The sequence below is a fragment of the Corylus avellana genome, chromosome 5, assembly GCF_965113065.1.
Source record: "Corylus avellana chromosome 5, dhCorAvel1.hap1.2, whole genome shotgun sequence".
NCBI classification, from domain to species: Eukaryota; Viridiplantae; Streptophyta; class Magnoliopsida; order Fagales; family Betulaceae; genus Corylus; species Corylus avellana.
In genome coordinates, this window is record NC_142494.1 from 7,967,381 (window position 1) to 8,034,097 (window position 66,717).

The 66,717-nt window shown below is 36.5% G+C and overlaps 5 protein-coding genes and 1 pseudogene across 6 annotated transcripts in view; 3 read left to right on the plus strand and 3 right to left on the minus strand.

Moving 5' to 3' along the window:
• LOC132182418 (protein kinase and Mad3-BUB1-I domain-containing protein) overlaps positions 1 to 1,718 on the minus strand; it is a 5,327-nt gene extending 3,609 nt beyond the window's left edge. The window contains exons 1-4 of the mRNA XM_088516632.1: positions 1,585 to 1,718; positions 1,365 to 1,503; positions 459 to 616; positions 247 to 334 (exon numbers count right to left, since the gene is read on the minus strand). Of these exons, the coding sequence (XP_088372758.1) occupies positions 247 to 334; positions 459 to 616; positions 1,365 to 1,503; positions 1,585 to 1,652 (453 nt within the window). The 5' untranslated portion in view covers positions 1,653 to 1,718. The remainder of the gene's footprint in view (positions 1 to 246; positions 335 to 458; positions 617 to 1,364; positions 1,504 to 1,584) is intronic.
• A 9,605-nt stretch (positions 1,719 to 11,323) lies between these two features.
• On the plus strand, positions 11,324 to 13,757 carry LOC132181263 (squamosa promoter-binding-like protein 4). Of its 2 annotated transcripts, none has more exons than XM_059594396.2 (2): positions 11,324 to 12,395; positions 13,272 to 13,757. In XM_059594396.2, the coding sequence occupies exons 1-2, from the start codon at positions 12,073 to 12,075 to the stop codon at positions 13,507 to 13,509; spliced, it is 561 nt and encodes a 186-aa protein (XP_059450379.1). In that variant the 5' UTR covers positions 11,324 to 12,072; the 3' UTR covers positions 13,510 to 13,757. The 2 variants fall into 2 exon arrangements, with proteins under 2 accessions (XP_059450379.1, XP_059450380.1); XM_059594397.2 differs by having other exon boundaries at positions 11,349 to 12,386.
• Positions 13,758 to 17,223: 3,466 nt separating this feature from the next.
• On the plus strand, positions 17,224 to 18,582 carry LOC148585333 (CBL-interacting serine/threonine-protein kinase 25-like; annotated as a pseudogene).
• Positions 18,583 to 24,951: 6,369 nt separating this feature from the next.
• Positions 24,952 to 35,301, plus strand: RING1A (RING 1A). Its single transcript, XM_059593997.2, has 10 exons — positions 24,952 to 25,385; positions 25,523 to 25,565; positions 27,338 to 27,396; positions 31,657 to 31,738; positions 31,882 to 32,002; positions 32,108 to 32,149; positions 32,731 to 33,255; positions 33,471 to 33,578; positions 34,577 to 34,801; positions 35,042 to 35,301. Exons 1-10 carry the CDS (start codon positions 25,079 to 25,081, stop codon positions 35,072 to 35,074), a joined length of 1,545 nt encoding a protein of 514 aa, XP_059449980.2. The 5' UTR covers positions 24,952 to 25,078; the 3' UTR covers positions 35,075 to 35,301.
• A 1,854-nt stretch (positions 35,302 to 37,155) lies between these two features.
• LOC148585334 (uncharacterized) lies at positions 37,156 to 37,647 on the minus strand. Its single transcript, XM_088516714.1, has one exon. It carries the CDS (start codon positions 37,645 to 37,647, stop codon positions 37,156 to 37,158), a length of 492 nt encoding a protein of 163 aa, XP_088372840.1.
• Positions 37,648 to 45,296: 7,649 nt separating this feature from the next.
• On the minus strand, positions 45,297 to 51,005 carry LOC132181252 (protein TPX2). The gene is made up of 19 exons (XM_088516526.1): positions 50,702 to 51,005; positions 49,391 to 49,473; positions 49,161 to 49,295; positions 49,015 to 49,082; positions 48,635 to 48,904; positions 48,456 to 48,552; positions 48,257 to 48,370; positions 47,824 to 48,168; positions 47,646 to 47,708; positions 47,473 to 47,553; positions 47,221 to 47,376; positions 46,998 to 47,129; positions 46,812 to 46,892; positions 46,599 to 46,718; positions 46,345 to 46,511; positions 46,158 to 46,266; positions 46,011 to 46,070; positions 45,830 to 45,924; positions 45,297 to 45,705 (listed from the first exon to the last, which is right to left on the minus strand). The coding sequence occupies exons 1-19, from the start codon at positions 50,883 to 50,885 to the stop codon at positions 45,582 to 45,584; spliced, it is 2,484 nt and encodes an 827-aa protein (XP_088372652.1). The 5' UTR covers positions 50,886 to 51,005; the 3' UTR covers positions 45,297 to 45,581.
• Between the last annotated feature and the right edge of the window lie 15,712 nt (positions 51,006 to 66,717).

Sequence of the window (66,717 nt, forward strand, 5' to 3'; positions counted from 1 at the left end):
TTAAATTTGAGCAATAATTAATGTCATTAAAACATGTGTCTTGTGTGTGTGCCTTTGTTAACATGATTTCTCTGCTGTCATATACCAAACTTTAATGAAGTCCATCTCCAATTCATTGACGTACCCTATTACAAAGAGACTGGAAAGCACACGCGGAGGGTTTTTTTTTTTTTTTCCTTTTAGGGTGGGGGAACAAGACCATAGAAAAATGTGTAAGAGCTGCACCGTTTGGCCATGTGAACACACCTGAAATGAACAGGCATTCGCTAATTCAGACATTCTATCGAGAAATAAGGCATGTGCCTTCTTCAACAACTCGACCGGTTTAGCATTCCTAGTAGCAGAGCATCAGTACAAGTGTTATGGCACAACTTGAAACACCCAATCAACCAGACACCTCCAATCTGAGAGAGAAACACATATAGACACACATACTGGGGAGAGAGAAAGAAAGAGACCTTAAAACTCCAGACTGATAAACCATGTGAGCGTCATGCAACATCCCTTTCGATTCAAGAATGGATGCATAGCATACATAAAGCAAGGAATGGCCAATACATATCTCACTCTCCACCATTTCTCTGAAAACACGCTCAAAATCTTTACAAATGTCCATCTACAAAAACCAACAAGACCAAATTAAGCCATCAAAGATTCCAACCATCACAGATACCAAACACACGAGCACTATATAAGCAATTGAACTTTGAAACAAAACGACCTAAAAATAAATAAGTCCTAGCCAAAGCATAAAAACTTACCAAAACCAAGTAAACCCATCAAACATCTTAACCCAATAGAGAAAATCAACCACCCAATTGTAGTACCATATATAAAACAAAACCCAATAAATTGAATTGGGAAACAAAATGGCATAGAGATGGTTGAAGGAGCATTAATTGCATAGGAACCCAAGTAAACCCTACAGAGACACCAAAGGCACAAACCCAGATCAATTTCAAGCAACTTAATTGTGAGACAAACTAATTAAAAAAAACAGTAAGTGCCTATGGGAGTACCAATGAAACAGAGAAACCAAGTAAACCCTCAGATACTTTAAGCCCAAAAATCTAATACAACTATATAAAACAAGCAAATAAAGCTAAAATTGTTCAAATATCTTAAGGCCAATAGAACATGAAAAACAATTACCCATAATAGCTACCACACGCAAACAAAACTAAGCAATTGAAGCTGAAGGGAATTTCAGTATACGAAGACAAACCAAGCAAACCCATTAAACATTTTAAGCCTAAAAAAACAAAGATGAAATTTAACAACCGATGAAGACATACCAAAACTGAAAACACAATACAAGCATTCGAATTACGGAAACAAAAATTAACAGATGACTAGGAAATTACATAGAGGAACCAAATCTTGAGAAATCTGACATCGTTCCGGTACTGCTCATTGCCCTTGAATGTGACGATGCAATCCGAGAGAAGCTTGCTGAGATCTAACCCTGACCTCGAGTCTTCTTCGAGAGCTTTCTTGATCGACCTGGATCCACAACAAACAGCAACAAGTTTAACACAATGAAAGCCAGCGTGCTTGTTTGTTTGTGAGAGAGGGAGAGAGAACCAGAGCCAGGGCAAGAGGGGGTCAGGCACAGAGGTGGTGGGCTGGTAGTCCGGGAAGATCAAAGCCATGGCATCTGCGTTTGCTTCAACTGTGAAGCGTCAACAGTGAAGTTTAAATCTCGGCCCCAAAAAGAAGCGGGCTAATGGTTTTGTTTTTTTTTTAATTCCTTGGACAAGTCCTCTTTTCGAGTAATGATATATTACATACCGTTCAAGTACCCCTCAAATGTTTCCAAAAGGTAGTTTAATTAGCTAGGTAGTTTAATTAGCTAGGTGGGATCAGGATCCTGGCAATGCTTCAAAAATTGCCCATCAGTTTTTTCTTAAATCCTAACCATCTAATGTCGTCCAATAGTCACAATTTTGTCACGTATCCCAACTAAAGATAAATAATAAAATATTATTTATTTTTTAAAATATATATATAAAACAAAATTTGACCATGGGAGGTGGTTGAACCACCTCCTATGGCCACGAGGGTAGCTTCGGCCACCCCTAAGGACCGGTTGGTGGCGGCCGAAGCCACCCCCCTAGGGCCCCAACCGACCCCTGGGGGTGGCGGAATGCTCAGTTGGGGTGGCCAGCCTGACCCAATAGTTTTTTTAATTTTTAATTTTAATATTTTAATATTTTGTTTTATATATTTTTTTTAAAAAATAAATAATATTTTATTATTTATCTTTAGTTGGGACACGTGGCAAAATTGTGGCTGTTGGATGACATTGGATGGCCAAGATTTGAGAAAAAGCTGATGGGTAATTGGAGCATTGCCGGGTTCCTGATCCGGGACCACACCTAATGAAGTGGATGTGATCACTAGTTCGAATTCATCTCCTCCCTCTTATGCGGACATGTCAAAAGTACCCCTCAAACCACCATCTAATTGACAATATCTGTTTTAAATTTTTGATTTTGACAATGTCTTTTTCAAACTATCAAAATATTGTCAGTATCCCCAAGACTATTAAAAAGATAAAAATGCCCCTATATTTCTCAATAAGACAAAAATACCCTATAAATTTGAAAAAATAAAATAAAATAATAATTTCTTTTTAAAAAAAAAACGAAAATTTTAATTAAAAAAAAAACATTTTTTTATTTTTATTTTATAAATGAAAATATTTAAATTTTTTTTTAAAATGAATATTTTTTATTTTTTTAAATGAATTCTTTTTTTTAAAACGGAAATTTTTATTTTTATAAAATGATTTTTTTTTTTTTAATCTTGTTTTAGAAAACGAAAACTATTATTTTTTAAATTGAAAATTTTAATTTTTTTTAATGAATTTTTTTTTAAAAAAAAATTATAAAACAAAAAATGAAAATTTTCAATTTTTATTAAAAAAATCAAAATTTTTATTTTTTCTTATAAAATGATTTTTTAAAAAAATTTAAATTTGGCCACCCCTTGGACTTTATTTTATTTTTTAGTTTTAGGTTTTTTCTAGAAGTTTTAGTATTTTTTGTTTTTATTTTACTAAGGGTAGTTTCATCATTAGGGGGATATTATCACAATTAAAAGTTTGAGAGACATTGTCAATTGTGTGATAGTTTGAGAGGGGTATCATATCCATTGATTTTAATTCAAATCAATAATATAAAAGTAAAGAAGAAAAAAAATCAATTATTAGCAAAAAAAATTATGAGATTTTGGCAAAGGAAGATGATCCAATCTTCCCTCTCATTCTACTCTTTTAATAGACGTTGTTTCTCTCTCTCTCTCTCAATATGCCTTGGCTTCACTACTTCCTCAAAATAGAGACAAGGACAAAGAGATTGATAAAGACGTGAGACGACTACTCCTTTAGAAGTGGTATTAGGGTTTTTCACGTATATATACACTAAAAACCAACGCCCCTTTCTCTTTTTTAACTTTTTTTTATTCGGGTGCTACAGTCTACCCCCCTTAAAAGAAATTTCCTCCTCAAAATTTATGTATTTTCATTACTGAAGTGTTGTGGATATTTGAACCGCATCTCCTCTTCGTGTTCCCACGAGGCTTCCATCATGGTATGGTTGCTCTAAAAAAATTTTACTAGAAATATCTTATTGCTACGAACAGGAGCGGAGGGTGTGATCTCCAAAATACCAAAACCCTAAGAAGATGATTTATTAAAAACAATCGCTTATTTTAAATCAACAAAGCTAGTGCTTTTTGAATTGTTGTGGGAATATATATATATATGATTTTGATGGTGTAAGAAATGTGCATATATTCATTCCAATTCAAGGGTCTATTATTGTAATTTGTAACGCCCCAGTAACATTAATTAATTAGTAATTGACTACATGGTCCACCTCCTAGCCTTATTCCTCTCAAAACAAGACTTAAGGATCTCATCCTCTCCAAAGAGAGACTACAGTGGAAGACTTTGATCAAGGGACAAAGATAGCAATAATTTAAAACCACAATTATAATAATTAGAGTGAAACTATAAGCATCATAACATAAATAGATTTCCAAATGTATCAGTTAAAGACCGGTCATCAAAATATAATACATATCACTAACAACTGTTCTGAATAAACTAAGGCCTATGTTTAACTAAATAAAGCATAAGGATGATCTAGAGCAACCCCAGACGAATAGATTCGTCAGCATCCCACATCGACTTGAGCCATAGAAGGTCCAAGTCCTCAAAAATAATCCTGAGTAAATCCTTCATAATGACTAAGTGTCTCTCCATATCCATCTTCAGCTAAGCTAGCTAAACATCACAATTATACATAATGGAATGAGAAAGAATACAAGGGTAAATCCAACGACTTAGTAAGTAAAAATGCATATGATGTACATGTCATTTCAATAATGAATTCAGTTGTTGTTAAACCACAAGCAGCATTATGAGGTGACAACTTATAATGAATGTAATATAAATATAATATATATTATAATTATGAGAATCAAGTCATAGTTCAAACTGTTTGATCTACTTGAGATATTATCCATTATTAGCAGGGTTTTCTCTAATACAATGCCAGTGCCTCAACTATTGTACTTTACCATTCATAACTAGCAGCTTCATTGAGTCCGACCTCTAGTGGCCCACGCTACTAATAACGTACGTCTTGTAGTGACCTGTCAATCAAGCATGGTTGCACTGATCAAGAAACAACTATTGAATCCAAGGGCCATATAACACATACACATATTTAAACATATAGTTAACATGTACAATAAGCCCATGACCGTTATCCTGCACGTAATAGTGTACCATGTCTACAATTCAATTAGTCTTTTATGTATTTTACATGCATGCCCTTACAAATCTCACAATGTTCATTATCTTGCTTAAGCAACACACGTTTTCATAAAATAAAGTTCATAGTATACTAAAATGTATTTCATGAGAGTTGTAAAGATGTATATTTGGTACACATAAAATAGTCGTGCAATGTGAGAAAAGTAACAATAAGTATTCATGTGAGTTTCTACTCACTTGTGTCATAAGACTCCTCCAAATACTCCTTAGGGTGTTCTGCACTTTCCAAATCTATGAAAAAACCAATCATTAGTCTTAAATCTAAGCTAAAATGGGTTTTAGACCTAAAAATGTCCAAAACAAAGTTTCTGCCTGGCCATCAAACGTTCAGACATATTAAGTCAAATGTTCGGACTCGACCTTGAACATTCGGCCAAAGAGGTGCGAGAGGTCGCTTCTGGGTAGAAAACCCATTTCGAACCAAACATCCTTCTAATCACCTCTAAGCAAATCCTAAGGTCATAACAAGATTCCTAACATACTCCTAACTCAAAATAACACTTTCATGCAATATAAAATACATCAAACAAGAATGAAACATTAACCCATGCTTAACCCAAGATTTAAAACCTATAATAACAACATAAGCCTAAAACTAGCAATCAAGCTATGAAAACACTTAACTAGCATAACAACTAAGTAAAGAAGGTTTACCTCCAATAAACCTTCATTCTTCTTCCCACAACTCACAAATCACTCAAGCAGGGTTTCTCTAGGTCTTAAAGGGCATAATGGAGCTTAGAAGGGCATGAGAGGGTTACTTATAAGGTTGGAAAAGCTAAGGGCGCTGCTGCTGTGACAATCTGCAGGCCATCGAATGTTTGGTGGTCCTGGGTTAAATGTTCGGTGTACTGTTTGCACAGTGGTTCTAGGCAGTGGCGGATCCAGGAATTCGTTCTACCGGGGGCGTCAACAAATTATAATGATAATTTTTTTTTTCTCTTTATATATTATATTTTTATTATAATATGGTAAATACAATCAAAAAAAAAAAATTATATCACAATATATGTATCACAAAAAGCATATTTATCTGACTTCATAAATATATGCTAAATTGATATATCAATTACCATGTAAGCACTAGCACCAGTACAAGAAAGTAGCACAAAAACAAAAAAAAAAAAAACAAATTTGATGCTTTAATTATTCATGTATCTCGTGTCTCTGGGAACTAGGAACCAAATATATTTATAAACATAAAGCAAGTTAAGCAAGGAGATCTCAGATATTCATTACTCACAAAGTCAGTCAAAAGTGGAGTGTGGAGCTCAATTCAAGTTTTGTCTCTAATGGGTATTTGATGGCTTCAAGAGTGTGATCACAAATAGCCTTCCCAAGTTCCCATCTCAGAAATATCTCTCCCCACTACGGCACTGTGGCACAGTCGGCACTACTACCAATCCCTTACGCCTCTGTTTCTCACCACTCTCACACTGTCACACACACACAATCAAACTTTCTTTCTCTGTTTCCCTTCTGAGTTCTGAACCAGTGAACCACCAAAAACCAAATCACCATGTTAGACAAATGAGTTAAACCAACAAAACTCATAAACTAAAACCAAACAAAGTTCATGAAAATCAATCAAAGAAAACAAAAAATGAAAATTAGTCAGATGGGCTATCACCGTGGGCGGCCGTGGCGTGAAAATGCCGGTGGTGCTGCTAAGCAATTCAAGGTCGATGGCGATGGGAGACGGAGTGCTGCACAGCCTGCACAGTCCATGCTTGAGCCGCAAGTTGGAGTCTAGAAGAGGGGTTAGGGATTTAGGGTAAGATTATTTTTTTTTTCTTTTGTTTAGTGTATTGCCGTGGACATTGGAGTGTTGAGACTAGTTTGTTTGTTTGTTTGTTTGTTTTTTTTTTTTTTTTTAGGGCTGTAAAAATATTTTACATGGGCTGAACTTTTTTAGCAAGGGCACCCTCCAACTTTTAACTTAAAATTACTTTTTCTTTTTTTTTTTTTTTTTACCAGGGGCGCCCGCCCCTAGGTTGCCCCCCTGTCTCTCCGCCACTGGTTCTAGGGCTGTAGGGCATACATTCGGTCGCTACTCGATTGGTCAAAATTTAGTCAATGAACGTTCAGTGTACTGTGTTTACCCAGTGGTTTCTTGGTTGAAGGTAGGGGTGGGAAAATTAACTGTTTACCACTTACCAACTGCGACCAAACCGACATTAACCTACCGCCAAAAGTCGGTTGGTAATCAGTTAAGGATTTTTATACCGACGTCGGTTTGATTCGGTTAATCAGTATAAATATTTTTTGTCGGTTAACCAAATTAACCGATAATAAATATTTTTTTAGTGGAGTGATGATTACGAGGGCATTAGCTAGGTTTTTTTTAGTAAAACATATAAGTTGGTGGATTCTAGGACCAATTTATTAGTAGATTATATGTATGGTAGACTCTTACTGTAACGCCCCCAAAACTGGTATTAACCAACCTGGCAAGGTTACTGGCAATTACCCCAGCTTAACTAACTGGTGGCTAAATGGGGGATCGCCCATCTAAGCATCATCAGAGTTAATGCATAGGAAAGTGAAATAAATCTGAGAAGTCTATAAATCATTACAGGGACAAGTATAATATTCAATTTAAAGATATGGAGCAACTAAAAATAATAATAAGCAAACCTGATAACAGCATGAAGATCTTAAAACAAAGTCTGTAGTGGCAACCGTACAACTCTTGGTTTCTAAAAATAGGCTCCCTATAAGAGTAATAATCACGTAAATCTAACGACTTAGTAAGTAAATTGTAAACCTCACAATAGAGTATGTCATGAGCCCATTATTATTAAGCAAAAATAAATGAGCAGTTTTGGTAAGCATTTAAAAGATATGTTGTCTCCGTTAATACATCGTAAAAGTAATGTTTGGTTAATAAAAGAGTGGTATACTCCTGGCGGCATTCGCCTAAGTATTTTAATGTACAAAACTAATGCTTATAGGTCATAACTATCATATATGGTCTACCCGAGATATTACCCATTCTCAGCAAAGTTGGCGCTGTCCCGATGGACCTGTAATACAATGCCGGTTCTCCGACCACTGTATGCTACCTTCCATAACATTAGCAGCCCGACCAAGTCCGACCTCGGGTGGCCCACGCTACTAATGATGTACATCTTGTAGTGACCTGCCCTTTAAGGCTGCGCCGGTCACAAAATAACCATTGGATCTAAGACCCATATAACATACACATTTAAGCATAGAATCAAGTCAATATAGTAAGTCCATAGTCATTATACCGCACGTACCGGTGTACCATGTCATACAATATATCTTATCAACAAGTTATACAAAAATATAAACATGCTCATATCATACTTGTACTCAGTCAGCTGACATATCACACGTTTTTAAGGAAAGTGTTCGTAAGTGTTTACTTACCTTGTTCGCTCGCTCGAGTCCTTCAACATCATGAATCCCTGCTATAATACAACTCATCGTTATAAGTAGTACTAGAGAACCCTATGAAGTTTCATCTAGCGAAAAAGGCTCCTAAAAACCTTCGTACCACATATTTGGGGCTAAGGGGTGTGTGACTTGCTCTTTGGGCGAGCACTCGCTCCCTAGGCGAATGTTCGGCCAAAGAGTTAAGGCTCGGCTAGAAACTCCAAAAATGGCTTTTTGGCTCCTATCTAGAACTATGGGTTGATATACCTCTTCCTATGTTGATATTGGACACATGTATCGTAAGAAAACACGACACAAAGAATCAAATAGGGGTTTAAAGTCTTTTGAAAACATTTCTTCATCTTTTTAAGAAATAGGCACCTAACCTTAACAAGGCATTTCTAGAATTTGAAATACTTATGAAAACAGTAAGAACAACATGAAGGTTATCGAAATGGACAATGGGTTACCTTAGAAGATAGCAAATTCCTCCAAATCTCCTAATTCTTTCTCAAAATCACTCATTACACTAGATTTTAGGGTTTCTTTGGTGTAGGAGAGGGCTGAAGGTCAAATGAGGGCTTTATATAGGGACTTGGGGCGTGTCATTGTTTGGAAAAAGTAGATAATGGGTTAAAAATGCTTTTTAGAGTTGGCAGCGAGAGTTCGGGTACTATTGAGCAAGCGCTCGATACTATTTACACAACTGGTTAAAATGTTCAGGCGTACGATTGGGTTTTGCCCAATGGGTAAAAACTATTTAAGTGAGCTCTTATGTGGTTCCTGGGTGAGGGCTCGCACCTAGGCCAAGAGCGAGTGCTTGTGTGGTCCCGGGGCAAGTGTTCGGCCGATGAGGGTGGTTTTGGGGTTTTTTGCTTCTAAAAGTCTTAAGGGGTTTGGGTTATTTGAAAAAGGTTTAGGTCTCTTGGTTTAAGGCTTTGTTTTAATGAAATATTAACCGGTTAAGTAAAAAATCTTTAACCTTTTAAAACGGGTGTTTTATTGGGGTATTATTCTTATTGTGTTAATTAATTGGCCAATTTAAAATTTGCTTGGTTCAATAAGCTATTTTATCAAAAAAAAAAAAAAAAAAAAAAAACAAAACAAAACAAAACAAAGAAAAACAAAGAAGAAAAAAAAAAAAAAAAAACTATTTGGGCCCCCAAACTATTAATTTGTGGCCCAATTAAAAAAGCTCACGGTTAACCGATTAACAGAACCGATTTTAACCAAAATATTCGTTTAACTAAAACTTTCGAAATAAATCCTTATGAAAATGTAATAAGTGAATTAATTGATTTAACCGACAATTTCGGTTAACCGAACCGATACCCACCCCTAGTTGTGGGTAGAATGTTTGGTGGTCCTTTTCATAATCGAAATTCCAAAAATCTCACTCCTAAAGCACTCTAACAAACTAGGTAAACCCATAAACCTTCAAATTAAGCCTAGTGATTACTTGGGGTACTACAATTATTTATACCAAACATGTCTTAAACAGATGTATTGAAAAAAAGTCATTGGAGAGAGAGAGGAATGAGATCTGAGACTCCATGGAGGAAGGAGCCAAAGCTCTCTCCTTCTTCCTCCTCTCTTCTACTCCCTTCTTTCTTCCTCCCCCTCTCCCCTTCTCGCCTCTTTGGAGGTTCTATCAACCTCTTTTGAGGCCCTATTTCGCTTCATCAGAAGTGTTATTCACCTCTTTTGAGGCCCTATCCCACAGTCAACACCGGTTTTCCACCATTTCTACTGTGTCTATCATTGGATCTGTCTAGATCTACGTTCCTACGCTAGACCCAGCATGACACGCGCCTCCCCATTGTGTTCCACATCGCCATCTTCCTCCACCAACACCAGCATCATCACCATCAACCACCTCCCACCCTGTTGTCTGCCAATCTTTTTTGTTTTTTGTTTGTTTTTTGGTTTTTTGGTTTTTTTTTTTTGTTTTTTTGTTTTTTTTTTTGTTTTGTTTTTTTTGTTTTGTTTTTTTTTTGTTTTTCCTGTTTTGTGAGTTTTGTTTCTGTTTTATTTTCTCATGTATTTTTATGTTTCTTTATGCTTCGTTTTTAGTTGTTTGTTTGTCTTCTCTCTAGATTTGTGTTTCAGTAGTAATCTATGTATGAGGTGAATGTTTAGTCGTTTTCTAAGATTTTGTTTATACGAATCCTTAAAAGTAACTGTATTGGGCTTCTGGTTTGTCTTTTGTTTTCTTCTGGTTATTTTTTAGGAGTAAATTATTGACCAATCCAGATGAGTTTTTTAGGTATATAGAAGACTTGTCACTATGGTAAAGACAGAAAATGAGATTGTGTTTGGAAATGCACTTATAGCAGATATGAAAAAGCTTGGAAATCAATGTCCGAGCCGTGGTTAGAGAAATGATTCGCCGAAATTTGTTGCAGATCTGAAACTGATTGATACAATGATATTCAAAATATTGTCTTGTAATAGCTCGAGAGGCTATTGTGTGTGTCATAAATAATGTTTAGTTGTGAAGATTCCAAATTATATATTTGACATTGTATCGAGGAAGTAATTTGTCTCATTTGATTGTTATATTAATGAAGATATACCATTAAAAAAAAAAAAAAAAAAAAGTGCCTTAAACAAAGTTGCAAATTCTCTATTACAATAATTAACATAATAAAATACAAATGCATGAAATGATTTAAAGATGAATGGGAGCAAAGCCAATGCTTTTCGATTTGTTGTAGGAAGATAAAATAAAATATGATTTTGATGGTGTCATATATGTGCACATATCCATTCTAATTTAGAGTCTATTATGCATACCAAACTTGCCTTAAATAAAGTTACAAATTCTCTGATTACAATAATTAACCGATAAAATATAAATTTATAAAATATTTAAAGATGAATAATGTTCAAAACTATATTTTTATTTCATAATTTGAATATACTCCAACTAATTCTTAAATTAATTATTATTTAAAAGAAAAGAAAAGAAAAGAAAAAAAAAAAAAAAAAACTGCTAGAATTAAATCGAGCCATCACATTAACATTGGAGTATACACAACCTACCCTTGCGTTTCAAACATCAAATTCCGAAATCATTGAATGGTTTGACACTCTCAACGAAATGGGATTTGGTGAAACAAATAAATGTCGAATCTGACTCGAAGAACAACTCTCGGTTGTCGTGGATCCTATTGGAACCACTCATGAATCCGGGTCGGATCCTCCGAAGGTGGTCAACTCAGGGTCAGGGTCAGGGTCAATAAAACCGCCGTCCCCACCACTGTAAATGGGAATCGTACCTCACCCATTAACAGGACTTGAGAGGACAGATAAGCAACCTCCCCAGACCAACTCCTCAACCCCATCAACCCCAATGGATCTGCACACTTTTCGATCTCCCATTGGCCAGCCCCACCCAAAAGTCAAACCAACCCACCATCCGACCAATCCCCTGCTTCCAAGTCAGCAATCCAGCCTTCTCCCTCGACCACACACGTACACATGCTTTTTCCTTGGGGGCCATCGCTCACGAGAAGGGAGCCTCACACAGAGCCCAGACAGAGAGAGAGAGAGAGAGAGAGACTGTACGTGTGTGTTTGAGTTTCAGTGTGTTTGTTTTTTGACATTCTCTCGTCACCACCTTCCCCATGTACAACAAAAAGAAACAGACACACAAGTATTACCATGTGGTCCTAATTCCCTCACTCACACACTAAAACTTCTCTCCTTTTGTCACCTTTTTTTGCCAACTATAATTCACTGAATCAGTCCCACCCAACAAACCCAGAAACCGATTAATATCTTTCCTTCCTTCCTTTTGACAATTCTTCTTCTGGGGTGCCATGAATCAGGGTAAGGTTGATGGGATTTTTCCCCAGAAGATGGAAAAGGGGCAGCAGCAGCAGAAGGTGGTGAAGAAGGAGGCAGGGGAGGAGTCTGATGAGGATTTGATGGAGAGCAGTGCTGTGGAGGAAGAGAAGAAGAGGAAAGGGGTTGTGGGGAGTGGAAAGAGGTGTTGCCAAGCTGAGAAGTGCAAGGCGGATCTGACAGAGGCTAAGCCTTACCACAGGAGGCATAAGGTGTGTGAGTATCATGCCAAGGAGCAGGTTGTGGTTGTCGGTGGGATGAGGCAGAGGTTTTGTCAGCAATGCAGCAGGTTGGGGAGGTTTTTATCTTGTTTTCTTCTTTTTCAATTTTGATGTTGTGGTTAATTTCTTCTTGTTGATGACTTCCTTTATGGGTCACCTAATTTTTGCTCAATTGGGTGACTTTTGAGGAGTTTTGGGTGAGAATTGGAGGCTCTATCCTACAAGAAAGAACAAAATACGAACAGGGTCTTCAATGTTATCCATTTCCATACTGTCTTTTTGTTTGTTTGTCTGCTCTGTTGGCATTAAATGTGTAAAAATTTGGAAGAAAGGAAAAAAAATATTTGCATGGATGAGGCCATTGGGCCTGAATTTTCAGAGTTCCAATCCCAAGAAGGTGGAACTTTGAGGTTTTGTTGTGGCTTCTACAGTTCTTTTCAAAGTTCCCCTTTTGATCCTTCTAAATGGTATGAAATAATTAGTTGATAGAATCTTGAAAAAATCCATCGGGCAGTTTTTTGTTTGTGCTGGTATATTTGTCTTTTTTATTTATTTATAGTAAAGATAGCATAATTATAGTCATTTCAATTTAGAAAGAATATTATTCTACTCTGCAATATGGGACCTAATGTCCTCATTTTTTTAATTTTTGTTTTTTATAAATAATTTTATAAGAAATTTCTGTCCTTTTATTAATAGTGGCAATTTCTGTAGAGGTTGCACATGCTCATATAAAGATGGAATCAACTATACCCTATATTGGCTTATGATTTATTAAATACCCTCCATCTCTTTCACCCCCCACACAAATACACACTGACACATGCTAATTTCGGTGCAAATATTTCCAATGCCTAGGGAGACCAAACTATAAGAACTCTGATTTCCTTCTCATAAATTATCATTTAATTTATATTCTAATATTTAGTGACGAAAGATTTGTCATGGTGCAGATTTCATGAGGTGTCGGAATTTGATGACACGAAGAGGAGTTGCCGGAGGCGTTTGGCTGGACATAACGAACGGCGAAGGAAGAACTCTGCTGAGTCTCATGCAGAAGGCTCAAGCCGCAAGGGAACAGGCAGTACACATCAGTTGAAGGATATTGTTTGTGGGCAGGTTGATGATAGGGGAAGAATTCAGATAACTATCCATGAGAACTCCACTTACAAGCATTTCCAGATCAGATAAGATTTCGAGCTAGTATGCTCTCTCTCTTCTGTCATAGGATGTAATGAGAGTTACAGCCTTGCATTGTATCACCTATTTATTGCAAATTTCATTTAGGTCAATTCTAATCCCACCTCCATTTAATGGGTTGGAATTGCTAGTTACAAACTAGTATGTGGCTAAGTCTTTAACTTTGTTTCTGATTTGCATGTACTTCCTTGCCTCTTGATTGGGCATTATCTTATTTATTTTCTCCTACTTGCTTTTCATGGGCTAGCCTATTATGATTTGACTAATACTATATACTACACCCTCATTTAACTGGATTAACATGGCAATATGTTCATCAGTCGTTTTTTTTTTTTTTTTTTATTATTATTTTTTATAATATAAAGACTTGATGAGTACTGTTACATTAGCTCAATGAAATGAGGTGAATGAGGATATAGTATATAATATTTCTCTTATGATTTTGCAAAACGGGTGCATTTGCAACGTGGATGCATTTAGATGAAAAATCTTAATTAAGTCCCGGGTCTATTTCTTTTACCTTTCATATGAATTCATAGAAAGTATGTTGCGAAAGGAATGTGTTGCCTTTCAATTGTTTCCTAAGTGCATAAGCTCAAATGTATTTACTCGAAGATAAGATATTTTTAAGAATAATGTTATTTAGTAAATTACTGTATAATTGTCATATAATTGAGTAGTTGTGAAAAAAAAAAAGAAAAAAAAAAGCTGAGCACTGATTCAAAAATTGATTTTTACTGTTATGTCATTCGGTTGTAAAAAATATATCTATTTGTAATCTTGTAGCTGGTTGGGTTAAATAGGTTCCTACGTTTATTGTGCCCTTGGAATGGATATAGAATATTATTTTTAGAGCATGTTTGAGATTGCGTTTGAGAAATATAGCTTTTAAGCAAAAAAAAAAAAGTTTTTTTTTACAAAAGCTTTTGTCAAAAGTGCATTTTAGTCATTTTTAGGTTTTTTGGACATTTAAAAACGCTTTTAATTTTTTTTTTTACTAAACGAGTACTTTTTTTTTTAATGAATTTTTTAAGTGTTAAACATACTTTTAAGCAATTCAAACGCAATCTCAAATATGTTCTTAACATTAAGGACTTGAAAAATGAATCTATTTTCAGGTTTAGGCAGTGGCGGCTATATTCAGAGGCCAGCCAGGGGCCACAGCCTTGGAAATGTTTTTTAAAAAATATATATTCCTAAGATTCAAGAGTTGCATATACTTTTTAAAGTGGCCCCCACATATTTCATTAAAACGTTGAAATAAAGAGTAAAAGCAGGTTTTTAATTAATGGTCCACTTCTTTTCCTTGCTTTTTTTTCTTTTTAAATTAATAATGTAAAACAAAGAGTAAATAACAAAAATTCCTTCTAAGTTGGGTATCAATTAAATCGGTGATGGTAGAGATATTTTCACCTACTGAACCAAAAAAGTCATGTAAGTTGATTAATTAAATGACTTTATATTGACAAGAATAAATTTCGACTATTTTGGTTAAGTCGGTTAGCTCGATGAAGTCGTTTAAAAGTCGGTCGGTTAAGTTGATTAGTCGTTGGCTTTTTATATTAAGCCAAGCCTATTTTATGGGCCAAATAGTTTTTTGTTTGGCTAAACAAGTGTTTATTTGACATGTTTTTGGGCTAAACTAAGTGATGCAAAAACTATTGAGGGCTATAGTCGGTTAAGTTGCTTCGGTTCGGTTAATCAACGAAATAAAATTTTGTCGCCTACCAAACCGAGCTGGCATTAAAACAGTTTTTTTTATTCTTACTACCAACCGCTGGAAGTTGGTAAGTGATCGGTAGCGGTTTGATGGTGTTGGTACGATTTTTTTTTTTTTTTTTTACCTTGGAGGCTCACTACAAAAGAAAATTGGTTTAGAGGCCCTTTTTTTTTTTTTTTTTTTTTTTTTAATATATATATATATTTTTTTAACACTGCCAACTACCCCCAAAAAAAAAAAAAATGATAACTTTTTCTTAGCGTTTTCATTAAGCCTACAATACCTTTTTTTTTTTTTTTTTTTTTTTTTTTTTTTGACAATTTGTATTTTTCCAAAAGGCTGCGGGCTGCAATTTTAGACATTTTTGTATTTATGTATTTTTTAAATTTGTACTAGTGCCAACATATTACTTTTTTTTTTGTTGAGAGAGACATATTACATTGTTAATATATCAATTTTGACACATATTTATGAAAATTTATAAATATACTTTTTGTTAAACACATATTATGTGATAAAAATTACTTCATTTATATTCTAAATTGTGTTTATCATATTTTTAGTTTGGCCCTCACAATAATAATTATTTTGGCTTCGCCACTTGATTTAGACTCCATTTTTTCGACATAAAATGTTTTACGTCGGAAAATATTTTCAAATAAATCATTTCTCAATGATTTATCATGAAATATTTTTCGGCCTTTGGCTCGTAAAAAAAATGAGCGACAACAATAAACGACTGGCAACTTTCGGCATTGGTTTGACGGTTTGAGAATGAAAAACTCGAACTCGAAAAACAGTTTACCAAATTTTAAAACGAAAACCATTTTTCAAAACTAAAAAATTATTTTAATCAAATCAAAAATATTTTCCATTTAACTATTATTTTGAATCCTACCAAACATAATATATATATATATATATATATATATATATATATATATATATATATATATATATATATAATATTTTTCAAAAAACGTTTTACTCCCAAAACATTTGTTGAGGGTCCACAAATTGCCTGCCAATGGCATCCATGATAGGGACCATCACCCGTCTACTGCTCTGCAAATATCTTTTTCTCATTCATTGATCATTATGTTATGGGGGCTCATGTGGGACCCTACGATTTCCATGCATCAACGGTCTACATTTTTCTATTCTATCATTTTTTATGTCCAACCAATAAATATTAGGTTGATTATTTTTGGTATCCCTGGAATTGGAATAACTCTATACTTTAAATCTTCACGCTGCGTCGTATAAGTCTAACTTTTTTTTTTTTTTTTTTGAAAAGCGTATAAGTCTAACTTGCTATGATTTCATTTTCTTTTTTTCATCACCATTAGTGTTGCCGTCGTTGTCATTTTTCATTTTTTTTTTCAAATTTATTACATTATATTAAATTACTAATTATCTAAAAATTTAAAAATTATAGGAAAAAAATTGTAGACTTAATCACTTAAATTAATGTTTTAACACTTCTTCTTATGTGTGGATTCAAATTCTCGCTCAATAAGTGAAGCACAATCACAATCCTAGAGAGTGCATCACAGAGAGAGAATAGCAGAGTGGAGGGAGGGAGTTACGACTCCCTCCTCCCCACCCCCTTTCTCTTTCCCCCTTCCCCCTCTCTTTTCCCACCTCTATCACAAATCGATCGGGTGCGTTTGTCAATGGTCTTCGGGGTGCTTTTTAGCGGTGCATGGCTGGCCGGCGGTGGCGCGTGGAACATGTGATTGTGTTTTGAGTTTTTGTTATTGTATTTTCGTTATTTTTAAATAAGAATGTATTATTTCGAGTTCTACTTTTAGTAGCGATCTATGGAGTGAAGTTTTATTTGTTTTCTTAGTTTTTGTTTTCACGAATCCTTAAGAATAACGGAATTAGTTTCCGGTCGGTCTTTTGTTTTTTTTTTTTTTTTTTGGGAATAAACCATAGACCGATGACAGATGAATTATTAAGTATAAAGAAGAATTGTCACTATGGTAAAGATAGCGAAGGGGATTGTGATTGATAAAGTATTAGTAGCGGAGATAAAAAAAAATCAGGGAATCAAGGACCTTGTATTGGATAGAGACGTGATTCGACTGAATTTGCTGTAAATCTGAAACTGATTGAGACGTTGATTTTTCATAGATATTGTTTTATAATAGCCTGAGAAGCTATTGTATATGTCATAGATAATGTTAGAGTTGGGAAGATTACAAATTATATCTTTTGCATTGTACGGATCATTTTGCTCAATTTGATTGTTATATCAATGAGGAGATAATTTGTTCAAAAATAAATAAATAAATAAATAAGTGAAACACAATCCGTAAAATATTAATATGGAAAAAATGCACTTTACCCCCCTAAAATTTGATACATTTTTCAATTTGAACCCCAATGTTTAAAAATTTGCAATGTACCCTCTTGAAGTTTCAAAATTTTTTAATTCGAAACATTCGTTAGTCATTGCTGTCTAAGAAGACAGAAAGTCCATCACGTGAGACGCACGTGATATTTTTAGTTTTTTCTCCCATGTTTGCCCCCAACCCACTGTGTGAAATGTCCACATTGCCGAGTGTCATGGCGTTTCGCACCGAGACTTGAAGCCTGAAAGCCTCCTTCTTGATGATAACGAGGACTTGAAAGTTTCCGATTTCGACTTGTCGGTGTTGTTGGAGCAGCTTTGAAATGACTGGTTGCTCCACACGCAATGTGGCACGCCGGCATATGTGGTGCCGGAGGTGTTGAGGAAAAATGGGAATGATGGAGCCAAGGCTGATATCTAGTCATGTGGAGTAATTCTCTTCGTTTTGCTTGCTGGATATCTTCTATTTTAAGCTGATAACCTCATGAAAATGTACATGAAGGTTTTCAAGGTTGAATTCGAGTTTCCTCAATGGTTTTCCACCGATGCAAAGCAGTTGAAATCCCAACTCCTTGTTTCCGATCCAACAAAGAGAATTTCAATCATGGAGATAATGCAAAATTCCTAGTTTCAAAAGGGGTTTGTAAAGCCAATTCCACTCTCAATCCAATAACCGATCAGAGATCAAAACAACGAGAAGGATGAAAAATCCATGTCACCACTTTTTTACAATGCTTTCGAACTCATTTTCTCGATGTTGTCCGTGTTCGACTTGTCGAGCTTGTTTGAATGCGAGAGGAAATCCGGGTCCATGTGCACCTCCAAGTGCTTGGCTTCGGCGATTGTGACGAAGCTTCAGGCTTGTATGTTAGATGGGCAGTGTAGACATTTCACACAGTGGGTTGGGGGCAAACATGAGAGAAAAAGACTAAAAATATCACGTGCGTCTCAGTGGTGGACTTTCCGTCTTCTTAGATGGCAATGACTAATGGATGGTTCGAATTGAAAATTTTTGAAACTTTAAAAGAGTACATTGCAAATTTTTAAATATTGGGGTTCAAATTGAAAAAGAAGTCAAACTTCAAGGGATAAAGTGCATTTTTTCCTATTAATATTTAAACTAAACGAATATGTTTAGGAATTAAGATAGTCAATTTTTTTTCCCTTCTTTTTTCTTTTATAAATTATGTTGATTACAGGATGCGAGTTTGTCAAAATCCTCTTACTCTTAATATTTTATAATTTTGTCAAAATCTTGGGCTCCATGAGCAGCAATTATTTTTTGCCTTACTGATTGAATTGCCAGAAAGAAGTTCTTATGAAAAATGAAACCAGGTTTGGGCATAAGCTAAGGTTGGACCTAAATTTTAAGCCCAAATATTCATAAGTTCATGAATCTTTTCTTGGCCATGTTAGGTCCATTCAAATTTTGAGTCACACAATGGGAGAAAATTTCACTTAAGATTCCTGAACTACTTACGTATTTTGAGAAAATTCATTCAAATTTCAAAAACTCTCAATTTCATCTCCAGAACTTTTAATTTGATGCAATTGACCCCCATTCGTCAATTTTTGTCTTTAAACCCTAACGAAAACCACTAAAAAGACCAAATTACCCTTCATTTTTTTTTTTAATTTTTAATTTGAAATTAAGGGTAAATTTATAATTTTATAAAAATGTCATGAGTATAAAGGTTATTTTATCACTTTTTATGTCCAAAAATTGACGGATGTGGTACATTGCATCAAATTGAAAGTTCATGCGGTGAAATTGAAATTTTTTAAAATTTGAAGAGATTTTCTCAAAATGAGTGGTAATTCATGGGTCTTAAGTGAAGTTTTCTCTTAACTAAAAGTTGTTTTGACTTTATATATACATATATTTCGTAAAGGCTCACTGAAACAATTCGAACTTGAACACAAATTTCAATTGGAAATTTCTTATTATGCGGCTCAACATTTTTTTATTTTATAAAATGAAAAAACTACCATTATTCTATAAATTTACACAAATCTTACATTAAGGCAAGTCAAATTTCAGATTTTTCTTTATATGGAAAAATAAAATCATTAAATTAAAAGTGTATTAGAGCCTGTTTGGAATTGCGTTTGAAAAATAAAACTTTTAAGTCAAAAAGAGCTTTTGGGCAAAAGCTTTATTTTTAAGATTTTGCCAAAAGTGCGTTTTAACAATTTTTTTTAGGCTTTTAGGACCCTTAAAAGCACTTTTAATTTTTTTACCAAACAAGTACTTTTTTCTTCAAACGAATTTTTTGAGTGTTAAAAGCATTTTTAGGCCCCTCAAACACAATCCCAAACACACCCTTAGACTATTTTGATTAGCTTTGTCATGCTGAATAATTTAGGCTTGCACGCTAAATTACAATTTACATAGTTTATATATCATCAAATTCCATTTAAAGGAAACTTTTATATATCATCAAACTTTTTAACCTCCAGAGGGACTATAGTTCCATTAGATATTTAGATCTCAAGCCAGGTTGAACATGTGTTTTTCAATTCACTAGTTAGAAGGCACGTGCAAGGCACATGCTTGATTCATTGTGAATGCGATTATTAAATAATTATAGAATAATTTCATTCACAAGGCACATATTTAATGATTTAATACGTATATTATTCTATAAGTACATATTTCTTGATACAATTAAGTTAACTAAGACCATACAATTAGGTAATTGAGTAAGTACATGTGTAAAAAAGAGATAGGTTCTCACGCCAAAAGAGAGCATAGCTTTTAGTTTATAGTTTCTAGCATAGGAAGACAAACAAATACACTCTAGAGTAAAAATGGTGTTGTTTGTTTTCCTTTTGTGACATTACTTCATAGTAAAAGTTGTTTCAAAAAACACAAAAAGAGTCGTTGAGATATAATTTGTTGGATTTTGAAATTTTTTTTTTTCCTCTTCATTTTGTGGTTGTTGTAGAGCAATGATATTGAATCTATAGCATGGTCCTCTACGTCCATCAAATATTGTAAGTCGGATCATGAATTCTTGTTAAACAGAAAGCGTTGCAATGCTTTTCATATTTGTGATGCCATCCTATTTCCAAAAAAAGAAAAAAAGAAAAGAAAGTAGATCAATAATTAAAAAAAGAAAAGGAAAACAAAGAAAAGAGATATGGTTTTATTCTTTTTAGCTTATACAATAAATAACAATATGTAAAGGTAAAAAAAGGGTTAAGATATACTTTCATGTGGCTTAAATAAAATTTTCATGTGGTTAGACAAGTACTAGGGAAAGGGTTCGACTCCCATAATGGGAATCCTCAAACCCTATTAGTATTAGTTGCTTTGGGTCTCACTAATGTTTTGATGGGACTAGGTCAGACTATTGCTCAATCAAACTTAAAGAATGTCCACGGTTTCCATCATCTAGGCCTCTCGCCTGTGCAGTTTTCAGCGGACATGTGTTAGTGTTACCGTGATCAGTGATCACCATTTATGCCTAGGTAGAGTAGCCATTCTGAACGCCCCCTCCTATCTTTTTTTCTTGGGTAGGTAAACTTCTGTAATTCTACTACGTGTAATTCATGGCCTTCATCTCAATGAAAACCTCATTATCTTCATGTAATTCCTCTTCCTTGCAAAATTCATGGATATGTGTTTTAAATGAAACCGCATCTATGTGCAACTCATTCTTTTTCATTGTGTTTTTAAGTTTTATTGCAAAGCTCAATAGACCCTTACTACAATTTTCTGCAATCAGTGTGTTAGAAGATGCAGTATTTGGTCTAAAACTCATGTTCTCCATCTTCCTAAATACCCCAACATCCTTCCCCAATCTTTCCAATTTACATTGAGAACACATGTAACATCATAGTTCTACAATTAGAAGATGAATAACTCACATAAAGTGAATGTATTTAAAAGCACTCATAGGTCAAAAGTTGCACATTAGTTTATTTCTAGGTAAGACTGAACTTTAATAAGTGAGTACAGAGAGTTTCAATTATAATTTGATTAGTCATTTTCGAGTAATAGTGTATATAGGGCTAGAGCATTTACTAAATCGTTATAAATGGTATCATGTAGGGGGCAAATTATGACACACCTCAATCCCACATAAGGACATAAGAGGTTTATGAGGGAGCTTGTGATAACTAGTTCCACATTAGGAAGACGAATAACTCATAAATTATGTGGATTATAAAGGCACTGGTGGATACTTGCATGACAGCCTACATAGACTAAGCTTTTACAAGTGATTTTAAAGAGTTTTAGTTACAACTTGACTAGTCATGAAGATGCTACAAACTTTGGGTAAAATCGGCTTGCAAGGGAAGGGTGCCTAAGAGTTTATATACACATGGTCAATATTAGACTTGACACATGTGGGATACTAGGATCGTAACTGTTGGGAGATAAAGTGGTTATAGAGTTTTTACCAAGAGTACATTAATAAACATAATTGAATACAACTCTATCTCAAAAGCCTAAGCTAAGGGGCTAAGGTCGCTAAGGTCCAGTTAGGTATATTAAGTACTATTTTCTTTTATATTTTCTCAATGTGAGACTCAATACTAACAAATGCATTCACAACAATTTTCCCCCCACTTGTGAGTCTCTTCACATTGACCTAACTTCCCCTCGCTTGTGAGTCTTTCTGATATCACTTGTTGGAAGATAAAACGATTATGAAGTTTTTACCAAGAGTACATTAATATATATAATTGAATACAACTGTAGCCCAAAAGCTCAAGTCAATGGGCTAAGGTCTAGTTAGGTATATTAAGAACCATTTTGTTTTATATTTTCTCAATGTGAGACTCAACACTCACAATATTATCGGTAGCCATTTCTCTTTTGGCAGCTCCACCCATCTATCAATATTCAACAACTTAATATTATGCTCATACATAGTACCAAGACATTTAAATGACACAAACTTTAGGTAAAACTCACAATTGAAAACCAGCTTACAAGAGAAGAGTGCCCAAGAGTTTATATACGCATTGTCAAGATTAGATTTAACCCATATGGAACACTAGAATTGTAACAGAAGAGTTTAAACATTTGGCAAAATCCTATGAAGTCACATTTTTCTATAAAATGCCAAAGTAATATCCATTTTGTGCAAATCAAGCACAGAGTTCATGTAGGCATTACACAACCCAATAGTAGGAAAAGAAAATCCATAATCCTGCATTCGAAAAAAAAAGTATATAAGGCGTAGAATGTGCAACATTTCTTCAAACAAGCTATAGGATACACCTATTGAATAAGATACAAGAAAATTAAAAAAAAAAAAGAAGAAAAAGATACAAGAATGCCCCTCAAAATTGACTCCGTAGATTTGACTTTCTTATTTTTGGTGAGAATGTGGAGGATTATGGAATGGCTTTCGAGGGCATAGCAATGAGGTTTTTGACTCCTTACCCAGTTGAGAAACTTTTTTTATTTATTTTCTAAGCAAATTGAGAAAGGGTTACTTACAACCGCAAGCGGTGGAAAGCCTCAAAAGGAGGTGAAAAATTCTCTAAAAATTCTCTACTAGAGAGAAGGAGCTCCCCTCTCAAGGCTAATAGAGAAGTGATTAGTAACTTTTTAGAATTGAGATCCCTTCCAATTGAGAAGATATTAGAAATTCTCTACTTGTTAATTGTGGCCCTTCATTTTAAATCCAAATAGTTTATAAAATACAAGTTGCTTTTATATAACCGAGACATTAAATACTGGCTTTTGTTTCACCGAGGTTTAAATAATTTTATATACCATTGAATTTAAAATGAAGGGCCACGATTAACAATTGGAGAATTTCTAATTTTTTTCCAATTGGAGGGATCCGAATCCAACCTTTTGCACCCAGTCTTTTTTTTTTTTTTTAATTATGGTCCTTTTGAATCATGAGCAATATATATTTCACTCTTAGGGGTAAGACGCTGAGCTTAGCTCAATCATAGTGAATTAGAAGGTAGTTGTGTGTAATTTTTAATTTTAATGTTTTAGATATTTGATATATTTAAAAAAAAAATACAAAAATACCTCATTCAAATTACCACCCCATCGGCAATGTATTTTTTAAACTACGAATTGTGTGAGTGTCCCACTTAAACTACCAGAAAATGTTAATGTTCTCCCAAGGTAGCAAAAAGACAAAAAAAAAAAAAAAAAAAAACTATAAAATCCTTATATATATTAAAAATTGTTGTTTTAGTTTTAGTTTTAGTTTTTAGTTTTTAGTTTTTAGTTTTTTTTTTTTAGTTTTTTTTTTTTTTTTTTTTTTTTTTTTTTTTTTAAATTTTAAATTTTAAATTTTATTTATTTTTTATTTAGAAACTTTACTTAGCCCCTATGAAGTTCCATCACTTTTGTAATGTTCCATCAAAGTTCAAAAAACTCTCAATTTAATATATCAAACATTCATTTTTTTTTTTTTTTTTTGCAATGTTATTTATCCGTTAAGGATGGAGGTTAAATCATACAACTAAACAGGTGAAATAGCCTTTATACCCCTAATAATTTTTTAAAATTTCAAAATCACCCTCAATTAAAATTAAAAAAGTGTCCCGCCTTGGTGACCCAATGCGGGTCATGAGCTTGGGACCTAGTGTGGGTCATGCCGTGACCCAACGTGGGTCGTGGGGTGATCCACGTTGGGTCACGGCCAGACACGCGTGGAATCTAGTAGTGACCCACGGCTGTGGGTGAGTAGACCCACGACAATGGGTTAAGCTGTGGGTAATTTGGAAATTTCAAATACATCCGTTACAATTTAGTAGAAAATCTTAACGAAGGGGTAACACCATAAAAAAAATAGAAGATCGATATACTAAATTATTACAAATCAGTATAAACACGTGGCGTTACTTTACATTAAAAAAATATGAGAAATGCTTGGTGTCAATATTTGACCCATATATATATTTTTTTCTTATTCTATCTTATAAATCAACTATTAAATTTGTAGACTTATGTGAACTCTACACAAATCAATAATAAATCTCACAAATTTAATAATTGATCTATTAAATTCATAAAAAAATATAAAAAAAATATGAGCCAAATATTAACACTCAAAAGTATGAAAACCATTTAAGGCCGAAACAAATGAATACGGGTTACTTGTCCTTCCAAGACACCTTCCAACGAGTTTCACCCGTACGGTTTGTTTCATCGACTGCCCATCGTGGCCTATACAATTTCTTTTATTTTTTATTTTTTAACAAAAATGACGAAAAATAGTGCAGAAGAGCCTTCTTGCAGGGGCTTCCACCGAGCCACCATGTGCCGCTTTTTCTTGGCCCTCGCCGTAACATCTGACTACAATATATATATATATATATATATATATATATACGTAATTTGGTATATAAAAGGAGAAAAGGCAGCCTAAAATCTCCCATCTCATTCTCCTTCTCCTTCGTCTCTCTATTCCTCTATTTCCAACGAAGACAAAAGCACGAAAGAGGAAACTCTCTCTCCCACAGAAACACTCTGTTTTCTCTGGGTAGTATCAATGCCTGCACAGAAGCGTTCTCTGTCAGAGAATCTGGACGATGAAGAGCATCATCAGCACCATGCCAAGCAATCTCGACCCGAACGAGAAGATGAGGATGGTAAAGAAGAAGAAGAACAGCGAGACGAAGAAAAGGAAGTAGAAGAAAAGGAAGATGAAGAAGAAGAAGAAGGAGAAAAAGAAGAAGAACAAGATGGTGGTGGTGATGGTGATGATGATGATGATGATGAAGTGGAAGATAAGCGACCTCAACAAAAGAAGAGACGGGAAGAAGAAGAAGAAAAAGATGATGAGGAAGAAGCAGAGGGTTACGTATCTTAACTCTCTCTCTTTCTATCTTTTGCTTTGTTTATCTATATGGGCTTGTATGGTGCAAAATTGAATCTTGTCTTCTGGGTCTTGCTTTGTTTTCACGATTAGCTCAAGCTGTTACTGTATTTTCAGATTCTGAGGGCAGCCCATCTTCTAGCTCCGAAGAAAAGCCCGAGTACTCTCTCTTTCTCTCTCTCATTGCTTTAATTTTCTTCTGTCTCTTGTTCACTGTGTAATTCTTATTATGATCGTGTTTGTATGTTTTGGGTACTTGTTAGTTGTAGATTTTGCTCGTTACGCAACTTCCGACGGCGCCTTTTGTTTTGGCTATTGATGGGTTTTCTTCTTGTTTATGGGGGCAATGTATTTTGATGAAGATGAATGTTATTGAATTTGGCATTGATGTTTGTGGTTTGGTTCTGCTCGGTGTAATGCGTGAGAGATTGCTGCATGTCCGATCTGTTTCTTGCTTGCGTACCTGTTGCTCGGCCATCTCGTTTGTTAATTTGTTTTACGTCTTTGATTGGTCGTGTACTCTTAGAATGATGCCCAGTTATTATTATGAGGCTACGAACTCTGATCGGTGACATGCTTGAAAGTTAATAGGCATATATGCTTGTAAGTTGTAACCAATTTTTTCTATTTTCTATTTTTTATTTTTTTATTTTTATTTTTGCTGAGCATGCCATCCATTGGTTTAATGGGGCTAATTAAGATTTGGAATATGTTTTTTTTTGTATCATCTTTAATGTTGGTGCCCACTTTTACAATTAGGCCATATGTCTATGCTGCTGTTTCTTCATTTATCTGGAGTACTTATTTTGTATTCAAAGTCACACCATACACCATCTGGATTGGCTAGTCAACATGATTAAAGAATTCAGTAGCTGTTTATCCAAGTAATAGATATAACTGGATAATGTAACGAACTCCGTCGCAGTTTATCCAAGTGCTATATATCAGTAGGTAATTAGATATATCTGGATATATGTGTAACAGATTTCACTAGGTATTTCACGATAACGCTGACGTTGTGAACAGAATACTTATGATCCACATAAAAATGTGACTGGAAGCAAAGATTTGGAAGTTGTTAGTGGTAGTTGATTGATTTAATTTCAAGTTTGGAGTTTGGATTGTGGTAAGCTCATTAGAAATATTTTGATATTCCTTAGCCATAGCTCATGACAATCTTCTATGCACTGTAGCCTATAAGTAAATAATTTGGGTTAAGAAGAACAACATACAAGCTTACCTTAAGACCAGAACTGGAGAAATTTTGCAAGATATGCACCATAGAAGGTTGACATGAGGGAACTTTCCAGCCAATCAGGATAATTGGTGCCTTTGTCAGAAACCTAGGGCCTTGGCCCTTTAGTGAGAGAGAAGGGGAGAAGTTTAAGATCCTTTCTGACGAACAAGTTAGAATGTTTACCTTAACTAATAGATGCTTAGATACCCACAACTGAATCTGTAAGCGGCGCAGGGCAGGAGGATGATGGAGTATGTTTCCTCTTGTTGTTTCTTGGTGGTTTGTTTCTATCTCATATAGAAAATAAAAACACTTAATAATATTTCCAATAAAAGACACCTCACATTTTTGAGGAGGCAAGAATTGGATTTTTCCACTGTAACTGCAAAACAGCTAGTAGATGAGTGAGGCATCTAGGATAGAGAAAGGATTTTCGCATTTCTTCTTATTTTTTTCGAAGATAGAGGCTTGTAGGAATGGTAGCATCTGACACTCCATTATCAAGGAGCCATCAATTTTCTCAACATCCAGCCATTACAAACACAGAATTTTCTTTGAAGAACGATTTTTGTTTCTGTAATTTATAGATACAGCTAAGAGATTTACATATGTTTTTGCTTCAAAAAAGCTTGTTCATAATCAAACAAGCAGCCTGTATGGATTTTGTCTCAATGGCCTTTTTGTTTCTCTTGCAGATTTGTCTTTGTACAACTAGCAGACATCCGGAAAGAAGTGCAGTGTCCTATTTGTCTTGGTATGTTGTCTTTGAAATGAAAAAAATTATTTTTAGGACATATATGTTGGTGTGTGTTTCCACCAGATACCGAAAAAAGAAGTGTTTCAACTAGATTCAATTTATAAAGTTGAACGCTTGTGCCCACAGATAGTTTTGTATATGGAAATATAAAATTAGGGAATATCATATTTAAGACATACCACATAGAAATGGGTCCTGTTATTATTATTATTATTATTTTAATGAATAAAATAGGTCCTGTTATTAGTGCTTCAGTTTGTTGATCTTGTATGTCTTGGTTACTTGAATCAGAACTTAGATGTTGTAGTTTAAAGGAACGATCAACGTACTATAACAATTATAACTGTACCAAATTTTTCCAGCTCCAACATTTTCATGCTGAGGCGAGGTTCATGCCTATGTGGCTTAATAGGCATTCCCTGCAACATCGAAAATAAGTTGTGAATCTGTTTCTGTATTCTTCTAGGATCCAAGTAATTAGGCTTCTAAAAGATGATATAAACTGATCTGGGTGTTCTTCCTACCAGCATCAGCAAATGGTGTATTCTACTTAAGATCCAGTTTTCTATGATCTGTCTTTTACTGGATGCGGACTATAGGCAATTTTCATAGTGATTCTTTCTTGGACTTTATTGCTCTTCTGTATTTTCAGTTGTAATTTCTTAAGAGGATTGTATATTTTCTTTTTCTGTACTTATTATTTAATTTCAGATAAAAGTTTTACATTACTAATAACAAAAAAAAAAAAAAAAAAAGGAATCATTCTCAGCCTCTATGGCGAATGAAAGTTACATATGTAGCCAATGGTCACTTGTTTTGGATTCCTATTTTAAGATACCACTTTGCAAAGGACAAATTCAGGTCAGTAAATGTTCATCTAGTGCAACCATTTGGTGCCCACCATATGGTTAATCCTTTTGCTTTGGTATACAACCATCCAGTGAACCATGCATTTATGGTGAAGGATGATCTTGATTCAAAAACATTGGTTGTATAATTTCAAGTTGAATGTAGAAGTGTGTTTAACTCAAACCAAAACTAACTCGAGGAAGGAATCATATGATTCTGTTTATTTGTAAACAGGTGAGAGGCCAACTAGGGCATGACTTGAGGTAGTGAGAAAGAACATGGTGGCTAATCATTTAGCATTTTTTTGGGGGCAAATAAATGATAACAATAATTAAAGTAAGACATACAATAAGGTTAGGAACCCCAGCAGAAACAAAAGACCAGCAAGTACAATGTCACTGAAAAACAGAACAAATGGAAATAGGGCAAAGACCCAGTTCAATAAAATTCTTGACCTGAAGGCTAAGAACAGGGCCGTGGATTAAACTAGCGGTTTGAGAGCAGTAGCTGAATGGATGGGATCCTCTGTTGGATTGGAGGAGAAATGGCCACTGCAAGAGTGAGCAAGAGAAGCTTGTTCATTGCAACAGATTTGGCCACACTAAGACGAGTGGGTCTTGGGCCACTGTGAGGGGAAACTACCACAAAAAAGGGTGTCATGAATGAAAGGTACCTTTTTACATTAAGGACAAGGACTCCGGCTGATGGGGCATCTTGAGACAAAGGAATGAGCAGCTGTAAAATAGAGGCAAAATGACAAGGAACTAGAAAGAAATAAAATATATTTTATTTGCCACCGTCCAAAGAGGGCAGTGGTTTGCCCTATTGAGATTTGGTATTGTAGCTTGGGCACAGTCGCAACACAACCAAAAGAGGGAGGTTAGACCCCTGGAGATTGGGGAAGGCCAGGGGTTGGCAGATCTAAGGGAGGAAGGCTAGATCTGAGGGAGGAGGTGTAGGATCTATGGGGTGGGCAAGATCTGAGGGAGATTTGTTTTTTTTTGTTTTGTTTTGTTTTGTTTTTTCTCTTTTTTTGGGAGGGAGGGGGTGAGAGATGCAAGTGTGTGGCCTTGGCAGAACAGAAAAGTTGAGGGAGATTGTAACTAAATTTATGGTGCTAGAATTTGACTTACTCTATTTAGTTAGATGTAATGATGAACTGATTCTAAATTTGATATGAATTTGTATCCCATTCCAGTTGAAAGTCTAGGTGCGCTTATTCTTCTCCCCGAGCCACCCTCCAGTTGACTTTGTGCTGCATACCTTAGTTATGCTTAGCCTGATGTTTGGAGAAACTAGATTCTCTTTTACTTCTAGTTTATTGTTTGATAGGTCAATAACTTAGGCACCCCATGGAACTTGAACTCGCAACGTTACCACTCAATTCTTATGGTGGGTGGAGATGCCATTTATTCCAAAGGCCATTGGCTTTTCCTTCAATCTCTGATGCCACCTTGTGCTTTGATTTTGAGTAGTAAATTTGTATGGTAAAGCAGAGAGGGGTGCATCCCAAGTACATGGGAAGTATGCAAGGGAGACCCCTAAAAAAGAGAATGAAAACTATAGATTATTCTTTAAAGCATATAGCCACCTAAAAACGAACTTGAAAGAAGCAGTGTTTGGTGGGTCATCCCAGGTAAATAGGCAGTGTACAAGGGAGAACTCCCAAGCATAAGTCATCCATAAACAATTTTGAAAGGTAGACTCATGATTTGGACTTCTTTCTCATATCTCTTCACCCATTTTCAAATCTGTTAGTTTTTTATTTTTTATTTTTTTGAATTTTAATCAAGTTAAAAACAATATCAATCTAGAAATGGACTTTTCTCTTCTTTTTATTATTATTATTATTGGCTAATTATACTTTTTTCTTTTTCAATTGGAATTTTTAATAACCACGTCAGGTGGATAATTCAGGAGGAAATCTGACTCATAATTGTGAGGTTCTTAACATCATGTGAAGTTCAGTATATAATTACTTTTTAGAAGTATGCATTAAACTTTATTTTTCAGGTCTAAGAGATTGAGGAATGTTTAAGGTGGTGGTTTTCGACATATTGAAATGTAGTCGCCTTGAACAAAATTTGAAAACTGTTCCTTTTATTAATTATATTTATGTATAAAATTTCAACAAAGAGACCCTTTTAACTGAAAAGTTTTATGATTTCCTGGACTGGCTCAAAACACATGGAACACACAAAACCTGACAAATACCTGCGCCTGCACCCACTTGGAAGCAGCCACAGCCACAGCCACTGATCAGCTCTGGTTGGTCAGTGTGTAAAGACAGAATGGCAGTCTTACTCCTTTGCTCATGCTTTTACTTATTTATTTCATTACCGTAGATCTTTGTTTTTTTTTTTTCTGGACACAAATTGGGTAGTGTAGTTTTTTTCTTTCCCTTGCTATAGTGAATATTGAGCAACTTGAGTGACAAAGAAAACTTGAAACAAGGCTAAGAGGCAAAACTGCTATCTAGAGCAGAATAAAGAAAAAAAGACCTTTCTTGGTCTTTCAGAGAAGAATTAACAGAAGAATGTAGTTTCTCAATTTTTCTGGAGGAGATTGACAGAATAATAATTCACGAAGACCTTTCTCATAAGATTTTTCTTCCTTGTCAAATTCACTAATTTTATTAAATAATTTAAGAAACAGGAGCATTCAACTCCAGATAATTAAAATTTGTGAGAATTTTGTGTTGGATCTTTAAAAAAAATTCCTTTTACTTAAGCAGCTTTCAGAAGATTCATGTTAGAGTCGTCGAACCTAAATGAGGTCAGTCTTTCATAGAAATGTGGTAGCATCTGACCACTTGTTTAAATTTCACATTGAATTCATGAGGGAATGTGCTCTCAGTGGTGATTGGTCATATCCATAATGTGCATAGTTCTATTCCTGAATCTTGCTTATTTTCTGTTATTCAAAATATGTATAAAATGGACCTGCTTCTGAAATTCTATTCATCCACGCCAAGCTCAAAGTGCCAGTCTGATGAGATAGATTTTAAGTTTGCATAAATTGAAAGAAAGGAAAAGGAGACTGAAGAAAAAAGGAAAATACAAAGAACGAGGAGTTTCTCTAGGTTAAAAGGGTATGCTAATTTAACTTCATATTCACACGGATTTCCGTTATAACTTATTTAATGCTATTCGTGTATTGATTTTTGGAGTCCCTTTTGTTATAGAAGTTCTGATTGAAGTTCAGCAGCTATATGAACATTTTTTTTCCTTACTCATTTGCACACTATATTCTGGTTGAGCAGCCAGTCCTAGGTTTTGTTAAAGAAGGAAACCATGATTCTACAGCTGATTATATCCTTATATGCCAAATTATACTTTCTTTTTATCATCCGTGATTATTTTTTTAATCTGGTAAAAGAAACATTAATCATGTCTGTTGCCTGCACAGGAATTATTAAGAAAACACGTACTGTAATGGAATGCCTTCACCGCTTTTGCCGGGAATGCATTGACAAATCAATGCGACTGGGGTAAGTATCATCTTTATTTGATTCATGGTAGTAATAGCATCCGGATTTACTTGACATGACTCTTTTGGTTTCCTTTAGTAAATAACTGTACATTTAAATGTAAGTTAGAGATAGTATTGTTTAAATTGGTGCTTATTTTTCAGAAATAATGAGTGTCCTGCTTGCCGCACACATTGTGCCAGTCGACGTTCTTTGAGAGATGATCCAAAGTATGATACCCTCATTGCAGCTTTGTATCCAGATATTGAGAAGTATGAAGAGGAGGTACCAGCTTATAGTTTGACTTTGTGGTTGAATGTATCTGATAGATTTTTTTTTTCTTGTTCTCTCCCCAAATCAAGCAGTAACTTGCTTAGTATCTAATCACAGGAATTAGCATTTCATGAAGAGGAGAAGACGCGCAATAAGCAGGTCAGATTCCTTGGTGAATGTATATCTGCATCTTGCTTGCAGATGCATGTGCATTTATTATTACTGCCCTGCTTTCGTACATGTTGCAGATCAATAATATTAAATTGAGGAAAAAGTACTTATTGCAGATTTTGTGTGGATAGCTTATGGGCCCACACAACCATGTCTATATATCTAAATGGGGTCACCACATTGATCATACTCATAGAATTATTGATGAGAATATCAGTTTTGGATCACAAGAGTAGTTCTCCTTGTAACATGGATGCTCGACTCATTAAAAACCTTGCCCTTATTCTCTCTCTCTCTCTCTCTCTCTCTCTCAGTGAGCAATAAATGTTTGGCAAGGTCAGTGTCTACAATTAGATATTCCTTATATAAATTGTAGACACTGACCATGCCAAACATTTATTGCTCACTGCTTGACATTTTCTTTGTTCATCTCACTTTCTGACAATGTGATTTTACTTTTAAGCGTATGTTAACAGACAAATGTACTCCAAAAGGCATCCTGTTGTTTGAGGATCGGTGGATTAGTACATAATTTTGTTATCAATGTGTTCTAATGCGTTGTTGAACAGATTCAAGCCTCAATTGCCCAAATTGTTCAACGACAATCAGAAGCTTTAGTTAAAAGACGCACACTGGGTAGAGATGCAGCAAGTCCATTTATGACAAGATCGCAGCGCAATAATCGGATTACTCATCCAAGGAGACGAAACTGCCGAGGCAATGAACTTCAAGGATCTGAGGACAATGAGGATGAAAATTACAATAAAGATTCATCTTCTGCTGATGAAAGATGTACAGAAGTCAGACAAAGAAGGCGCAAGAGACGAGCAGGAACCCGGTCTGCCCAGCCTTCTTCATCAGCAGCCAATTCAGATGTTGGATGCATTGAAAATGATTTGGAAGTCAGCAGAGAAAACAGAGGAATATCTCCTGGGCTCGTTTGGAACCCTGAACTGCTTGCTTGGGGCCGGGCTGGTACCCGGAGTCACACAAGGCATGGCAATTCTAGTGGTTGCAACAGTAAAAGCTCCCAAAATACTCGCTTGTCCAAGTTGGTTGATTATCTCCGGAGCTTAGAGGAAAACAACGATGAGGTAGAGATGGGTCTGTTGCACTGTATGTTTGAGTCATGTACAGGTCCATGGGTGTCAAGTTCCACCCATGGCTAAACAATACATCCAGGGAATGATAAAATAAAATTTTGTGAAGTCACTGGCTTTCAACTGAGCACGTAATGACCCAATTTGGGCTGCTATTACTTTTTTCTTGTAGTTTCACATCCTTTATTAAAGCTCTTCTTTGTTTGCAGCTAGATGTTCATCTCATGCTTATTTCTTTGGACAAACAAAGTACACCATGTTTGCAGCAGCCACACCTTTGCTGTCGACCAAGTTTGTCTGTTAAACACCTATGTGAAGTAAGATTTCTGTCTCAGTACCTTACATTTTGTAAAAGGGAAATTCTGTGATGATCCTATAAAACTTTTCTACTTGAAGATGAGACATAATTCTTGAAAATGAAGCAACCTCCTTTATTTTTTTAATAAATAAAAGAACTTTATTAGATAAAGGAAGAAGCTCTAATATACAGCAAGTATATTGGAACAACTCTTTAAGAATTGCAATTTACTGTTGAGAAGATCTAAAAAATCATGACAAAACATGGAATAGATACTGCCTAAAGCAGTCATCCAATCATATAATGGTCTCTGAACTAAGGACTCGATCGCATACCAAGAAAACTCCATCAAAAGCCCTACCATTTATATCAGAGAAATTGCTTTTTGTGAAGTTTGCTATACATGCCTCATTTCATTTCGATGTCATGCATTCTGTAATTGTAATAGTATACCACCTCGAACAAAGTAGTGACTCATGTAAAGCAGGTAAAACCTGACATTACTCCTGCTTTGCCTAGACTTAGTGGGATACATTTAGGTCCAAGATACACTTGACTTGAGTTAGACCCTCTCTATCAATATACATAGATATAAATTAGCCCGGCCCATCCTACCCAAACAGGGAACTAGGAGAAAACAGTAAACACAACAATAACAGATGATTGGCAAGCAGTAGCACCATGATTAGGCAGATGCCTTTGCAGCTGTCACATCATTAGTTGAGGGAGTTCAAAACTTGCCACAAAGCAATTCATGGCTTATAGCTGACTAACCCCAACCATGCACCTCTGAGACTTCTGGTTTTTTATTTATTTTTTGGTGATTTGCCAAGCGTGAGCTAGATTATAAAATATTTTCTAAATTACAAGGATAGGTCTGCCCACTTCTGATATGACACTTCTAAATGCTTTCTTCACATGACAATGTTAGCATAATTCTCGTTTTCTTTGTCACATTCAGCAGCCTCTCTCTAACTTTTGTGGTGCTTGTCTAATTTTTTAATGCATATGATACAGTACATTGCTCGCCAAACGCCTTTGGAAGCTGAAGAAATTGAAATATTAGCTCTAAAAGTGCAAGAGGCCAGCGGGCTTAAAGCCAATCACATTTTGGAAGATGCAGATGATGCAGATTGTGTGCCCATGCTGGTTGATCCATGTAAGGACCAGCTGCAGATTTTGGAAGAGCGAGAAACTTTGGCAGGGCTTAAAGCCAACTGCATTTCCGCCAGGAACCATTTGGTGAGTAACCATTTTCGTATTCTCACATTGCACTCTGCTTTACCAAATACTGAGCTAAACTCATTTATATATATATTCATATGCTTTTCAAAAAATTGTAAATTCTTCATGTTCTTTTACAAAGAGATTAGGACTCCATTTTCTAATGACTCCAGCTAATTATTCTGCAGATTGATACAGAATTCCTTTCCGTCGATCATTTATATAGTCGCTGAAATTTTATTTTTTTTGCTCTTTCAGGTTTTGGTATACCGACGGAAGGAGATTGGTTAAAATTCATACAACTTGCCATTGGCATTCTAGAGAAAATCAAAATTCATTGCACTTGCTGTTGATAAAGAGAGCTCAGTAGATGATGGTCAAGGAGAGGTCACAGGATGGAATTGAACCTAATTGAAGCATTTTTCCTATTGCATTGTTGATAATGTAAATCTATAGTGTGAAGTAATAAGTTTACCATAAGAATGCAAAAGAAAACAGTTTGATGTACCTGCATATTAGATAGTGTTTCATTTCCTTTTTTTTTTTTTTTTTTTTTAAAATATATATATATATATATTTTTATATCGGTGGGTTCGTCTGACCACAAATTTTGAGACGTTTTGTTGTGTCTTTGTTTATTAATAATTATCATTCACTATGTTGTTAGGAAGGGGCTTTTAAGGGCCACCGAAGCTTTCCCTCACTGGCATATGACCTTTGGTGAGTCTCGAATGTTTTTTCAAATCTTTTTTTTGTGACAAGCTTTTATTGCAATTTTTGACATGACTTAAACCCGACATACAATATTTCTGACAAAAATTAGCTTCAAATTTTGTTACAAACCTGTCTAAGGTGACGTGTTTATAAAGCATGTGAGAAGCACTTTATATTAAAAAAATATATGATTTTCTCATGTTTAAGGACATGTGGCAATTTATTAATGTGGTTTTTTCCAACTATATTTAGTATCATATATATGTAAAGATTAGTGGGATCGGATGCACTATTCAAATAACTAAAATTCTGATAATTAGAAAAAGAAATTTCTAGTTCACTTAGAACGAATGATCATTGCTCAAAAATTTGATTTTCAATATCAAAATATATGAAATAACTGTTCCTATTATTATCCTAAATGTCTCTAACGCCGACTAAATGAGATCAATATTAATTTATTTGATTGGTTTGTACCAATTTGCTACAAACTAGTTGGTAGCTAATTTTCGTTTTGCCTCATGAACTTTATTGCCACTAACCGCTAACCGTAACCGCCTTAGCGGTTAGTAGATTTCACTAACCGCAACCGCTAACCGGTTAACCGTCGGTTAGCAGTTAACGAAATAGATAACCGCCCGCTAACTGCTTTTTTAAAATTGAGCTTTTTTTGGGGCTTTCTTTAGGGCTTTTGGGCTTATTTTTTTGGGTTTTTTTTTACACTTATTTTTTTTCTTGTATTTTTAATATCTTCTTGGGCCCAATTGCTATAAAAAGAGCCCATATTAAAAAATCAAAAATATTTGACCCAAAATTTATATTTACTTGTACTTTAAAAAAATTTCCTTAAATATTAAATCATAACCAGTTAACTTTTTTTTTTTTTTTTTTTTTTTTTTTAAAAAAAAAAAAATCAACACAACATACAAAAAAAAGTTCAGAATTGTTCAAAAAATGGATAATTTTCTTTTTTTCTTTTTTTCTTTTTCAAAAAATGGTTAAATTTCTTTTTCTAAAAAATGTTCAAAAAATACATTAATACTTCAATTGTGATTATAAGTAACACATCGTTGAATCTAATGTCAATTACTTAATTTGATATTATATAATCATATAGTCTCATTAAATTATATCATATGATTCATATGATTAATTATTTAAATTCTTATCATATTTACTTATAATCTTTTTTCTTTGAATTAAACTTAATATCTAATGGTAAATGGTAATGTTCAAACTCCTAAATCCTAAATTCTTAAAGTATCTAATAATGCTTTAATTAAATTGTAGATTTGTAGTTATAAGTAATATATTGTTTAATTCAATTGAATCAATTGTGATTATCATTGTACATGAATCATATGATTAACTTGTAGACTTATGACTTATGAGTTATGTCATATTATATATGTATTATTTATTATTATATAATCATATCAATTATAGTGATAATATATAAATTACTAAAATTATAATGATAATACATTAATACTTAAATTGTATTTATAAGTAACACATTGGTCATTGTTTAATCAAATGTCAATTACTTAATTTGATATTATACGAATCATATCATCATTGTACATTAATAATATGATTTACTTGAAGTCTTGAATAAAGTATTTTTTTTTGATAAACTGTGTTACTATTATTTCCAATTAAGCATCAAAAATAGCTTCCTCAAGAACCAGAAGGTTCTGAATACAGAGAGGAGGGTCAACAACCCACATAGCATCCATTACACTTTTAGTTGCCATTCTTGCAAGCTCATGTGCTGGCCGATTGGCCTCCCTTCCACTGTAAGCTATCTTCCAGTGTGACAATTCACACAGATGATGGTGAAGGTCTTCGAGAAGAGGGTGCCGTCTACTCCAACCTCGCGCCCCCTGCTGAACTGCTTCCACTACCAGCTGTGCATCACCCACAAACAACGTGCTATCAAAGCCCCAGGTTCGGCAGATTTGGACAGCAGTAATAGCTGCCATTGTCTCCGCATCGATAGCACTAAGATAACCCCGTCGTGTGAGACTTCTTGCCATAATCATCTTCCCTTTGTGGTCTCGCAGTAACACTCCCAGTCCAATAAGTCCTCTGTCCGTGTCCAACGAAGCATCCCAATGTGCAATAATCCACCCATTCGGAGGAGTCATCACCTAAATAGGCCTGGCTGGTATCCCCGGTACAACTGGCGTCTCGTTGGCTTGTTGGAAATCTAGTAGAGCCCCCCTTGTACGTAGAAGCAGCTCTTTCGGAGAGGCAAAAGAACCTCCATGTATCACCTCATTTCTTCGTAACCATATCCGCCTTGCCAATCCAACGAACAGTCTCATTTCTTCCAGCTTACATACTTGGAACATTCTTTCCACAACTTGGACAAATTGAGGACCATTGAGGGAGCTTTTCTGAAATTTACGATCCCCTTCACCCCACACATCCATAGCTGATGGGCATCTCCATAGAATATGGAAGACCGTCTCAACCTCAAGGCCACATATAGGGCACCTTGGGTCGTCTATGATGTGTCGCTTGTGGAGGTTTTCTCTGGTGGGTAATATATCCTGGCAAGCCTTCCAAAGAAAATTTTGTTCCACACTTGGTACCTTTAATTTCCAGATCAGCTTCCACACGGCTCTACTGGAACTGCGTATTGAGCATTCTCCACGTCCCTCTTCCTCCTTCTTCTTTTGCAAATGGTAAGCACTTCGAACCGAAAATTCCCCCTTTACCGTACCCCTCCACACCATACAATCTTCTTGGTTTCTGCTACTAAGGGGGATGGCTAGAATCATTTTTACTTCTGCCGGAGAAAAAATCTGTTCGATGAGGTTGGTTTTCCACCATTTGGTGTCTCTATCCACAAGTTCACACACCCGAGCCGTCGGGGCAAGCACTGTCGGTTGGGATTGTATCATGTAGTCGTTCGGATTGTGAAGCCACTTGTCTTGCCATATGCGAATCTTCTCCCCATTTCCCACTCTCCATATAAGACCCTCCCGAACGATATCACACGTGCTTTGGATGCTCCGCCAAGCGAAAGAAGGCCGTTTCCCCTTTGGGGCATCAAGGATAGAACAGTTTGGGAAGTACTTTGCTTTCATAATTTTTGCAATAAAGCTGTCCGGCGACTCCCACATTCTCCACACCTGTTTTGCCAAAAGGGCCTTGTTGAAAAAATTAAAATCCCGAAACCCCATACCTCCGGACCCTTTTGAGGCCCCCATCTTGCTCCAACTCATCCAAGCAATTTTGTTTTCCTTCATCTTATGGCCCCACCAAAACTTTTGCATAAGTGAGTTTATTTCCAAACATAAGGACTTTGGAAATAAAAACACGCTCATGCTATAAGTAGGGATTGCTTGAATGACCGCCTTCAATAGGACCTCTTTTCCAGCTTGAGAGAGGAACTGTAGTTTCCAGTCTTGGAGGCGTTTCCATATCCGCTCAATAATGCTTCGAAAAGCCGCCGTTCTCGATTTCCCCACAAGTGTTGGTAACCCCAAATATTTTTCATATCGTTGAGTGGAGGGTATTCCAGCTAACTCCAAAATCTGTCGACGATCCTCCAATGGAGTATTTTTACTGAAAAAGATGAAGGTCTTATTTTCATTCATTTTTTGTCCGGATGCCCCTTCATATATCTTCAAAATCTCCGTCATGGCCTGCCATTGGGATTGAGTAGACCTGCAAAATAGTAAACTGTCATCTGCAAAAAACAGATGACTAATAAGGGGACCTCGTCGGGAGGTAGGAACACCCGACAGCCTCTTTTCATAATGGGCATTTGTCAACATGGCACTTAGCGCCTCCGCACAGATTAGGAACAGATATGGAGATATAGGGTCTCCCTGTCTTAGGCCTCTTGAAGGAATTATATTGCCCCAAGGAGAACCATTGACCAAAATTGCATACTTTGTCGAGGTTACACACATCATAATCAATCTAATCCACCGCTCGTCAAAGCCCATACCCTTCATAGCTGCCGCCAAAAATCTCCATTCTACCCGGTCGTAAGCCTTGCTCATATCGAGCTTGACCGCCATAAAACTTTTTTTTCCCCTCATCCCGGAGTGCATTGTATGTAAAGTCTCATACGCCGCGAGAACGTTATCTGAAATTAACCTCCCGGGGACAAAAGCGCTTTGGGTAGGAGAAATAATGAAAGGTAAAACTTTCTTCAGTCTGTTTGCAAGGACCTTGGATAAAATTTTATACATCACGTTGCATAAACTAATCGGACGGAATTCCGTAACACAAGAAGGGTTGTTTGTCTTAGGAATAAGGGCCACATATGTCGAATTCAACGAAGGGGGCATCACTCCCGAATTTAAAATTTCAATAACTGTTTTACATACCTCGTCTCCTATTGTTTCCCAATTTTTTTGGAAAAATTCTGTCGTGAAACCATCCGGGCCCGGAGCTTTAAAAGGAGCCATTTGTGAAATTGTCACCCTTACTTCTTCATTAGTGAACTGCTTTAATAAATCAGCATTCATCTCCCCCGAGACTCCCACAGTTAGGTGTCGTAGGCATGGTTCCATATCCTCCTCTGGCCCTGCTGTAAACAAATCAGAGAAATAGTTAACAAAGGCCTTGGCTACCGTCTCCGACGTCTCCCAAATCTGCCCCTCCACATCCTTGATCGTATATATTGAATTTTTCCGTCGTTTGGCATTTGCACATGCATGATAATATTTAGTATTACGGTCCCCATTTTTTAGCCACATTTCCTTGGCCCTCTGCCTCCATTTAGTATCATCTTTGTCCAGGAGTATTTGTAACTCCTGATGGACCTTTTTTTCCTCTTCACTTGCTGCTGTCCCTTCTCGCCCTTGCAGCTCCAATAGCTTTATTTTCAGCTCCGCAAGTTTTGGGTCCCGTTTATTTCTTTGCCATTGAAGTAAAGCTCTTCTACAGCCCCTTAATTTTCCATCCAGGTTGTTCCAATAGCTAGTGCGTGGGCCTGGTCGCATCCATACATTTTTAATCACATCAGAATATTCCGCCTCAAGAAGCCAACACGTCTCATGTCGAAATCTTGGTCCCTTCTTTCGATCTTTCTCCAGTACTGCAGGATATAGAATAATAGGTGAGTGGTCCGACCCTAAGGCTAGCTCCACGTGCACCTCAGCAGTTGGGAACAAATCTCTCCATGCTTGGTTGGCCGTGCCCCTATCTAGTCTTTCCTTAATAAATTCCTCCCCCTCCCTACAATTTTTCCAGGTAAACTTTGGCCCATAAAATCCCAAGTCATTGAGTTCGCAGTCCTCTAAGGCCTTTTGGAAAGCCTCCATTTGATGTCTTTGTCTCACAGCCCCGCCCCACTTCTCAGAAGATGTCAAAATCTCGTTGAAGTCGCCTAGGCAGACCCACGGTAGTGGTTGGAATTGAGCTAGTATTTTAAGCAAACTCCATGTAATGGGGCGTTTGGCCTGGACCGGGTGGCCATAAAACCCCGTCAGCTTCCAGGGTATAGGATTCTTTGGATCTTTGATTATGGCGTTTATATGATGTTGACTAAAATTCTGTATCTCCACTTCTATTTCCGAGTCCCATAATAACGCCAACCCGCCGCTTCTCCCAATACAGTCCACCACAAATACACCATGATATCCCAATGTGCACCTAATTGCTTCCATTTTATTCTGTCGAAGCTTGGTTTCCATTAGAAAAACCAAGTTGGGTTTTTTTTCCCTCACCAAACGGTGCAGGTCTCTAACTGTCCGAGGGGTCCCAAGCCCTCGGCAGTTCCAGCTTAATGTCGTCATTGCGGTCGGCGGGGCTGTTTTCCAGCCTCCGCCAATCCCGATCCATTAGAGAGACGCACTTTTCCACTGAATTTTTTCTCCTTTGGCCCTACCATGTCCTCACTGAGTGAACCACGAGGTTTTTTATTTTCCTGCATTGGCTCTTTTGATTCTGCCTCCACTACAAATTTTCTTTTCCACGCAGTCAGAGCTTTTGCTGGGTCATTGGTTACTTGGGCCCCCTGCATCGTTCGGGCCACCTCAGATATACATGGGCCTTTATATCCCGTTCCCCCCGGGCTTGGAGTGAGGCCCAAGTGTCCACTCTCTTCTGGGCGCATCTCCACCAAATCACCGCTATCTGCTCCTTTTGCTTCTTTCCTTTTCCCCAGCAGTTGACTCCCCTCTGTTTCTCCCACATTAATACTCGCAAATCCCTCTGATTGGGGATTCCTACTTTCACGCCTAACATCTGGCCCTTTTGGACGTGATTTTTCCGTTTCTCTCCTATTATTGATTTCTCCATTATTTTCTCCTTGATTCCCGTTTTCTTTCCTTCTAGGCGACCTGGAGTGATTTGCCGTAACGGATTCGCCGGAGAAATCTCCTTCTTTCCTTCTGGGTGATCGGGGTTTGCTAGCCGGAAAATTGTCGCCGGCAGTCTCATACCCTGTCTCCTCCCTCCGGTCATATTCTCTCTTATGATTCCGCCCATACCTCCGATCCCGTTCACCTGTTGGAGAACGTTCTGAGTTGGCCGGACCCCTTCTCTGCATATTCTTGTTTCGTTCAGCCATTCGCGTGGGAGATGGCGCCCTCAAACCAGGACCATACTGAGGCTTAATTTCTGAGTGGCGTAGATCACTTTTCTTTGCGCATCCTGTCCTACCGTGACTAATAATCCCACAGTGAAAACAGAATTTCGGGAGGCGTTCGTATTGGAACGGGATCCATTTCACTTGTCCTTCAATATTCAATTTTCGTCCCCTGGGAAGAGGTTTTGTTATGTCCAGCCGAATCTTAACTCTGAGAAATTCTCCCCAACCCATTCCGTCACTCTCCGTATCTACGTTCTCCACCACTCCCACCGTCTCCCCGATCTTTTTGCCAATTTCACGTCCCATGCAGGCCAGAGGTAGGTTGATCATCCGAACCCAGAACGCCGCTTGATCAAAGTGGAACTCCGTTGGTTGGGCCGATCCGACATACTCCTCTATCAGGAACAAACACCCTTCGAATACCCACGGTCTCCCTTCCAGCACCTTCTGCTTATCCTTTGGGTTTTCAAACTCGATCAAGAACATATTCTCTCCCAGGATTTTGAATGTCAGCTCATTTGCCGGTTTCCACCATTGGATTAGGGTGGTCTTCAGAGTCTCCTTACTCACCATTCTTTCCGCAATCAGTTTTCCAACAATACATACTCGCCCCCTTTTTTCCCCTTCAGCCAGTTCAAAACTTTTGATTCCCACCTCCACCTCCTCATCCTCCGTGAGGTTTAGATTTTCCCATAGTTTTGGTAATTCCTCCGCCATAGGCTTTAGATTGCTAGTAAACAGATGAAAACACTTTTACCTTTCACAGACTCAGTTCAGCCTGGAAAGCACTTGTCCTTCTCCACTAGGGTAAAGCTAGCGAGAAAACGAATACGATTTCGATACTGCAAAAACTTCCAGCAAAACTCTGATCTCTCCCTAATGGCCTCAATGGACAATCGGTAGCGCCACCTCAAAGGCTACACCCCCCATTGTCCCCACTAGGTTTTTCGAAATTAGAGTTTTCCGGTCACCGGAGATGATCAAAATTCTTTTGAATAAAGTATTTGAATTGTCATTGAATCATATGATTAAGTTTTGATATTATACATTTATATTATTCATATGCATATATAGACTTATAAGTTTATAACATACATTGGAAATAAGTCTCTAAATATTTAATTGTTGTATTAATATGAATTGATATACTTATGAGTTATGTCATATTATATATGTATAATTTATTATTATATAATCAAATGATTTAATGATCAATTGATGGGATATAATCATATAAATTATAGTGATAATATATTAATACTCAAATTGTGATTTAATTATTTTTTTTTAAAATTGTTATTTAATGATCAAGTGATTATGTTATATATATAAATATTTTTATAATTATAATTATAAAAATATATTATATAAAAAAAGTGGTTAGCGGTTATTGGGTCTACTAACCGTAACGGTTAAGCGGTTAGGCGGTTAAACGGTTAGCGGTTATAACGGTTAGTGGGCAGTTTTTAACCGCCCGCCTTTGCACCCCTATTAACGGGTTTGGGTTGAAAGATCTGACTCATTTATTAAATAAATCAAGTTAGAACACGAATTGTCACCTTTAAAGTCCAAAAGATAGACCCCAATAATTTTACTGAAAAACCGTTGGCCAAGCAATTCGCTCTCTGCTGTGACAATGGCCAAATAGATGAACTACTGGCACATAAGAGTTAAGAGTTACAAGAACTCAAGAGACAAGAGTTATAAATGATAAATTAACTTTATTGTTGTTAATATAAAAGTAAAAAGACTTGTAAAGTTCATACTCTTTCTCTATAAATAAGAGTATTGTACACAATCAAAAACATCAAGAAAAAATATAGCCATCAAAAGGCTTTGATATGTGGACGTAGGCTAAACCACCTTAATTCTCGGAGTTTTTCTTTCTTGTTCTGATTTCCTTTATCTAAATTATAAGTTCTAATATGGTATCAGAGCTAATGCCAATTTTCGATCCTGTGATTATTTTTTTGCCATACTCTTTGACAATCTCTCCCCCCACATGCCACATCTTAAAAAAAAAAAAATTTCACGTTTGGCATGAATAGCATCAACGATGGTTTCTCTTTCAAATTGCTTTTTTGTTCATCTACTGGGGTATCATGATACCCTTGAGCAGCACGGAGAAAGCTCCTAGTGCAACAAGAAGAAATCACCATATCCACACGAAGAGAACTCCACCCATCGCAAAGCTCCTGCGCCTTCTTTGACCACCTTGAATAGTTTGTGGTCTCTGAAGCTCCGGTGAACACTCCATCATAGATCTATGTGCCACCAGCTGAAGCCCATAGATTGGCCGTTTCACAATAATTTTTTTTTTTGAGTTTAGCCATTTTGATGTCGCAGTTTTGATTTATGTTATGTAACATTTAAATAATGTGGCACAATATGATTGGAAAAAAGAAAAAAGAAAAAAAAAGAAAAAAGAAAAAAAAAGCCCAAAGTGGCATATGTTTGGCTCATGTGGTAAATTTTAGGCCCATTCTGGCCCTAATAGCTGATATCGGCCAAAAGATTGTTGATGTCAAATCTTGGTCAAAGTAACTAATGCCGGCCAAAAGTCACTAATGCCGGCCAAGAGTCGCCAAAGTCCAAATTTCGATCATAGCAGCGTATGTTCCAATTCAGACCATAGAAGCCATTTCTCATTCCTTTGATGTTCAAGATCAAATCTCAACGTCTGTGATCTACTGTTGGGTTTGCAGGGGCGTATTGAGACAAGAGTTACAAATGATAAATTAACTTTATTGTTGTTAATGTAAAAGTAGAAAGACTTGTAAAGTTCACACTCTTTTTCTATAAATAAGAATATTGTACACTTTAATTATCGGAGTCTATCTTTGTTGTTCTCATTTCTCTTCTTTAAGTTCTAATAATCTTTTATTTTAGAAAAACAAATTTTTCATTTGAAGTGCAAATTTTAAAGAAATTTTTTGAGTAAGTGTATCCTCGAGATATTAAGAAAAAATAGGAACATGGAACATGGAAAATAGTATTTGCGTCCTCATTCAAGGTTACATTTGCTCATTCTAGAGTTTCAATGTTTCATAATACTCGTTGTATATCAATCTATTTGTTATATACTACTACGCATTCTCTCTATAAAGCCAAAAATAAATGACTTTTTTTAACATGAAAATTGTGAAGGGAATTTCCAAGAATAAATCAGTAGAGATGAATGAAATCTATCAAGAAGAAAAAATGTAGTAAAATTAAATTATTGGTTTTTTTTTTTCTTTCAGAAAATGTTCACACAAACCTCTTTTTTTCCTATTTTACACTACGAGTGTGACCCTTTAAGAAAGTTTAGAGACGGAAACATAAAATAAAATTGAATTGTTCGTTCAATAGGAACTACATATTTTTTTTCCAAGGTAACAAATTTACATGATATTACATAATATTGGCAACAACAGACGCTGAAACAAAGTGGAGAGAGTACCTAAAAACCTGTAAGCCCTCTGCATGCAGGGGTTCAAGAATTCTTGAACACTTAACTTTTCCAGCTCACGAGAGTTATCATCATCTCATATGAGCGGCGGCACTCGAAACTGCATCAGCCACGCTTCTGACCACTTTTCGCCTTTCTTTTCTCTGGAGCACACGCAAATTTGGTGACTTTGCTTTCGTTATTTCCTTGGAAGACCTACAAAACATCAACATCATATCATCATCACTCTCTCTATCAAAGAAGGCTGTAAAAAACAAAGAGAAAAGAAAAGGAAAATAGTAAATAAAAAAATAGAGGTTATTAATTATATTATTCATACTTTTGGGGATAGAAAGGATGGTCAAAACTAGGGACTGGTCTTGCATGGGGCACCAATGTCCTTCTCAGTTGTTTCAAGGCTTTTTCTTCCTCAACCTGGAAACAGTTTAAAAAATTGAGCTTATATTGACAAAAGCCTGTTCTGAATAATGCAAAGCACTAACAATTATATATATGCATACCATCCGTGCTGCCTCGCTCTCTTCTCTGTATCTCTTGTACATCATTTCTTTCTCCTTAATCTGTAAATAAACTTTTTTTTTTATCAGTACTGAAAATACCATGTCTTTCAAGTGTTCCCAGGAAATTTGGATAGTAATTTTAGGTACCTTTTGATCAAAATCTGCTCTATCCACAGCTCGATGATCTACATGGAGATTAAATTCCTGAACTTGAGTGAGGGGTTTGCGCACTTTCTCTGGAACTGGAATAGGGTCCCTGAATGAGAATAAGGAATGAGTCACTCATATTTCTTCAGTGAGACAAATCCAAGGAAGGTGTTCAATGGCTGCTTACTCTTTCAAAACTGGCTGCGCCTTGAAAATTCTCATCTGGGCTTCTTCTTTCTCTAGCCTCCTCCTTTCATCCATTTCCCTCTGCATTTCCTCCTCATGCCTCATCAGACTTTCCAACTGGAAAGGCTCTGGTTTAGTGCATTGCTTGGGCTCTGGTTTTGGTGGAATCTGCATATATGAATAGTTATCATGGTACCATCTTCATTATAAAATTATCATACCTGAAATTAGAAGTAAATTAATTAATTTTCGTACCACAGGATAGTCAGTGGTATAAGGATATGGGTTAGCCTTTGGAATCCTAGCTCTTTCCGCTTCCAACTGCTTATGCACGAGTTCCATAACAAATCTCCTCTCCTTCTCGGCCCCTCTTTCCTGATAGCAGGAACAAAGTTCATTATAAAGGTTAACACTCAAATGAATCTTGATCCCAATGTCCCATTGATCAAAAAAGTTAATAGGGCTCACCTCCGTGTGAAGATGGAATGGATTTGGAGTAGTGTTTCTTACAATGGGATTGTCATGGCAAGGTTCTGAATTCAAAGAAAGCTGCAAAAGAGAATTATGAAAAACTGCAATTGCCACCCTATATTTTTGTTGTTTGTGGGGATAAGGGATAGAAAACTAAAGATACACTTTCCTTAAAATGATTACCTTGTCAAACAAATCAACAACAGCGGCAGGCGGCGGAATCCTCTCATCCGTTGCAAAATGAAATTCTTGAGGTCTGGTTACATGTTTCTTTGCATGACAGAACAACCCCAATTCCCCTTTACTTTCAAAGATCTAAATAAGAAGAAATATATTTGTTTAGAGATATACTAAGGTTGTAAAATGTGACACCAACAAGATTGGAACGAAAAAGATGGATTCATACCTTCTTATTCAAAGGCCTGGCCTTGAATTTAGGAATTTTTTCAAGCTCCTCCTGCTCAATTTCAAAAGAGGTTTTCACCTTGGGGGGACGGGCCCTCAATGATGTATGAAGTACAGGGGTTTTAGGTGTAGTCAGATGAGGCTTCCATGGATTATTCTGTTATGAATCCAAGGAAATATAAGTAAACCAAATGAAGCAAGTACTGTTTCGGAAGTAAGAAAAACTATCAGAATATTACTCCCTAAACCAAACCTGATGGGACACTTCTGTCGAGGCTACAGAAGCTGATTCTGCATTCTGATTGGCCCTTGCCATGGTCTCCAAACGGAATTCCTGCAGCAATCAGGAAATATTAGTCCAATTGTCCAATATCGTCTTTTCTTTCTTAAACATCCATTCCTCAATCTAGTCCTCTAGTTTATTACCTTAAATTCTGGTGGCTGCGGTGTACTTCTCGGTATTGTGGGTAGTGTTGGAGCTTCGAGAATCTGCAACAAAAAAGGAAAATGCAAATAGATAAATACAGTTGAGTAACCTAATGATCATATCTGAGGAGGGAGAGAATTGTGAATAATAAAGAAAAACAAATGCTATTAATTTTACCTTCTTATTTAGTGGTCGTGCTTTGAACTTTGGAATTTTCGCCATCATTTCTTCCTCAAGCTCCGCAGTACTTTTTACCCTAGTTGAGCGAACCCGTTGAGCAGTTTCAAATTCGGGTTCCTTGGGCCTTGTCAATGTTAGTTTAGAAGCAGCATCAACCTGAAATTTGTATGGAAGGGATTTTAGTATAAATAAAATAGGAAATGAAGCAATTAGGAGAACTAGAATTTTGCTTAAGGTGGAGTCATTTACATGTGGCAGTGACATGTCTTTGGTACTTGATTGGAACTTCCTCATCATTTCTGCCATTGAAACAAATGGTTTTGCAGGTTCCCGTACATAAACCTTACGATTGAAAAAAGAGTCAAAATGAGTTAAGAGATCCTGAAGTAGGGAAAACATTAACAATTATTTCTAGGGTTTGAGAGCAAACCTTTCTGTCCTCTTTATTAGTTTTGTTAGCAGTTGAAGCGCATAAGTTGGAAGTACCACTGGTAAGACCAAGTTTTGACTTGTGGGGAAAATGCTGAGGTTTGACATTTAGTATCTGAAAGTAAGAAAAAGAAAATGCTTTAAGATTATAACAAACCAAGGAAACAGCAATAGTAAAATAGAGAAGTTGTAACATTCACCTGTCTAGTTCTTCCTCCTTCCAACTTCTGTCGCTTAATGGCCTGGTTATCTTGAGCTAGGTTGGGAGTCCCAACAGAGTTTTTCACATTTGTGTCCCTATAAATTTTGAGTAGCACAATCAGCATATTAGCATTCAAACAGATCTAAACACAAATCAGACTACGGGAAAATAACCAACCTTTTCACATTTGATGGTTTGATACTTTTGGCTTGCGATGACTGCAACTGACTTTTAGGCTTCAGTGCTGATGGGTTCCTAACCAAACTAGCTATCTTTTTAGCTGTCTGGTGCTTTTTGGAATCTGTCACCCGGCCTACCTTCTGAGACGTCATTGTCGGCTTAGGTGTGCAAGCTTCAGTTCCTACATGAACACTGGATTTACTATTCAACTTATCGTCACTCACTTCTATCTTTACACTGGAAGAGGAGGTTCTTCCAGCAGAATCCCTGAAATTACCGAAAAGATACATACAAACAAGCAAGAGAATGAGAATCATAGTGTTAGCCTGTTGAATTCTATGTGCTGCCAACAAGTCAAGACTGAGTAAAAAGCAAACCTTCCATTTTCTTGAGTGCATGCACCTTGCCCTTTGTCATCTTCACTTGTGACCTTACCAGCAGAAACCTGGAGATGCTTGAATTAGCCACCAGAAGACAATTGAAAAAACTTGAACACGTCTTAGATTAAAGAATGAAAATTTACCACATTGGCATTGTTTTCTTCTTTCGCCTCGGTGGGTGTCACTTCTTGTTCCTTGAATTCAGCTGGCACAGGCTCAAGTCTAGGCTTAGTTTCTTTGTTATTATCAGCAGCTTCTGAATCTGATGACTCTGATTTCTGCACAAAAAAGTTAAACAGCCAATGACATCAGAAAGCTAGTAAGCCAAGTTTTGAACAGGAGGAATGAGTAATATATAAAAAGATCACACCACCTTTTGCATTTGGTCTGTTTCATTGAAATTGCATAAGCTCTCAACTGTAAAAGACCTACCAGTCCTGATTCTAGGCATACAAGCTGCATAGAATACCAGAAAAATCAAACATTTTGAACCAGTAATAATAAAATAGGCAACAAACTTATTTCAAGCTAAAGCATAATTGCAACAGCTGTATTTCATTGATACAACCCTACAGTCCTCGAGAGCCGCAAGAAAATCCATAATCCAAAATCCTATCCAACTCAAAAGGAAATGCCAATTGAATGAATGACCAGACCAGAAGAACTCTACAGACCTCTTAGGTACAGAGGAAAAGTAAGAAGGGAATGAATACTTTGCATTGCTACAATATTTATCGTTTGGAATCCTGGAAAAACAGTCATCACCTGATTTGCATTAATTTTTCGTAGACTTATTTAGAGCTTATATGAGACCAGAAGATCCTTTCAGTTGCTGAGACTGAGAGAAACGGTTAGTATTTCATTTTTCGAACATTTTCTAACATTTTCTAACCTACCAAACAGTATGTTAATCACAACCAATAACAAAAGAACTACCAAATTCAGATTTCTGTCTCTGTCTCGATCGAGCCTATTTTATTCTAAAAAGCAGACTGAAACATTGTACCCGAAGAGACCATAGAACTTAAATTTACCCGTAGTTTTCCTTGAACACCAAAAAAATTCGGATTTCATTGCTTGATAGTATTTTTTTTTAAAACGACATCACTATCAGTGCTTCAAAACTTCGGATTTCGTTTATTTTCCCAACAGCCAAACAGAGCCTAATATTTTCCATAAGATATACAGCGAAACCTACAGTAACCAAACAGCGGCAATGCATATCCATCATTTCCAACTCCTACAAGCCCTAAAATTCGGTGAAATTACCACAGGAAAATGGTATTCAAATCACCGAAAGTAAATCCAAAACCCTAGAAAGTTCCAAAAAGAATCGCATAAATCGTGAAATTGCAAGAAATTTCCGCATACGGAAATGACATCCAAACCCTAGGATTTCAAAAAACCCATGCAAAAGGCACAGAATTTCAGCAACGAAAATCCACAAAGAAACCCCCAAATTCCAGTCGAACCAAACCAAACCTAAATGAAGAACTCAGAGTACATTATTTACAGTCAAAGCTTAAATATACAAGAAAAAGTAACAGGACAGAATCCAAGAACAGGCATAAAAGAAAAAATGAATTCAAGAAAAAATGAACAGCAAACCTAAAACCGTTTATATTTCTTTTAGGATTGTGAAGGAGGAGGATAAGGAGGAGGAGGTGGAAGGGATTTAACGTACGGGACGGGGCGTAGGCGAGAGCGGAGTCGAACCAGAGCTCGGCCTTTCGCACGTCCTCTTCACTCTCTCCCTTCACGAAATCGTAAAACCGCGGCGCCAAGAACTCGTACGCTTCGTCGATCATCGTCGCCGTTGTCATTGCTGCCGCCGTACTCGGTTCCTCCTTAGCAGCCACTTCCGCCATATGATCTCTCAAATACCAAAAGGCTTTGTTTTGTGAGGGAGTCTGTCTCTTTACCTTTTTTTTTCTGGTGCTTTGGACAAGAGGAATTAAGAGGAAGATCTTTGGTGGTTAATGAGAGTAAGAGCGAGAGCGAGAGAGAAAGAAAGTTAAGAGGTGGAGGAGTTTAACGTTCGGATCTCCAACGGTCGAATTTTTTGAATTCGGGGGAGGCTCAGGAGTGCAAATCCAACGGCCAGGTTAGCAACGCTTCGGATGGGGTGCGTCTTAGTTTCTAACGGTCATATTTCATGGTCTGAAACGTCCTTAAACGATGTCGTTTTTTTGGGAATAAAATTTAGCAATTTTCTTATAATGTTATGATACAAATATTATAACCTCAATTTGTAGAAAATGCCAAAAGGCAACATGTATCATATTTTGAGTATTCAAGGGATTTTTTAAATTAGTCCTTGTGGTTTACCTGATTTACAATTAAGTCATTGTGGTATCAAAATGAACTTAAAGGTTCCAAAAATATGCCAAAAACATAATTTAGTCTCTACAGTCAAATTATATCCACTAATTTAATAGATTCTATTAGTGTGACTCTGACTTAAATATGACAAGTATCACAATTTTATTGGTTCTAACGTTTCATGTTATCATAATCTGTTAAGTCAGTGAACAGAGTTTGACCGTATGGACTAAATTATTTTTTTGGCATATCTTAGGGACTTTTGAGTTCATTTTGATACTACAAAGAGTTAATTGCAAATCAAGTAAATCACAAGAACTGATTTTGCAATTTTCCCATTTTCTTATAATGTTATGATACAAATATTATAACCTCAATTTGTAGAAAATGCCAAAAGGGACTATTCTTAGATCACATGTATCATATTTTGAGTATTCAAGGCATTTTTTATTTTTTATTTTTATTTATGGTATTTTGTTTTAGGGGAAATAATAAAAGCATTTTTTATTTTTAAAAGCAAAACACAAATGAAAAAAGCCATCACAATGAAATTTTGTTGAAAATTCTTCTTCCACTTAAACCTAACAATTTCTTCAAGTCAACTAGGTGAAAGATTATGAACATGGGCAGTCACTCTATACACAAAACGCAACAACAACATGGACAAACAGAGAAAAACAACGGATATGGAAAGTAATGCTACTCTTCATATTTATTTATCATGCTTATTTTATAGGGTAAAGTTCATATACCCTCCTCAAACTACCACCCAATTGACAATGTCCCCCTCAAACTTTCAATTGTGACAATGTCCCCTCCAAACTACCAAAACATTGTCAATGTCCCCCCCCCAAGATTAGCAATAAGACAAAAATGCCTTTATAGATTTCTCAATAAGACAAAAATAACCCTATAAATTAAAAAAAAAATGATTTTTTAAAAAACAAAAAAATTTTAATTTAAAAATAATATTTTTTAAAAAAACAATTTTTTTTAAACAAAAATTTTTAATTTTTTTTAAAACGGAAATTTTTATTTAAAAAAAAAAACTATTTTTTTATTCAGTTTTAAAAAACAAAAAATTTCATTTTATTAAACGAAAAATTTATTTTTTTAAACGTAAATTTTTATTTAAATAAAATTATAAAACAAAAATAAAAATAAATAAAAAAACGAAAATTTTCAATTTTTATATTAAAAAAAATCAAAATTTTTTTAATTTTTTTTCTTATAAAATTGATTTTAAAAAAAAAAATAAAAAAATTGGCCAACGTTTGGATTTTTATTTTTATTTTTTTGTTAGTTTTAGGTTTTTTCTAGAATTTTTTTATTTTTTTTATTTTTTTTATAATTTTACTAAGGGTAATTTCGTCATTGGGGGAACATTGACAATTTTTGGTAGTTTAGGGGGGACATTGTCACAATTGAAAGTTTGGGGGGGACATTGTCAATTGAGTGGTAGAGCACAGAAGTTTCAAGATTGGGGACCTGGTCTTGCGCAAGACCATCATTGCTACCAGAGACCCCGTGGAAGGGAAGTTAGCTCCGAACTGGGAATGACCTACAAAGTGATTGAGTGTAGAAGGGCGGGAGCTTACTACCTTGAGAACATGGAAGGAAAAGCACTCCCCAGGCCGTGGAATGTCGAGCACCTAAAAAAGTACTTTGTATAGCTTATTTCAGTAAGGTGATTCTTATTTGATTTTTGTTTGATTCTTATTTTTCCTGTAATTTTCATTACTTCTTTAAATAAAAGAATCTCCCAGAGTTTCAATCATCTTTTAACATTCCAAAGCAAGGTAAGTTAAAACTACCCTCGACATAAATGACCAACAGGTCACTAAAAAAGATTTGTAACTTTCCTAAGACAAAACCGGTAAAGGACGTAGAACCTTCAAACAAGGTGTGTCCAAAGAAGGTTAAAGTCAGTAACCTGTCAAGGATGTAAAACCTTCAAGCAAGGTGTATCCAAAGAAGGTTACGCAAAATGGCTTGTAAAGAACGTAAAACCTTCAAAACAAAGGTGTGTTCGAAGAAAGCCGAGCAAGTAGTTTGTCAAGAGTAGAGATCCTTACGAAAAAAAAGGTGTGCTCGAAAAAAGCTAAACAAACTTCAAAAAAAGTAATCTATTAAGAGCAAGTATTCATTTACAAAGCTAGGTCATTCCAAGAAGTATAAACAAAACTTCATTAAAATCTAAAATTCTTCATTTACAAAAAAAAAAAAAAAAAACAATAGAAGCTTCTATAGGGTCTCAGCACCAGGACCAAAGGGTTCAGTCTTTGCGATCTTCAGAGGGGGCCTTAAAGGCACAGGGGGTCTCGGCACCATGACCAGAAGCAGTCCTTTCATCACCTGAGGACTCCTCGGAACTCGAAAATGGTTGATGAGCGAATCTGTTGATCCCTTCAGCATCGAGCATCAAGTCTGACCCAAGACTGATCAGCTGCTTCAAAGCCTTATCGGAAACAGGAATAGTCTCAGGTTGGACTGTATCAAGGTCAATAGTGCGAGCCGGATCCTTAGCCCAAGACCGGAAGGTCTCAAAACCAAGAATGATTCCGTCGGCCCAGGCACTATCCCGAGTCCAGGAAGCGTACGATAGTTGTTCCAGATAGTTGGAGGACTGGGCCTCGGCCTCTTTAAGTCGTAGCTTCGTCTCTTCAAACTTCCCTTAGAAGAACTTAAGTCGCTCCTCAGCGACGGCCTGACCTTTGGTAACTTCTTCAATTTTCATATTTTGGCCAGCATTCTCTGCTTGAGAAGCCTTTAACTGCTCCAGGACCTCCCTGTGCTTCTCCTCAAGTTGATGCAGGTCTTCCTTCATGATGGAATGATCCTCTTGAAGTTTTGAATGATCGGCACGGAGGGTCTGCAACTCGAAAGATAGAGCCGAGATCCTGGACTCTGCTTGTTCAAACTGTGTCTGGGCCGTCGACTGCTGTTGGCCAAGAAGGAGCAGTTCTTTGTCTTGCTGAGCCAATGTATCTCTCAGCTTAGCATTCTCGGCCTCAGAAGTTGCAAGCCTGCCTCGAAGGCTATCAGATTCTGAGGCGGACTCCTCGATAAACTTCCTTAAGTAGCAGTATGAAACTACCAACTTCAAAACTCCCTGCAATAGATAAAGTTCATCAAATGGAAAATGACTAAAGCAAAAGGAAAGCTTTATGAAGAATAATACTTACACACAGTTGGTTGAATAACATTGACTCTGCCATACCCCTAGCAAAGATATCTCGTTTGCCTGTTAAGCTCTCTTGAGGAACCAGCTCTACCAAAGCTTGAAATGGGTTCCCCAACAATTGCCCGCCAAGCCGAGACAAGGGTTCTCCCACAGTCCATTCTACATTCCTAGGCTTCACCAGGGAATAGCCTGAGGTCTCGGAACCAGCACCAACCTCGGCATCAAGAGCCGGTGTCGGAGCCCAAGACAAAGCCTCGGGAGCAGAAGCCGGGACCTGAGTTTGCTCCTCGGCTATCAGGGACATCATCCGAGGCCTCACTTCTTCCTCGACATGCGGTCTGTTCTCTTCCGTATCCATCCCTACAGAGCTGTCAGAAAACGGATCAACTAAAAGGTGTTGAATGTTGGGACCAGAATGGACCGGTGACATCGACTCCACAGGAATAGCGGTAGTAGCAGCAGCTCCAGGGGGATTTAAGGGAGTTGCCGTCAAAGGAGTGGTGGCAATCGGATGGTTAGCAAGAATGTTCTGATAGGCGGATACAGGGGCCACATTAGGCTCAGGGTTCGCCTTCCTCCGAGCGGCCAGAAGATCAGCAAAAAAGGATTTCCCCTTTTCGGACTCGACAGCAGGGACTTTGCCCTTTATTAGTCTCTTCTTCTTCATCGGAGGAGCTTCGCGTTCCTCAGGCTCATCAACCAAGTGTAAGGTTTGTTTTACCCTAGACTCTTCTATCTTCTCCTTGCCCTTGTCCAGTATAGGCTTGTGAAGGGTAGCACCTCGAGTGTTGGCCGCCGAAGCGCCCAAACAAACAGCGGGACAGGATGGTCTCTTCCAAGACCCACCTATGTCTTCTCTATTGTTATAAAGACAGCGGTTCAACGCGTTAGTAGTAACCAGTTGCCTGAAGGTCATGGCAGACTCATTATTCTGAACCCAGGACAGAACCCTGTTGACTCGGACTGTCTCCTCCTCCGACAAACACCAACTCTTGTGTAGGCCCAAGTTGGGGGTAGTCGTCTCCCGAGGCACTCGAGGCCCCTCCGCCTTCTCTCCAGGAGCAAATTCCCATTGCCTCTAAGCAAAGAAATATTTGTTTTTCCAGTTGTGGTTACTGGTGAAGGTCTTATCCATAAAGAAAATTTTTCCCTGCCTCGATTGAAAGTTGTAAAGTCCATCACTGTTAGGGTTCTTCTAGAGTCGGTATACCCAAAGAAACTCCGAAACGATCAGGTTCTTTCCTTCTCCAAGAGCCATGGGCCAAACAACTGCACAGGCGAAAAACATCCTCCTGCCGTTAGGAACCAACTGGTGGGGCGCCAGGTTCAAGCGGCTAAGGAGCTCGTGAACGATTTTGGGAAAAGGGAGCTTGAGGCCTGCCCGAAACATTTCTTCATAAAGGCAGACCTCGTGGCTCTCAGCATCCACGATAGCACCCTTCCTCTCATCATCAAAACGAAGTTTCACCAATTTAGGAATGCAGCAGTCCAATCTAATTCGCCGCTTGTCGGCCGAGGTCAGATCAGGCTTCCACAAGGCTGGGTATGTCTTTCCTAAACCACCATCAGATCCTGAACCTTCTCCTTGAGACATGGTCGAAACAAAGTAGAGGAGGAAAAATACTGCAGAGAAGGGAAACGGATCAGAGAAGAACAAGCGGCACAGAAACTTGGTACGAATAAAAGAGAAACCCTGGAAAAAGAGGTTTTATAAAGCCTGATAAGGGCGTAAAACCCAAAAGTCTTCGCCGAGTTCGCACAATAAATGAGGCAGGAAAGCGCCCCTGTGAATTCCGCAAAATGGCTGACAGCTGGCCATTGAATAGACGCCTGTCCCGGCAGCAACATGTGGATCGACCGATGCGCCCTCGGTCAGGTCAACCCTCTCGGCAAAAATTGGTTTCAGAATTTCCCGCCAAAATGCAAAATTCAAATTTCCCGATGCCAAGGTCTCGGATTTTTCTTCAAGCATAGTTCCAGAACGCTGATCCATTTCTAAGCAAAAATTTCCATGATCTTACAAATCAGGAAATTGGAGGGTAACTGTTGGGTCATGAATCCGCCATTTAAATCCAATAGACTCCAAACCCGATCTTGACCAAACGGGAAATCTGACAAGGCCTCGGAATAGCTTTCCCTGAGAAGGCCTCGTAAACCGTCACAGTCTCGGGATCTGACTCTGAGACCATCTCTCGGATAGGAGTCGGACATCAGATCTGAGACATTACACCGAATGTGAATAAGTCAGAATACCAAGGGTAAAGTTGTCATTATACAGTTAAGGATATACAAAGATTCAAATTCATTTCAATAACATTATCCTACATTTGAAAGAAGCTTTCAACAAACAATCCCTATACTAGCGGGATAAGAGGCAATTTAAATTCAAAAGGCAATATATGTCAAACGACGGCTTGCTGCCTCATCCCAAGATTCATCCCTTAACAGAATAACTGTAAACCAAATATTCAGGGGTAAGAGTCCCAAGATATGCGGGAGACAAACTCTACTCCATGCCTATAAATACAGCTCTCGATTTCCATCAAAGGTAAGTGCAATCCTGGCTTCGAAAACTTTGATTGCTTAAACACTCTTTCCTCAGTTTCTAACTTAGGCATCGGAGTTCCCCCGCCGGGACACCACCGGGAGTCTCTAATCCTATTTGTTCTCTTCTGTGTGTAGTCTGAAATATTGCCGAAGCTCATCGCACCACCCGAAGGCGTGCCACGTCACCATCCCGGAAAACTGTGTATCAACAAATCTGTTGATGAACATCTTAAGCATAGAGCAACATTCTCAGCAACAACAACGATTAAGAAGACGAGAGAGAGATTGAGTCTTTATTGAGAAGACAAAGGAGAGAGAGAGAGAGAGAGAGAGAGATTCAAAGATGGAGACGAGAGAGAGATTAGTCCAATTGCCCAATATCCTCAATCTAGACGGAGACAAGAGAGAGATTGGGTCTGTATTGAGAAGACAAGTACGAGAGAGAGAGAGAGAGAGAGAGAGAGAGAGAGAGAGAGAGACAAAGAAGAGAGAGAGATTCAGAGACGGTGACGTGAAAAAGAGACGAAGATGAGAGAGAGAAGACTCAATGGTGTGAAAGAGAGATTCAGAGACGGTAACGTGAAAAAGAGACAAAGATGAGAGAGAGAAGACCCAAATGTGTGTGTGTGTGTGTGTGAGAGAGAGAGAGAGAGAGAGAGAGAGAGAGAAGACATAGATGGGGAGAAGAGAGATTGGGAGAAAAGTGACGATTTTTCTGGAATATAGAAAAAAAAAAAAAAAAAACGTGAAAGTTAAAAATATTTTTTTAATAATAGAGGAATAAGGGAATTTATTGTGGGCGTATTTTGTTAGGAAAGCTAAAAGTAGTTTTTTTTTTCTCTAAATTTAAGGAAAATTGTTGGGTGTCTGCTGCTAGGGCTCTAGCATATTGATCACCTCCAAATGTCTAATGGAGAGAATCATAAATAATAAATAGAACATATGCTATAAATTTAACCTTCTTATTTAGTGGCAATCATAATATTACGCCCTAAATCAAAGCTAATGGGGACACTTCTATCAAAGCTACTTCAGTTGACTCTGCATTCTAATTGGCCCTTGAATGCCTCCACATAGAATTCCTGCAGAATTAGGAAATATTAGTCCAATTTTTCAATATCCTCAATCTAGTTCCCTTAAATTTTGGTGGCTGCGATGTAGTTCTTAGTATTGTGGGTAGTGTTGGAGCTTCGAGAATTTGCAACAAAAAGGAAAATGGTAAACAGATAAAAATAGTTGAGTAATATATTGATCACGTCTAAGGGAGAGAATCATGAATAATAAAGAAAACAAATGCTATAAATTTTACCTTCTTATTTAGTGGTCAAGCTTTGAACTTCTAAATTTTTGCCATCATTTCCTCCCGAAGCTGTGCAGTACTCTTTTACCCTAATTGAGCAAACCAGTTGAGCAGTTTCAAGTTCAGGTTCCTTTGGCCTTGTCAATCTTATTTGTAAAGTTACATTAAATAATTGCCATTATTATGACAAGCATACAACATAGACTTTAATCCAGCGAAATTAACAAGTTGTGGAAGATTATTACCTCTTCGTTATCAAATAAAGCAACCATCCGAATTGCATGTTCACTTGATAAATCGGTGGATGATTTACATGAATCAATAAGAGCCCATAATGCACAATCACTTGAAGCAAGGTTGTCCAATATTCTAGAGAAAATAAATTCATGGTTCCCACCTCCAAGCCAGCTAAGGCTGGGTATCACAATTAACTCGACGCTCACTATGTCATCAATGCCGCAGTTCAGCATCCAACAAAGCCTGGGAATTGAATTTAGATTGATTTCAAGAATGATGTTTTATTTAGGGATACAAAATCATTCTAAAGGATTTATATCCTTAACAGTTCTAACACAGAAATTAATTTAGTGCACCACTACTTTAAACTATTATCTCAACCAATCAGAAAAAATATTTTACTTGAAAAGTTACCCATATAAAAACATAATATAACACCAGTCCACTAAAAAGTTGGTCAATAGTAATACGTGTATCAAAGACACTAGTCACAGTACTAGTGGTTCATCAATGTGAATCTCCGTAAGTTACAGTAATTAATTAAGTAATCTAACTTTATCCACAACAAATTTTCAAAAGAACTTCTTTGTCCATTGCATTGACATTCCAACACTTGGAATAATGTGAAAATGACATGGTATGACCATTTTACTTTTACATAGATTAATTCAGTGGCGGAGCTAGATGTTTAAGAATGTAGGGGCCGTAAAAAAAAAATTTCGTGTCCTAAATTTTTTTTTTTTGCGTCCTAAAAATTTTGTTCACACTGAAAATTTGGTAATTCACACAGTATATGCATCACAAAAAAAATATTTACAAAAGTTCGTAAATATGTGCTCAAATTGATATATTAGAAATATAACATGTCGGCACTATATCAAAAAGATAGAAATACAAAAAAGTGTTTAGAACTGCACTTTACGATCTTTTAGAAGTACAAAATCATCAAGTATCGAATCTAAATCGAAGTTCTCAGCAATTTTCCTTTCAATATAAATAACTAAACTATTTGCAAAATCATCCTCCATTTTGTTGTGTAGTCGTGTTTTAACAATTTTAATTACTGAAAATGCTCGTTCAGTAGTTGCTGTAGACACTGGAAGAGTCAAAATAAGACGAATCAATCTATCAATAAGATAGTATGTCTTTGATTTTTCTGTCTTTGCCAATCCTTGGCATAATTCTGCAATAAAAGACAAATTTTGTAATGTCGGATCGGCTCTGATTAAATCTTCTCTCTCCTTCCTTCTTCTTTGTTTTCCATTCTCATTTCTGATTTTTTTTTTTTTTTAGAAAAAAAGAAAGAAATTTGTAATAAAAACTTTAGTTCCTGAAAAATAATTATGAGTGCCTGTAAAACCCTTTTTCTTGTTTCTTATTCTTTGATTCACTTGTAACTCATTTTGTTTGTAATATTTCTCTCTTTCCGTTTATTTTGGAAGACTACTTCCTTGATGACTGCGTTTGTCTGACTCTGAGAGAGAGAGTGTTTGAGAGCCAGAGGGACTGAAGGAGAGCGACGGAGAAGAGAAAGGGAGAGAACTCAGAGGCGAGTGCGTTAGAAAGAGGGAAAAGAATTTTTTTTTTTTTTAATAACTTTTGGGGCTACAGAGGATGGAGCAGACTATAGACCAGCAATAATTTTTTTTTTTTTTTTTAAATACTTGGAGGGCCCCTATGTAGCTGATCTTGTGCTCCAGACAAGTGTTCAAATTTTTTAAAAAAACAAAATTTTTTGTGGGGGCCCTATGTTGCTGGATGAGTGGTCAGCAGCTAAACTTGTGCTCAAAATTTTTTTTTTTTAATTTTTCTTGGGGGGGCCATGGCCACCACTGGCCCGTACGTGGCTCTGCCACTGGATTAATTCCCAATACAATCACCAAAGCATTGATAAACATCCATTAATTTGCTTACTATAGAAAACTGATACTTGCATAAGCAGTGGATGAAGAACACTGGATTTACTATTTAACTAATCGTCACTCTCTTGTATCTTCATATTCGAAGAGGAGGTTCTTCCGGCAGAATCCCTGAAATTACCGAAAAAAGAAATGCAAACAAGCAAGAGATCGAGAATCACAAGTGGTAGTTTAACATGATATCAGAGCCAAAGGTCTTGAGATCGAACTTTGATACGATCAATTCACCCCTCATTTAAATTAAATATTTCACGTGTTGGGTCTCACCTATTAAAAGTGAGTTTGAGCCCACACGTGAGGGAGAGTGTTAAAGTAATGATTAAGTGATTAAATTTACTTCTTCTTATCAGCTTAAACTTTTAGGATAACTGGTGATTTAATATGGTATCAGAGCTATAGGCTAACGCCAATTATCGATCTTGTGATTTTTTTTTTTTTTTTTTCTTTTCAATCACTCTTCCTTAATGAGTGACCGTCGAGTCGAAGACATTTTCACCGTTGGATCATCCTTATCATCCAAGTTCCAGCCATAGTAGCTGATGCCGGCCAAAATTCGTCGATGTCAAAATCCCGGTCAAAGTAACCGAAGCCGGCCAAAAAGTTGCCGATGTTCAAGTACGGCCATAGTAGCCGATGCCAGCCAAGAGTCGCCGAAGTCCAAGTTTCAGTCATAGTAGCTGATGTTCCAATTCAGGCCAGAGAAGCCATTCCTCAACCCTTTGATGTTCAAAATCAAACCTCAATGTACATGATCTACCGTTGGGTTTTCGGGGTTATATTGAGACAAGAATTATAATAACTCAAACGACAAAGAACTCAAGAGTCAAAAGTTACAATAATTCCAGAAACAATGAACTCAAGAGTCAAGAACTCAAGTGACAAGAGTTACAAAAGATACATTAAGTTTATTGATGTTAATGTAGAAGTAGAAATGTTTGTAACGTTCTTACTCTTTCTCTATAAATAGAGTATTATACACCATCAAATATATCAAGGAAATATGTAGCCAAGAAAATGCTTTAATGTGTGGACGTAGGTCATAAGCCGAACCACCTTAATTTGTATCTTTCTTTCTTACTTTTTTCTTTATATTTTTATATACTTTAATAACTGCCAAGACTGAGTAAAAGCAAACCTTCCATTTTCTTGAGTGCTCGTCATTTTTACTTGTAACTTCTGCATCTGATGACTTGGATTTCTACATTGTTTGGCATTTTGCATTTCATGGTATAAAGGTATGCTCTGACCGTGTGTTACACGAGACCCCTCTCTCTCTCTCTCTCTCTCTCTCTCTCAATGTAGTGCAATGCAAGAAATTAAATACCCTCTAATCATGAATATTGGTGCAGATTATGAAGTAATGTTTGACTACGAGAGATGGGATTATGGGAAATATGAGCATGATCATTGGTATCTGCCGCATGGACTTTTTCCCTCTCTTTCCTCACTCCAAATCCTCACAGAAAAGCACAAAAGATTTTACTTTGACATTCCAATTCTTACGGTATAATAATCATGAATTTTAGGATCAAGGACATGCAAAGATGCATAAAATAGTATGAGTAAATTGCATTTGGTCTGCTCCATTGAAATTACATAAGCTCTCTACTATAATAGCTAGACCTTCCAATCCTGATTCTAGGCATACAAGCTGCATAGATTTAATACCAGAAAAATCAAACATTTTGAACCAACAATTATAAAATCATCAACAAAATTAAGATTTAAAGCTCAAAGCATAATTGCAACAACTTTATTTCATTGATATAACCCCTAAAGGCCTCCAAAGCCGAAATAAAATCCATAATCCAACAAGAGTTTGGAGCAAGAAAAATCCATAATCCAAAATTCAACTCAAAATGAAAATGAATGAACGATCAGAACAACTCTGTAGACCTCTTAGGTAGCAGAGGAAAAGTAAGAAGCGAATAAAACTTTGCATTGCTACATTATTTATCGTTTGGAATCCAGGAAAATCTGATCCTACTTTCAAACCGTCATCACCTAATTTGAAATTTCTGAGAGAAACAGTCAGGATTTCATTTTTGTTACATTTTCTCACCTACCGAACAACATGTTAATCACAACCAATAACCAAAAGAACTACCAAATTCAGATCTCTCTCTTTGATCAAAACCCATTTTATTCTGAAAAACAGACATTTAATGTTGTACATGAAAAAGACCTTAGGTGAAATTACCACAGGAAAGTGATATTGACGTCACCAAAAGTACGTAAATCCAAATGCCTAGGAAGTTCCAAAAAGAATCACACAAATCCTGAAATTGCAAGAAATTTATGCATACAGAAAAGAAATCACATCCAAACCCTACAAATTCAAAAAACCCATTCATAAGCACAAAATTGCAACAACGAAAATCCACAAAGAAACGCCCAAATTCCAACCAAACCAAACCAAACCAAACCTAAATGAAGAACTCAGAGAACATTACTTACTGTCAAATCAAGGTAACAAAAGCCTAAAAATCCAAGAAAATTGCACACAGTTATATCAAAATCCCATAGCACTAGCAAAATCATATCCAATAATTAAGCATAAAAACCCTTAAAAAAAAGAGTCAAGAAAGTTAGGGCTCCTACATTGTAAAGAAAAACAAGAAAAACCAAGAGGCAAATTGTCAAACACAACTTACTGTGTTGAGGAAGCCGTGAAACAGAGTATGAAGAACAGAGAAAAGAAGAAGAGAAAAGGAAGAAGGAGAAGAAGAATTGAGAAGATTGAACACGTTGATTGAAAATCTGAGAAGTGTATTCTCTGTATATTCAATCTTAATGAATTACAATGAAGGAAATCAACTTATATACTTGATTACATTGATAACAGAACTTAACAAACAAACTAACTAACTAACTAACTAACTTCAAGTTAGACTTAAAAATAGAATAAACAGAATAGTTCAAACTGTAACTAATCTGAAAATAGCTTGTTTTACCCGTGCAGCCAACTCTAACTAATGTTAAGTTGTCTGATACTCCCCCTCAAGATGGATAGTGTATGTTCTTGACAAGCATCTTGGACAGTAGACGTGAAAAATCCTTAAAATGAAGTCCCTCGGTAAATATGTTAGCTAGTTGATTTTGGGAAGAAACAAGTAAAGTTTTGAGAAATCCAAGTTGAATATTTTCTCTAATCAAATGGCAATCGATCTCAATGTGATTTGTTCTTTCATGGTAAACTGGATTTGCTGCAATTTGGAGAGCAAACTTACTATCACAAAATAACAAGGCAGCCTTTGGATGAGGTATATTGAAATCATGAAGAAGAGAAAATAGCCACATTAATTCACAAGAGGTGGGTGCCATTGCACGGTATTCTTCCTCAGTGGAAGACCTTGAAATGGCTTGTTGTTTCTTGAACTTCCAAGAGATCAACAAAGAACCAAGAAACACACAAAAGCCAGTAACTGATCTTCTAGTATCCACACAACCTACCCAATCTAATATGAAAAAGCCTTCAAACTAAAATCAGATTGTGCAGAAAACATAAGCCCTTGAGCAGGAGAATTCTTGATATACCTCAATACCCTAGTTGCAGCATCTAGGTGAGGTTGTATTGGTTTCTCCATGAATTGACTCAAGACTTGTACTGAATATGCAATATCAGGCTGAGTTATAGTGAGATATAGTAATCTACCAACTAATCTCCTATAACTTGTAGAATCATCAAGGAGATCACCAGTATCCTTGGAAAGTTTGAGATTCTATTATATGGGAAAAAGAACAGGTTTTGAAGCTAGGAGGCTTGAATCTTCAAGAACTTCTAGGGTATACTTCCGTTGACAAACATAAATGCCTTCTATGCTTCTAGCAATTTCAAGTCCCAAAAAAATATTTCAAAGGGCCTAAATCTTTCAACAGAAACTTAGGATTTAGGAGAGTAATAAACTCAGAAACTGCCTTAGAATCATTGCTTGCTATTGTCACATCATCAACATAGATTAAAAGAGCAATGTATGAGGAACCTTGAAGCTTTTTGAACAAAGAGTAGTCAGCCTTAGATTGAATGAAACCGAGACTGACTAGAGCAGTAGAGAACTTAGAAAACCAGTTCCTTGATGCCTGCTTCAAGCCATACAAGGATTTTGTCAACTTACAAACTTTTGCCTCCCCTTTGACAGCAAAACTAGGAGGCATGGTCATGTATACTTCCTCATCTAAGTCTCCATGCAAGAAGGCATTATTAGCATCCAACTGATGAAGCAACTAACCCTTAGCTGCAACAAGAGCTAAGAAAACCTTAACAGTTATCATCTTGGCCACGGGTGAAAATGTTTCATGGTAATCCAATCCTTCACATTGGGTGTACCCTTTTTCTACCAACCTAGCCTTGTACCTCTCAATACTACCATCAAACTTATGTTTCACTTTATAGATCCACTTACACCCTATAGGATGTTTGTTAGGTGGTAAAGTAATAACAAACCATGTCTAATTTGCTTCAAGTGCTGTGATTTCAGCCTGCATAGCTGTACGCCAATTGGCATACTTTTACAACTTGATAATAAAACTTGGGTTCAATGTGAGATGAAATAGAAAGACAAAACAATTTGTGAGATGGTGACAGAGTGTTGTAAGAAATAAAAGAAGACAATGGATAAGGATTACCTGAATCTGTAGACAGTGAAGTGGATTGAAGTGGGGAAGTGGAAACCAGTTTGCAATGAAAATCCTGCAAGTAACTAGGCTTGATTTTGACCCTAGTGGACTATCTAAGAGGTGGACAAGGAATGGAATGATTATGGTCAAGAACAGAAATAGAAGGATCAATTTCAGAAGCAGATGGAGGTTGTGAAACTGATTGAGGAATTCTAGAAACATAAGTTTCAGAAACATAACCTTCTGAAATAGGATGAGAAACTGAATCAAAAACAGAACCAGAAATTTCAAAAGAAGGTTGAGGGTCATTTGTGATTGATTGGGAAACAAGTGATGGATGGTAAAAAAGTTGGTACAGAATCAAGTTCTGAAATGTCAGGAAGTATAGTGGGAATGAAAGGAGAAACAGATTCATGCATTTAAGTTGATGTATGATCTAAATGTGAATGAGTATGCAGATTATATAACTTGTATCCTTTCATGCCATAAGGATATCCAATGAATATGGAAGGAGTAGCCCTAGGATAAAATTTTGTTCTATTTCTAGATAAAGTTGACACATAGGCTAAACATCCAAAAGCTTTAAAATGGGAATAGGATGGTATAGTAGAATATAGCAACTCATGTGAAGATTTGTTTGAAAGAAGAAGTGTGGGAATCCTATTTATGAGATGAGTAGCTATAAGAATGCAATCTCCCCAAAATTTTAAAGGGAGATGTAACTGAAACCTAAGAGATCTTGCAACATTTAACAAGCGTTGATGTTTTCTTTCTACAATAGCATTTTGTTGTGGGGTTTCAACACAGCTTAGTTGATGGATAGTGCCTTGAGCAGAAAAGAAATCATCTATTTTGACTTCAAGGCCATTGTCAGACCTTAGACATTTAACTTTTGTTTGGAACTGAGTTTGGACAAGATTGAAAAATGCTTGAATTATAGATTTGGTTTGTGATTTATGTTGCATCAAATGCACCCAAGTAAAACGAGTATGATCATCTATAATGGTAAGAAAGAAAACTGATCCATTTATAGATTTGGTAGCCAAAGGCCCCCAGATATCACAATGCACTAAATCAAATGGAAATTTTGAAACTAAAGTGCTAACAGGAAAATAGAGTTTGTGTTGTTTTGCCATTGGATAGGTTAGGCAAACACTCTCTAATTTACATGGAATTTCATAAACAAGCTCATGTAAGAGCTTTAGTCTAGAACTAGAAGGATGACCTAGTCTATAGTGCCATACATCATATGATGGCCTTTTGATGGAATTGAAAGAAACATGTTGTTCAAAAGAAGGAACATAAATTGAGGCTAGAACCTTGTTGTCTTGCAGCAAGTAGAACAATCAAGCTTCCTCCTGACCCACCCCAATCGTTCTCCAATGGTATAAACTCTGTATAAAACAATATCCAACAAAGAAGATGAGACAACATCTTAGATTTTTAATAAGTTTGCTAGCTGAAATGAGGTTGAAGGTAAGATATGGAACACACAAAACTTCAGTCAATGTAAGATTGTTTGAAAGTTTAATTGTACCAATGTGTGTGACAGCTGCTATGGAACCATTAGGTAA

Bases quoted from the DNA above. Each gene is read 5' to 3' on its own strand.
- LOC132181252 (XM_088516526.1), bottom strand. From the start codon at position 50,885: ATGGCGGAAGTGGCTGCTAAGGAGGAACCGAGTACGGCGGCAGCAATG. The intron at 49,083-49,160 runs GTAAATTTTCAT...AAGCATCTCCAG, and splicing joins AAGAAAACAATGCCAATGTG to GTTTCTGCTGGTAAGGTCAC. The intron at 47,554-47,645 runs GTAATAAACTAG...TGATTGCTGCAG, and splicing joins CGCAGCCACCAGAATTTAAG to GAATTCCGTTTGGAGACCAT.
- RING1A (XM_059593997.2), top strand. From the start codon at position 25,079: ATGCCTGCACAGAAGCGTTCTCTGTCAGAGAATCTGGACGATGAAGAG. The intron at 31,739-31,881 runs GTAAGTATCATC...CTTATTTTTCAG, and splicing joins GACAAATCAATGCGACTGGG to AAATAATGAGTGTCCTGCTT. The intron at 33,579-34,576 runs GTAAGATTTCTG...CATATGATACAG, and splicing joins CTGTTAAACACCTATGTGAA to TACATTGCTCGCCAAACGCC.
- LOC132181263 (XM_059594396.2), top strand. From the start codon at position 12,073: ATGAATCAGGGTAAGGTTGATGGGATTTTTCCCCAGAAGATGGAAAAG. The intron at 12,396-13,271 runs GTTTTTATCTTG...GTCATGGTGCAG, and splicing joins CAATGCAGCAGGTTGGGGAG to ATTTCATGAGGTGTCGGAAT.
- LOC148585334 (XM_088516714.1), bottom strand. From the start codon at position 37,647: ATGACTCCTCCGAATGGGTGGATTATTGCACATTGGGATGCTTCGTTG.